At 43.1% G+C, this 72,089-nt stretch overlaps 1 protein-coding gene across 1 annotated transcript; it reads right to left on the reverse strand.

The window, feature by feature from the left end:
• Positions 1 to 16,395: 16,395 nt before the first annotated feature.
• On the reverse strand, positions 16,396 to 47,268 carry LOC121283277 (protein ABHD15-like). Its single transcript, XM_041197676.1, has 3 exons — positions 46,531 to 47,268; positions 21,746 to 22,098; positions 16,396 to 17,824 (listed from the first exon to the last, which is right to left on the reverse strand). The coding sequence occupies exons 1-3, from the start codon at positions 46,987 to 46,989 to the stop codon at positions 17,290 to 17,292; spliced, it is 1,347 nt and encodes a 448-aa protein (XP_041053610.1). The 5' UTR covers positions 46,990 to 47,268; the 3' UTR covers positions 16,396 to 17,289.
• Positions 47,269 to 72,089: the final 24,821 nt, after the last annotated feature.

Below are 72,089 nucleotides of genomic sequence, written 5' to 3' on the forward strand. Positions count from 1 at the left end.
AGGGCAGCAACCAGAAGTCTAAGGCGTTCAAAAGTTAAGACATTCTGATCACAGTTGGTTGCATGGGTGAACTCGTTTTGTCACTTTACAATCTGGAAATATAGTCACTTTCACTGAATAATGTGTAATGGTGTCTTTCAGCTTCACGAGTCCTTCCCCTGCATCCCTGCCCACTCACAGTTCAGCTGCACAAGTTCCTGAAGGTAGACGTGTATGTGACAGGGCCTTTTGGAGCCTCATGTAAGCCTCTCCCATGCACACGGATCCTTGCCGCATCACATTCAGATCAATGCCCTGAGCATTTTCAATACTGCCTGCTGGGGTTCACTTTCAGTTGTCCATCTGAGTTGACCTGCATCTCTGCCCACCCAATGATCACACTTCCTTGCAGCACCTGATCTCACCCAACACGAGTCTCCTTTCACTTCTGATTTGGCAAGCATGGTGCGTCAAACATTCTTCTTCAAGTCCCCTGTCCTTTCCTCTCCCCCAGTCACCCCTTCCCTTTCCCCCATCGCTGTTGACCCCCCGGCATCACCTTCCACCTCCGCTCCGTGACCTACCAGCCACAACCCTTTTCCTTCGGGGGTGTCCAGGTGAACGTGCACATTCCCTTCCTTCCCGAAAATCCCACCCCATCCACATTAACCTCCCCGACCTCCTCCTTCTCACCCCCAGGGTCCGTGTCTGCCTCCGAGTCCCCACCAACCACCCTCGCTGTCCCTTCTACTGATACCGTCGAACCCTCACCCTACTGGCTCACTCTGCCCTTGGTCATTTTCACCTTCCCCTCGTACCACACCCACCTTAAGCTCCCTCCCCAGGAGACAGTCATAGATTCATCAAAGCCTTGCCTTACATGTTCACCTGGACATCCCCCACTCCAGACGCCATCCCACCTCTGGAACTCCTTCTCTGCCCTCGGACTCTCCCCACTGAACTCCCCCCCGCCTTAGTCCTTCCCCATCCTGACCCCTTCAGACACCCTTCTTCTGCCACCCTTATTCCTTCCCCTCTTTGGACTCCTCTTTCCACACTTATTTCTTCTTCCACCCTTACTCCTTCCCCCTTTCTGATTCCTTCAGATACCCTTACATCTTCCTCCAGGCTTACTCCTTTCTTCACCCGGACTCCGACTCCTCTCCGCACACCTTCCTCCCCCTCCGGATTCCTTCCTCCCCCTGGACTCCTTCCTTCCTCTGAACTCCTTCAATTACACCTTCCATTCTTGTTAACCCTCCTCCCGTGTAGTCTCTCCCCATTTCAACTTCCCCCCGACACCTTTGTTCCCCTCGCCCAATCTCACCCCCCGACACCTTTGTTCCCCCCACAACCTCACCCCCCCGACACCTTTGCTCCCTCCACTCCCAACCTGACCCACCTTGACCTTCCTCTCCCACCCCTCAGTACACCTTCCTCAACCAAACACAGCTGGACCTTCCTCTCCACCCCCTCAACCATCATCTGTTGTAAGCAGACCCTCAATGGTGACTTTCCAATTCTGTGACCTGCTTTGCAGCGGGGACATATCTATGAGAATCCACCCAGCATGTCATGGACCTTCCTCCAGGGCCCTGTTGCAGTTGAGCTCCCACATGTTCCGCTCCTCGGATGTCCCTAGCGTGAGCAGGGCCCTGGCGGTAAGTCCTGTCTTCTGCACGTCACACTTATCAAGATGTGTTCTGCACCGGTGTGTTTTCCCGCTGACGTGGCAGGCGATCCAGTGGGGGCGGGGATGGGAACGATTCCAGTGGGCTGGCCTTATAATGATGTGCAAATGTATTACAATGAGGTTCCCGATGTCTGACAGCAAGAAATGCGGCCCGTGATTGCAATCTGATTTCACAACATTGTGAAACCACCATATTCTCTGCTCATGTCAACGAATACGCCTCAGGCCAGCGGGTACATAAAATTCCTCCCATAGTTCTTTGAAATTATTTGAACCTGGCTTCAATTGAAAATCAATACCATTTGTCTAAGCATAACTATATATAACACTAATTTTACTGGAATCTCACTTGTAACAAAATGACTATTCTCTGAAATCTCACTTATAAAGGTAGGAAGGATAGAAAAGTCGATTATTTATTATTTTTTAAAAGGCAAGAGACTAGTTAATGTTGGTATTTGGAGGGATTTGGATGTTCTGGTACACAAATCAAAGAAAGTTAACATGCAGGTACAGCAAGCAAGGCAGAATGGTATGTTACCTTTTATTGCAATGAGGTTGGAGTATGAGTAAGGAAGTCTCTCTATAATCGTATAGGGCTTTGGTGAGTCCATACCTGGAATAGTGTGTACAATTTGGTCTTCTTAGCTAAGGAAGCGTATATTTGCCTGGGGGGTGGTGCAATGACAGTTCACTAGATTGATTCCTAGGATGAGGAGTTATCCTATGAGGGGAAGTTAAGTAGTATGGGCCGGCATATCCTAGAGTTTAGCAGAGTGAGAGATGATCTCATTAGAACATACAAAATTCTTAGAGGACTTAACAAGATCGATGCTGAAAGGCTGTTTCCTCAAGCAGGAGAATCTAAAATGAGCTGCAAAAAGCCTTTAACTTTGTGTCAACGATTAGGCCATGTTTGTTTCACAGGATAAGTGATTGGCCATTTAGGACTGATATGAGATGAAGTTTCTCCAGGGCCTCTCAGCACCTCTCAAGTCCCCCAAGAATATTAAACATTTCAATGTAATCACTTCCCATTTACCAGAGAATAGATGCCCAGCTGAAATTGTCTACCCAGAGGGCTATGGTCCCCTGTTGCATTTGGAGGCTGCTCCATGTGGGACTGCTGGGACTGCAGAACTGCTGGCCAATCAGATTGGTTGGCAGGCTTTCTGAGGCAGGACTTTTTTTTATTCATTCATGGAATGTGTCCAGAATTTATTGCCCATCCCTAATTTCCCTTGAGAAGGTGGTGGTGAGCTGCCTTCTTGAACCGCTGCAGTCCATGTGGTGTAGGCATACCTACGGTGCTGTTAGAAAGGGGGTTCCAGGATTTTGACCCAGCGACAGTGAAGGAGTGGTGATATATTTCCAAGTCAGGATGGTGAGTGACTTGGAGGGAACTTCCAGGCAGTGGTATTCCCATCTATCTGCTGCCCTTGTCCTTTTAGACGGTAATGGTTGTGGGTTTGGAAGGTGCTGTCAATGGTGCCTTGGTGAATTACTGCACTGCATCTTGTAGATGGTGCACACTGCTGCTACTGTGTACCGATTGTGCAGGGAATGAATGTTTGTGGATGTGGTGCCAATCAAGTGGGGTGCTTTGTCCTGGATGGTGTCAAGCTTCTTGAGTGTTGTGGAACCTGCACTCATTCAGGCAAGTGGGGAGTATTCCATCGCAGTCCTGACTTGTGCCTTGTAGATGCTGGACAGGCTTTGGGGAGTCAGGAGGTGGGTTACTCATCACACGATTCCTAGCCTCTGACCTGCTCTTGTAGCCACTGTATTTATGTGGCTAGTCCAGTTCAGTTTCAGTTATATGGTAACTCCAGAATGTTGATAGTGGAGGATTCATTGATGGTAATGCCATTGAATGTCAAGGGGCAATGGTTGGATTCTCTCTTGTTGGAGGTGGTCATTGCCTGGCACTTGTGTGGCATGAATGTGACTTGCCACTTTTCACCCTAAGCCTGGATATTGTCCAAGTCTTGCTGAATTTGAACATGGACTGCTTCAGTATCTGAGGAGTCGCGAATGGTGCTGAACCTTGTGCAATCATCAGCGAACATACCCACTTCTGACCTTATGATGGAAGGAAGATCATTGATGAAGCAGCTGAAGATGGTTGGGCCAAGGACATTACACTGGGGAACTCCTGCAGTGATGTCCTGGAGCTGAGATGACTGACCTCCAACAATACAACCGTCTTACTTTGTGTTAGGTATGACTCCAACCAGCGGAGAGTTTTCCCTCTGATTCCCATTGACTCCTATTTTGCTAGGGCTCCTTGATGTCACACTCGGTCAAATGTGGCCTTGATGTCAAGGGCAGTCAATCTCACCTCACCTTGGGAGTTCAGCCCTTTTGTTCATGTTTGAACCAAGGCTGTAATGAAGTCAGGAGCTGAGTGGCCCTGGCGGAACCCAAACTGGGTGCCAGTGAGCAGGTTATTGCTGAGCAAGCGCTGCTTGATGACCTCTTGCACTATTTTACTGATGATGGAGGGTAGACTGATGGGGCTGGTAATTGGCTGGGTTGGATTTGTCCTGGTTTTTGTGCACAGGACACACCTGGGCAATTTTTCACATAGCCAGGTAGATGTCAGTGTTGTAGCTGTACTGGGACAGCTTGGCTAGGGGTGCGGCAAGTTCTGGAGCACAAGTTTTCAGCCCTATTGCCGGAATATTGTCAGGGCCTATAGCCTTTGCAGTATCCAGTGCCTTAGGCCGTTTCTTGATATCAAGTGGAGTGAATCGAATTGGCTGAAGACTGAAATCTGTGATGCTGGGAACCTCCGGAGGAAGCCAAGATGGGTCATCCACTCATCAACTTCTGGCTGAAGATTGTGGCAAATGCTTCAGCCTTATCTTTTGCACTGATGTGCTGGGCTCCTCCATCATTGAGGATGGGGATATTTGTGGAGCCTCCTCCTCCAGTGAGTTGTTTATTTATCCACCACCATTCGTGACTGGATGTGGCAGGACTGCAGAGCTTAGATTTGATCCGTTGGTTATGCGATCACTTAGCTCTGTCTATCACTTGCTGCTTATGCTGTTTGGCACGCGAGTAGTCCTGTGTTGTAGCTTCACCAGATTGACACCTCATTTTTAGGTACACCTGGTGCTGCTCCTGTCGCATTTGCATCTGTCCATGACAGTATCGGTAGGAGTGACAATCGCACAGTTGTTTTGGAGACCAAGTCCTGCCTTCACATTGAGGATACCCTTTGTCGTGTGGTATGGCATTATCACCGTGTTAAATGGGATAGATTTCAAACAGATGCAGCAGGCAGGTTGGTGAGGATGAGGTCAAGTATGTTTTTCCCTCTTGTTGGTTCCCTCACCGCCTGCCGCAGACCTAGTTTAGCAGTTATATCCTTTAGGACTCGGCCAGTTCGGTCAGTAGGGGTGCTACCGAGACAATCTTGGTGATGGACCTTGAGGTCCCCCACCCAGAGTACATTCTACACCATTGCCACCCCCAGTGCTTCCTCGAAGTGGTGTTCAACAATGAGGAGCATTGATTCATCAGCTGAGGGAGGGCAGTAATCAGCAGGAGGTTTCCTTGCCCATGTTTGACCTGATGCCATGGAACGTCATGGGGTGCGGAGTCGATGTTGAGGACTCACAGGGCAACTCCCTCCCGACTGTATACCACTGTGCAGCCACAGCACAGGACATACCCAGGGATGGTAATAGTGGTTCCTGGGACACTATCTGTAAGATGTGATTCACCGAGTTGAGTTGACTCGGAAGCCCTTTAAAAATGGCAGGTGGGTCCTGATTCCGGGATTCCCAACCCCATTCCCCAGCTGTCTCATTTTCAAGTGTGCCTTTAAAGAGTGAGGGCTAATTCCTGTCAAAAGCCCACATCCAGAACTCCCAACCTGGCAGGTTCAATTGGAGAGATAGGCATGTTCTACTCCTTTACAATTTTGATGGAGTCGGGCCAGGGTTTTAAAGAGTCACTGTTTACAGCCCCTTAGAGGAGTTGTGAATCCTAGTGTGAATGAGGGGATCTTATAAAAGATAAATTCAAAAGGTCCCCCTCATGCCCCCAGTGCCAAGTTATACATCCACCCACTCCCTCAGGCCCCTCATGGCCACTATTCCAAACTATGGCATTTCCATGCCTATTGCCCACTGTACACTTCTAGAACCAATGAACCTTGTTGTGTATAGTGGTTTGTGTAAAAAAAAAGTCTTTGAATAGAAGGATTTTAAACTAGAAAGTGGGAGGGAGGGAAGGGTAAAACTCCAAGAAGTATGACTAATGGGAAACAAAGCAGCAGGTTAGCGTGTGGGGGGTGGTGGAAGGGATGGATTCAACTTCATGGAAAATTAGGAAAAAATTGAAAAGAAGGGAGAGCCAAGGAGTGGCTATTAAAGTCTCCAGAACACAAATTAGGACAGAGTGTTTGGAAAGGGCTAGGAATCTAACTTCAAGCACATCAGATAAAGGGATGACAATGAGAAAGGGGACAGGAAATACAGGACTGAAGGTGTTGTATCTGAATGCACGCCGTATACGAAATAATGTAAATGAGCTTGTGGTGCAGATTGAAATTGGCAGGTATGATGTGGTGGGCATCATGGAGACATGGCTGCAAAGGGATCAGGACTGGGAGCGAAATATCCAAGGATATACATCCTATCGAAAAGATAGGCAGGTTGACGGAGGGGGTGGGGTTGCTTTGTTAGTAAGAAATGAAATTAAAGCGATAGCAAGAAATGACGTAGGGTCAGATGATGTACAATCTGTGTGGGTAGAGTTGAGGAACTGCAAAGGTAAAAAAACCATAATGGGAGTTATGTACTGGCCTCTGAACAGTAGTCAGGATGTGGGGCACAAGATACACCAGGAAATAGAAAAGGCATGTAAGAAAGGCAAGGTTACAGTGATCATGGGGGATTTCAATATGCAGGTAGACTGGGAAAATCAGGCTGGTAGTGGATCCCAAGAAAAGGAATTTGTGGAAAGTCTATGAGATGGCTTTTTGGAGCAGCTTGTGGTGGAGCCACTAGGGAACAGGCAATTCTAGATTTAGTGATGTGTAATGAGGCAGATTTGATAAGGGAGCTTCAGGTGAAGGAACTCTTAGGAGGAAGTGACCATAATATGGTAGAATTTACCCTGCAATTTGAGAGGAAAAAGCTGGAATCAGATGTAACGGTATTACAGTTGAATAAAGGCAACTACAGAGGCATGAGGGAGGAGCTGGCCAGAATTGACTGGGAGATGAGCCTAGCAGGAAAGACAGTGGAACAGCAATAGCAGGAGTTCCTGGGAGTAATTTGGGAGACACAGCAAAAATTCATCCCTAGGAAGAAGAAGCATACTAAAGGGAGGACGAGGCAACCATGGCTGACAAGGGAAGTCAGGGACAGCATAAAAGCTAAAGAGAAAGCATACAATGCGGCGAAGAGCAGTGGGAAACCAGGGCATTGGGAAGCCTACAAAGACCAACAGAGGACAACTAAAAAAGAAATAAGGAGCAAGAAGATTAAATATGAGGGTAAACTAGCCAGCAATATAAAAGAAGATTGCAAGAGTTTTTTCAGATATATAAAGGGTAAGAGAGAGGCAAAAGTGGACATTGGGCCACTGGAAAATGACGCTGGAGAAGTAGTAGTGGGGAACAAAGAAATGGCAGAGGAGCTGAATAGATACTTTGTGACAGTCTTCACGGTGGAAGATATGAGTGACATCCCCAAAGTTCAAGAGAGTCAGGGGGCAGAGTTGAGGAAGATGGCCATTACCAAGTAGAAGGTGCTAGGAAAACTGAAAGGTCTGAAGGTGGATAAATCACCTGGACCAGATGGATTACAGCCCAGAGTTCTGAAGGAGATAGCTGAAGAGATAGTGGAGGCATTAGTGGTGATCTTTCAGGAATCATTCGAGTCAGGGAGGGTTCCAGAGGACTGGAAAATCGCTAATGTAACACCCTTGTTTAAGAAGGGAATGAGGCAAAAGACAGGAAATTACAGGCCGATTAGCCTGACCTCGGTCGTTGGTAAGATTTTAGAGTCCATTATTAAGCATGAGATTTCAGAATACTTGGAAGTGCATGGTAAAATAGGGCAAAGTCAGCATGGTTTCATCAAGGGGAGATCATGCCTGACAAATCTGTTAGAATTCTTTGAGGAGGTAACGAGTAGGTTAGACAAAGGAGAGCCAATAGATGTTATCTACTTGGACTTCCAGAAGGCCTTTGACAAGGTGCCGCACAGGAGGCTGCTCAGTGAGATAAGAGCCCATGGTGTTAGAGGCAAGGTACTAGCATGGATAGAAGATTGGCTGTCTGGCAGGAGGCAGAGAGTGAGGATAAAGGGGTCCTTCTCAGGATGGCAGCCGGTGACTAGTGGAGTTCCACAGGGGTCAGTGTTAGGACCACAACTTTTCACTTTATACATTAATGATCTAGATGAAAGAACTGAGGGCATCCTGTCTAAGTTTGCAGATGATACAAAGATAGGTGGAGGGACAGGTAGTATTGAGTAGGCAGAGAGGCTGCAGAAGCATTTGGACAGATTAGGAGAATGGGCAAAGAAGTGGCAGATGGAATACAACATGGGCAAGTGTGAGATCATGCACTTTGGTAGGAAGAATAGAGGCATAGACTATTTTCTAAATGGGGAGAGAATTCAGAAATCTGGAGTGCAAAGGGACTTGGGAGTCCTAGTCCAGGATTCTCTTAAGGTTAACTTGCAGGTTGAGTCGGTAGTTAGGAAGGCAAATGCAATGTTGGCATTTATTTCAAGAGGACTAGAATATAAAAGCAGGGATGTGCTGCTGAGGCTTTATAAGACTCTGGTCAGACCACATTTAGAATATTGTGAGCAATTTTGAGCCCCGTATCTCAGGAAGGATGTGCTGGCCCTGGAGAGGGTCCAGAGGAGGTTCACGAGAACGATCCCAGGAATGAAAGGCTTAACATATGAGGAACGTTTGAGGACTCTGGATCTATACTCGATGGAGTTTAGAAGGATGAGGGGGGGGATCCGATTGAAACTTACAGAATACTGAAAGGCCTGGATAGAGTGGACGTGGGGAACATGTTTCCATTATTAGGAGAGACTAGGACCCGAGGGCACAACCTCAAAGTAAAGGGAAGACCTTTTAGAACAGAGACGAGGAGAAACTTCTTTAGCCAGGGATGGAATCCATTGCCACAGAAGGCTGAGGAGGCCAGGTCATTGAGTGTATTTAAGATGGAGATAGATAGGTTCTTGATTGGTAAGGGGATCAAAGGTTATGGGGAGAAGGTGGGAGAATGGGGTTGAGAAACTTATCAGCCATGATTGAATGGTGGAGCAGACTCAACGGGCCGAATGACCTAATTTCTGCTCCTATGTCTTATAGTCTTAAGTATTCCAGTGATAACTTTCTCCTGTGCTTGAAAAAAAGTCTGGACTGCAAGCTAATAAAAGTGTCAATCATCCACGCCTTTTGAAGTTTCAAAACCCACAAACCACAGACTTTTGAAACCACTTAACTTGTGTAAACAAACATTGTCAAATTAACATTGAGATCAGAGAGCCTGAGCTAAAAATTAAACAGTGTTTCTTCTGGGGCTCCTGTGTTCTGATATTATGACACCTGACTCCCAGAGGAAACATTTTTTGATTGACAGCTCAGGGTCTGATCTCTGCTGTCGATTTGACAATGTCTGTTTACACAGGTTAAATGGTTTGTGGGGTTTGTGGTTTTTGAAACTTCAAAGGGCATGGATGGTTGACACTTCTATTAACTTGCAGTCCAAACTTTTTCTTCAAACATAGGAGGAATGTATCAATGGATTACACATTTTTGTATAAATCCCACTGTAAATAATGGGGTTCATTAGTTCTAGAAAGCATTCAATAGGTCATCGGGCATGGAGGGGCCTGAGGGGTAGGGTGGATGGGCAGAGCTTGGCATAGGGAGCATGAGGGGACATGGGAATGGGTGGGGGCCATGAGGTGACATGGATGGGGCATGGGGAGTGTTTGGAGGGTGAAAGGGGTGTGAGGAATGAGGCCTAGAGGGCATTTATGTTTTTTACACTGGGACAAACTCCCACAATACTGAGACGGGCCTTTTAAACAGCTCACTTCCACACCTGGTTGCCTCTGCATTTCCTCCTGGGCTGGCTGGCCCAAGTCCAGCCCAGATCTGGCCCCCAGCAATGAAGTTCCTGCCTTTGCGGGGACTTCCTCCTGAGGCAGGTGGGTGGGCTGAACCAGGAATTTTCCCAACTCCCCCTTCCCACCACAAGGATGAAAATCCAGGCTAAATCTTCCCTTTTACACAACTTTTTCACATGGCAGTTATAAGCACCAGTGGTTCCACTGTTTTCCCATTAGCTATGCTCAAATGTCCCCCAGGCCACCCGTGTTCTCCCCATACTCCTAACACACTTTAAAATTAACTCAGCAAGCAATTAATTGGAGGCATGAAGATTGCCCCTCATTTACAAAATCTAAGCACGTCATTGAGGCATTGGGAACCAGCGATGCCTTCCGAGTGCATGATTTTCCAGGCCTTCCTGCACCCTCACAGGTAAGTGAAAATTCTGCCCAGGGTATATAGTTTATACAGAGGAACGAAAATGGCTTGTGAATAATGGTAAAGGAAATGTGACATTAGAAACGTGACCCTCTATAGTTTCTGCACAAGCACATTATGACACTATGTGGAGCTGACATAACATTTAGCTTGGGTAAAGATAGTATTTATCTCATTATTATCCTTCTGGTCCTTTTGAAAGTAGTAGAGAACTTGAAGACAGGTATATATTTGAGTTTTTACTTAAAATTATATAAATATGTTTAGAGTGGGAGAAAAGCAAAACTGCAAAGTTTGACAAAGGAATCCATTGGAAGCAGTAATCCACCAATTATGTTCATTTGCTGGTCAATCAGCTTTGCACTCCACCATTTCTGCTTTTATTTCAGTATTTGTTGAACTCTTGCTGCATTATGTATGCCTTAATTTATGTTGTCACTGGCGTCCAATTCTATACTTCTTTTGTTCTCTTTTTGTTTCTGCTGAATCATTTCTGCATATTCTTTTTCACTGTCATTATGAGGTTTCTCTTTATTCATTCATGGGTTGTGGGCATTGTTGTTGGTGAGGACAGCAATGATTGCCCATCCCTAATTGCCCTTGAGTAAGTGGTGGTGAGCCGCCTTCTTGAACAGCTGCATGTAGTGTAGACACACCTGCAGTGCTTTCAACAGGGAATTCCAGGATTTGGACCCAGCAACAATGAAGGAACGGTGATCTATTTCCAAATTAGATTACATGTTACTTGGACTGGAACTACTTGGGATGGTGTTCCAATGCATCTGCTTGCCCAGTTCTTCTGGGTGATAGAGTTTGGACGACTGGAAGGTGCTTTTGAAGAAGCCTTTGTGAGTTGCTGCAGTGTATCTTATAGATGGTACACACTGCTGTCACTGTGCCCTAGTGGTGGAGAGAGTTAATGTTTAAGGTGGTGATTGGGGTGCCCATCAAGTGGGTTGCTTTGTCCTAGATGATGTTGAGCTTCTTGAGAATTGTTGGAATTGCACTCATCCAGGCAAGTGGAGAGTATTCTATCACACTCCTGACCTGTGCCTTGTAGATGGTGGACTGACTTTGGGGAGTGAGGAGGTGATTTACTCATTGCTGTATTCTCGACTTCTGACCTGCTCTTGTCGTCATAGTATTTTATGTAACTGGTCCAATTAAGTTTCTGGTCAATTGCCATCTCAGTAACTTGCCATTTACCTTTGGTTGCTTTTGAGCTACCTCTTGTTGTAAATTTGTTTGCTTTGTCTTCTGTGCATCTCATACTTGTAAATGGACCCAGAAGTCTTCCTATTTTTCTGTCTCTTTGTCTTTATGAACTTATATCTCTTTATGCACTGGCTTCTATGTCTCTGACTGAAATTGACATGTCATTCACTCTCCCTCTGATTGTCTGACTGTGTATTTGTGCCTCTGGGCATTTGTTTCTTTATATGGGGGTTTCTTTTAAAGGGTCTTGGATCCAGTCTTGGAACTATACAAGGGAGTAAAGGAGAGAGAAGAGGGAGCAGGGAACAAATTTAGGGGAATATTCCAAAGGCAGGGGCTGTGCTTCAGGAAATCGGGTGTCATGGGAGAACATATATTCTCATCCTTTTGATGTGCAGCGTATTAAATTTGTGACTGCTGCATATACAGCAGCAATAAACATTATTCTTTGCTACTCATTTTCTGCCATGGAACTGCTCACAGACAAAAATAGAAAAATAAGTCCTTCTTTTGACCATCTCCCTGTTTATTTCCTGCTCTCTAATTCTATATGCCTCCCCTCTTTCTCTGTCGGAATTATAGTTTTCTTTTCCTTTTTCTTTGCATGGCTCTCACAAACTTTCTCTCACTGTCATCTCTGTGCACCACTTACACTATATTTCATTCTTCCTCCCTGTAAGAAAATAAGCACAAGTATCCTTTTAAGCCATTGTAAAGGGGCAGGTGCAGTGCCTGATGTAAGAGCTTGACAATGGCAGTGAGCACTGTGTGGATGAGGGGAAGTTGGGTGGTCAGGAGATGTGTTGAAGGGAACAGGTGGCTTTTTGGAGGAAATGGGCTGGGCTAGAGATGGGAGAGATGTGTTGAAGAACGAGCTACACAGAAGGAGAATCTGTGCAGCATAGAGGGAAACAAAAACAAAAATACATGGAAAAACTCAGCAGGTCTGACAGCATCTGCAGAGAGGGATACAGTTAATGTTTTGAGTCTGTATGACCCTTCATCAGAACTAAGAAATATAGAAATGAGATGTAATATAAGCTGGTAGAGGGGGGCTGGACAGGTAAAGCTTGATAGGGGACCAGTGATAGGTGGAGGCCAAGAAGAGACTGCCAAAGATGTCATAGACAAAAGGACAAAGGGGTGTTGACGGTGGTGATATTATCTAAAGGATGTGCTTATGGTATTCTCCGACAGCATAGAGGGAGTTGGGGCTGATTGGGGTTGCAGACTAGAAACAGAGGGCAGGATTTTTCCCTTGTTGGGTGGGTGTGGTGGCAGTGGCCATGAATCCGACCATCACCTACACTCGGGCTCTGACCGCAATTTCATGTTGACGGGCCAATTAAGGACACCCAGCGTGAAACACGACTCTGCACCGGCCAGGAGGGGCTGAGCAGGGGCCGGGTCCTGTCGACGGAGCGGAGTACATTTGCAAGCGGCGAGCGGGAGGGCAGGTCGGGTGGGCACTCGGCCCCCTGTTTTTCTGATGAGTGCCTCGCTGTCCTCCTGGAGGAGGTGGCTGCCAGGAGGGACATCCTTGTCCCCAGAGGTGGGGGGAGGAGGCCACCGCACCTCAGAAAGAGGGCATGGGACAGGATACAGCCCTGGTCAGCAGTCATGATGTGGTGTGGCACACATGGGTGCAGTGCCAGAAGTGGTTCAATGACCTGCTGCACTCAGGAAAGGTGAGCACCGTGTTGGCATAGGTCAGCGGGCAGATGTGTTAAGGTCTGGTCATCCCCTCGTGGACCTCAGGGGTGCTAGAGACTGAGTGCCAACTGTCAATGATGCCAGAGCTGGCCAAGGGGATGAGCCCTGGCTGCTTGGACTGAGTGCTTTGTGGCTCGAGGGCCACGACTCGGATGTGAGGTGCTCCTCAGCTGGGGTTGGCCAGGCTGCAGTAGTGCTGCAGTAGAGGGTGGTCTAATCAATGCTCCTCTGTTCTTTCAGGAGATGATGAGCCATAACCAAGTTGAGAGGTCAGGTACAGGCAGAGGCCCACCAAACCTGCTGCTCACCAGGTTCGAGCAGGACACCCTAGAGCTGGAGAGCTGGCACACTCCCCGTGCAACTGGCATGGAGAGGCGGGGGTGCCAGACAAAGGTAAGAGCGCAGTGCACAGAGGTGACACTTTCGGATTGTGCAAACTTCCTAGTGTAGTCTCCTCATTAATTGGAACCTCGACACTTGACTCCCCATTGACCATTGAAAGACGAGGGCACCATGATGCAGATCTCCATTGTCTCACCAGGGTACCTGGCATGCACAGTGACAGTGTGGTGGCTTTAACTAATGACATGTCCTTCTTCTCCCTTTTGGGTTCACCAGCAGGCCTCCGATCTGCAGACCCTGAAGGGCTACCCCTGACAGAGGAGGACCGGGCGTCACTTTCACCTGTGTCACACCTGCTTTTGGAGGCAGGCACGAGTGCAGATACCAGCATATTGGTGGGCATTAGAGCGGCGGCTAGTATTTTGGTGCACATTGGTGAGGGCATTTCACAGCCGCTTGAGATGCAGGTGGAGGCAGAGAGTGCCCAGGGCAATGGCAGACGGAGGACTGCTGGGAACTAGGACAATGCTCAGTCGAAGGCTGATGATGAACCTCTGGAGTCGTTCATTAGGTGGCAGATGCTGGATGTCCAGCGGGATGCCCAGGGGGATCTGGCAGAGATCCGTCAGGGTGTGCATGCCATGGTCTCCGTGATGGAGGAGTCCATGCGGAACGTGAGCACAACATTGACAGGCATGGGCAAGCCCACTGCCTCCTCCACTGAGAGAGTGGCAACTCTCATGGAGAGGCAGCTCCAGGGACAGAATCAGGGATTCCTGGAGTTGCAATCCCTCACACAGGCAAAAACCTCAGATGGTCAGTGCCAGTGTGGGAGATAGATGAGGCATCCAGTATCCCAGTTAGGTGCCCCTCCATCAATGGTGAGCAGGGACGTCCAGAACAGCCTCATGTTGGCGCACGAGCTGCCTGTCATCTCTGCTGGCTCCTTTCAGGGCACTCTGGATGATGGCAGCAGTTCCTCTGCCCCTCTGCCAGTGACCATGGCATCTGAGGAGGCTGTGATAACTGGGGAGGTGCCAGCTGTGACACTGGCTGCTCCCTCCCAGGCGGGGCCAGAACAGGCTTCACTGGCTGGAGGATGGTTCCCAAGGCCATCAAGGCCAACAGGGTCAGCAGGCAGCCTCCAATGCCACTGCCAGTGAGGAGGGGGCACCTAGACATAGCACCTACAAGCTTAAGTTAAAAGGACCATGAGCACAAGAGGGATGATTCACATGTGATTTTATGTTCATTTATGTTTACTTTATCTATACTGGTCTGGGAATGAAGGCCAGAGAAATTTCTGTAAATAGTTTGGAATTGTCCACATGAGATAAATTTTGTTTTTGTCATCATGGCCTCAATGCTTTACCTTTTTATTTTATTGGTGTGGGGTACGCCAGTATGTAAGGCTGGACGTTAGTGTCTCTGAACTTTATTGTACAGGCACTGAGTGTTCTTTGTGTCCAAATGAAAGGGTCCTTTCAGAAATCCAGAATGGTAGTGGCAGCCCTGGTATGAGGTGGAAGCTGATCTTTGGTAGCCCAGCTGAAGAAGTGTTAGATTAAGGTGTCCCTGGTGTCCCTGCCTCCCTGGAGGTTACCGAGGTCTGGCTCCACACCCTCAGCATTCTCCTCACTGTGCTCATCTTCTGACTGACTACTGGACTATGCAGCTGCGTCAAGATCCCCTTCCTGTAGTGGGACCCCCCTTGCCAGTGCCAGATTGTGGAGAGCGCAGCGTGCAACCACAATCAGTGACACCCACTGTGGGAGCTATTGTACTGCTCCCTCTGAATGGTCCAGGCATTGGAAGTGCATCTTGAGAAGACCTATGGTCCTCTCTATTGCTGCCCTTGTTGAGGCATGACTCTATTGCAATGCTTCTCTGCCTCTGTTCTTGGGTGGTGGAGAGGCGTCATGAGCCATCTCTTCAATGGATAGGCCTTGTCATCCAGCAGCCATCCATTCAGTCAGGCTGGATCACTAAAGAGCCTCGGCACCTGGGAGTGTCTGAGAATGTAAGCGTCAGGGGAGCTGCCTGGGTACTTTGCACAGATTTGCAGAATCTGCATCCTGTGATCACACATTATCTGCACGTTCATGGAGTGGAAGCCCTTCCTGTTGATGAAGGCACCGGGCTCACCTGCTGGCACCTTGATGGCCACATGTGTACAGTCTATTACACCTGGGTGCAGGGGAACCCAGCAATCGCTGCAAAGCCTCTGGCTCGCTCAGCCTGGCTGGCCTCGTCTGTATGGTAAAGATTAAAGGTCAGTACCTGCCTGAACAGAGCTTCTATCACCAGCTTGACACAACTATGGACAGCTGATTGGGAGACTTCACAAGATCCCCCATCAGTCCTGGAAAGAGCTGGAGGCACTGTGACTTCAGAGCCACTGGCATGGGGTGTCCACCCACACAGTCGGAGCTGATCTCAGGCCCAATCACCTGACAAATGGATGTCACTTGAGCGGCGGAGCCTCCTTCGGCATTGAACCTTGGACATATTGAGGGAGTAGTAGGAGGGTTTAATAGTGAATCCCATTACGATGAGTCTAAAGGTAGAGACAGATGTCTGTCCAACTTGAAATCCAGAGATGCTTTGGACAGTTGTGCTGCTCAATGTGGTTGCTGCTCCAAACCTTAAAAATACACATCTTTCATGTGACAGCTTGAAAAATTATATCTCATTCTATCTTCGATCGAGAGTTAAAGTAGGATCCTCCAGAATGAAATGATGAATATTACCATTTGTCTTTCAATCTGAATCGTTTTGACCATTTTTTGACTGCTATTGAATTCCATCTGCTCCTTGTGTAGTTATTGACAGAAGACTAATGATACTGAATATTTTATTTCAAAAATGAAAGGTAAAAGAAAGTAGACTTCTAGGTCATGGGCTGGTTAGTTTAAATAGGTAGGTTTGATGTCTAGGAGCAGATTAATATTGAGGCACGTTGAACAGATACAATAAATATAAAACCACAAGATATATGAAACAAAACATCTATCACTTTAACTGCATACATCTGGAAAACACTATTTTTCATGTCGCATTGTCAACAATTATAAATATTTTGCCACCAAACCTCCCCTTGAGTCTTTATATCAACTGATGTAAAATGCAACCTTGAAGTGCAGTCTTAAAAAAGACCACTAAAAACAAATTTGTTCCAACCACATTGAGTACAAAACAGTAACCTTACAGTTACTTTTGTTTTAATAAATAGACTGGTGATAATACAATAACCAAGCCTAACTTGCCCTTTGGGATTTGGCAGTGTTATTTGATGTTTGTCGGAATAGTAAGAAGTTAATTGTCAACTAAAGTATTTTCACCCTGGGATGGAGTATAAATTTCAAGCTTGATTACAACAAACTATTAACACAGCTCCAGTTGCTATAGCAAACTACCCAGCCATTATAGGAATTCTTAAATTACAGATAAGATTCAAACACATTGGCATCTTCCACTCTGTGTCTTGCGATCATCTTAACACTGTTTTAAATTAATTTGTGACTTAAAATCAAAGGGTCTCTTTAATATTGATAAAAGTTTATAGATCCATTTTCACTAATAGTCAAAAAATGTATTTTTTTCTAGCTGCCTGGAAATTAAGTAGCCAAACAAGGTGTTCAAACCTCAACAACATGAGCCCCTGGTTAAAAAAAGGAAATGTTGCACCCTTGTCTATGCTACTGAAGTTCCATTTTATGATCCACATAAAAAAAGGCCTGCATTACTTTAACCTTCAAGGTCATTAAAAACAATAATTTCCAAATGGTTCTAACTTTTAATCACCTGGTATAGGATCGCTGCCAGTTGAAAATGTCATGAATGTTGTGAGAACAAACTGAATCTCTTCTGAAACTATTGCCTCTGCCACATTTATAAGACAAGGAGTTTCCAGCTCCCACACATTTTCTTTTTGAAAAACTTTTCGTCCTTTCCTCAGTCATGAAGAACTCACTGACAGATTTAAAATACTCTAGTAATACCTCATGACTCCATACAGAGGATCTGTTTTTCAAGAAGCCACAATGGCCGCCATGTTTAGTTAACAACAGGAAAAAATGGGGGTTGGTTTCAAAGAGCTCAAATGGCAGGGTTGCATCTGGGTCCCCTCTCCATGGGTCATCCTGACTGCAAATACACAGCACTGGCACTGCAACCTCATCCACGTCCCGTAACGGATCATTCTTCTCCCAGTACAAGTCCCAGCATGGGTTGCTCTTCTTTGTTTGACAGAACAATACCTCTTCCATCTCCCTCAGAGTGCGTGTGGCAAACAACTTATCCATGTCAATAATCTCTCCCAGCACAGTGGCGTACCTAGGGTTGGTAAAACCATCAATAGTTATGCTTTTAATTCTATAGTTAATTCCAACTTATTATGGAGTTGTGAAAAGACTCTAATTCTGTTTCCAAAATCCATTATTCGGTTGGTAAAATGTCAATTGGATTTAATTCCTAAGTAGGTGTGTCATGTCTCAAATGCAGGATGCTGTCTACAACCCTGAAAATTGATGGGCAATGAATTAGCATGATTACAAAAGGGCAAACTACTGCCTTATCTGCAGCCTTCCATTCCTCAATAAGATTCTTGATGCTGCCTCCCAAATTCGAGCTCCTCTTTCCCACAGCTTCATATTTGAATCTTTCCAATCAGGTTTCCTCCCTTGCTACAGCACAGAATCAGCCCTAATTAAAGCCATAAATTGCATCCTCATGGATCATGGAGCAGATAGATGCCTCATCTTTCCTAACCTCTCTGCAACACGTGACAAGGTTAGACACACCATCCTTCTCCAATGCCTCTCATCCGATTTCCAGTCCAGTGGACAGTCTTTGCTTGGATTGCACACTTACCTATTCAATTATCCACAGTATCTCCAGCATTGACCTCTCTTCCCACCACTGCATGGTCCCCTCTAGATTTCCCCAAGGGTCTATCGTTTTTAGCCCCTGCCATAATCTCTGTACCCTTACCATAGATTCCATCCCCTTCCACAATCACTACCTCAGGCTTAACCAGACTGTCCAAAAGCTTGGTGTGCTATTTAACCCTAAGCTGAGTTTCTAAACCCATATCTTCTCTATCACGAAGACTGCTCCATTCCTGCATCAGCACATCTGTGACCGAAACTCTTGTCCAAGCCTTTGTCACTTCTAGACTCAACAATTCTAATGCTGGCCTGGGCAGACTCTTATCCTCCACCTTCTATAAACTTCAACCTATCAAAAATGTCGTTACCTGTTAGGCTTATCCCAACCAGGTTCAAATCACCCAATACCCCTGTATTCGTTAACCTACACTGACTTCCTTTGTCACAACTTTGTCACAACACCTCAAATTAAAAATTCTCATCATTTTACGGTTCCATCCCTCTATATCTCTGCAATCTTTCCTTACCTGACAAATCTCTGAGTACTTATCAGCCATGATTGAATGGCGGAGCAGACTCGATGGGCCGAATGGCCTAATTTCTGCTCCTATGTCTTATGGTCTTCCTCCAACATTGGCCTCTTGTGCTTCTCTCATTTCCTTTCCCTGACATTGGAGGCGATGCCTTTGTTCTGGAATTTCCTCCATAAACTTTATTGCACATCACCTCTATCACTTCCTTTAAGAAAGCTCCTTAAAACTAACCTCTCTGACTGTCACTTATCTTAATTGGTTTTGTGTTAACTTTTGTCTCATTACATTCCTCTGAAGCCTTTAAAGATGATTGGGACATTAAATAGTGCTAAAAGCGCTATATACATGTTGTTTGCTGTTGCATACTCTATAATCTACAATGTCAAACAGTGAAAGCAGACTCTTAGGCACAGTATGATATGATTTGAAATCAGTGATCAAGTAACCAGAAATACTGGAACATATTGCATTAATTTCACATGCTTCAGCAACAGAAGTAAAGCATAGCTGTCTGGTGCTTTTTTCAAACAGAACCTTACCACATCAACATTTCTCCAACACTTTCATGCACTGACTGCTTAAGTCACAAACAGATCCAATAAAGTGCTTATCTGAACTTTGGTCCATAAAGAATATTTTTTTTTATTTGTTCATGAGATGTGAGCATCGCTGGCTGGGCCAGCATTTAATGGCCATCCCTAATTGCCCTTGAGAAGGTGGTGGTGAGCTGCCTTCTTGAACCACTGCAGTCCATCTGGTGTAAGTACACCCACAGTACTATTAAGGGAGTTCTAGGATTTTGACCTAGTGACAGTGAAGGAACAGTGATATATTTCCAAGTCAGGATGGTGAGTGGCTTGGAGGGGAACTTCCAGGCGATGGTGTTCCTATGCATCTGCCGCCCTTGCCCTTCTAGTTGGTAGTGGTCATGGGTTTGGAAGGTGCCGTCCAAGGAGGCTTGGTGTGTCCTTGCAGTGCATCTTGTAGATGGTACACACTGCAGCCACTGTGCATGAGTGTTGGATGAAGTGAATGTTTGTGGATGGGGTACCAATTAAGCGGGCTGCTTTGTCCTGAACGATGTCAAGCTTCTTGAGCGTAGTTGGAGCTGCACTCATCCAGGTAAGTGGAGAGTATTGCATCACACTCCTGACTTAAGACCATAAGATGGAGGAGCAGGAGAAGGCCATTCGGCCCATAGAGCTTGCTCCACCATTCAATGAGATCATGGCTGATCTGTTAATCTTCAACCCCACTTTCCTGCCTTTTCCCCATAACCCTTGATTCCCTTACTGATTAAAAATCAATCTATCTCGGGCTTGAATATACTTAAGGACCCAACCTCTACAGCCCTTTGCGGTAAAGAATTCCACAGATTGACTGCCCACATTTCTGTCTTAAATGGGTGACCCCTTACGCTGAGATTATGCTCTCTGGTCCTAGATGCTCCCACCCAGGGTTGATGATGATGATATCTGTATCCATACACAGTTATTCAACAGGCCTTATTGGGCTCATTTGCCCTGTGTGTTTATATTCAATAAACTCTCAGAAATGACTAATAATTGCTCATCATTGAAGTTACGATTGGATTTTAGATTGGGCCAGTTTTCTTTTTAAATGTTTTATTTATAAGTGATTTATATTGCCTTGCACTTTTTTAAATTCTTAAGATTCCAGTATTGTCTACATCTTTAACTGTTATTGCACAAATGGTATATATGGGCCGATATTCCTGCACCCCAGGAATAATGAGTGCAACAAATGGGCAGCACATGAAAATAGTGCTGTATCTGACAGCAGGACCATGTGTCCAGATTTTGTCTTAGGCCTCATTTGCATCTCCTGGGCATGACATGCAGGGACATAGAGGCCTCTTGTTTGGTACAATGATGGCAGCCCAATAAAAATGGAGCAGCAGGCCTTACAGAGCTGCACATACTTTAAAGGTTAGGTGTATGCTTTGGAGATCCTATGGAGGAAATAATGAACTCTGAGCCCAAGTGAAAATTTATCAAGACTACAAACTGCTCGGAAATATTCTGGGTTGCTTCTGTGACGTACGTTTGCCAACAGAAAGTGTGTTAACATTTTTTAGCAGGAAAAGCAGTGTGAAATCATTCAGATTGCCAAATCAAGAGGGGTCTCACATAAGGGCATTCTGCCTCGATCACAGAGCCATTGAGCCTTGCTGGAGGTAAGGTCTTCTGCGTAGTAGCCCACAATGGCAAGATAAGAGCTGGCTGAGAGAATTGGCAGCACCAACTGTATGCCAAGGGCTTAGATGCAGTGCTCGAAATCATTTATTGCATTTAACAGGAGAGGGGAAAGTAAGTGCAAACTTTTGCACAGAAGAAAAATGCTTTGTCCTTTGGCTTCCCCCACAGAAACATCCTGCCAGGCAGCATTCATTGTTTGGTGCAGTCTCATACCTGCCTAGGAAATGATGTCAGGATACAAGAGAAAGGGAGTGCACACAGGTCAGTGCATGGGCGTACTGCATGCAAAGCAGTGACACACATTCACCTTTACTCATTCTTAACGCAAAGGAAAAAGGATTGTGCAAATGGTCTGGGGTGTCCTGGCCTATATATATCCGCGAAAGATTAATGTGTTTGCTGGAAAAAGAGGCAATTAACAGAAGATGGATCATAATTATGTGAAGGAGGGCCTACACAGATTAAGTAGTGACCTCATCTGTAGGTCACTAGAGCTCGAACAACACAAGAATGTTCCACAGAGAAAATAATTGTGAAACGCTGTCTGCTTCTATCCTACACAGTTCTTGATGCAGTAACAACCACTCTTCACATGACTGATTAAGTTAGACTCACCTGCTAAGCCACGTTTTTTGGTAAAGGAGTAAAAACCAGTGATAAAGCCAGGGAGGTCCTGTTTCAAACCATTCCTGATACCTGAAGACAGGCGAGATACAGGCTGCAGACGTCACATAACTGGAGGATCCACACTCACCGAGATAAGAGAGCAAGAGCCCAGCTCCTGTGCTCTCACTTACAGTGAAAAGTCTGGCGTTTGGATGCTTGTATCGAATGTATCTAACTGCTTCTCTCAGATCAGATGGGTCACCAAACTGTTGCAGCTTCAGTGTCGTTAAAAGACTTCCATTCTGGCACCTTCTATTGAAAATCACTGGACGGTGGCCACAATCCAGGGCTGAGGCACAAAGCTTCAAAGACAAAACAGAGCAGTACAATTTAAAACAGGAATAGTCGAGAATCAAAGGCATGAATGACAGTTTCAGCAACAGATAAGCCAAGGCAAGGAGGAGTCAGGTGATATTATGGAGGTGAAAACAGGCCATCTTAATGATGGCCAGATAAGTGGTCAGAAGTTCAGCTTGGGTCAAATACAACACCAAAGTTGCAAGCAGCTGGTTCAGCCTCAGGCAGTTGAGCAGCACTTAAATTATGTCGGGTGGCAAACCCACTGCCTTTGGACCCGCTCCTGACCTGGTTGTCATAATACAGGTGTTATGAACTTGATTTTTCAGACAGGTTTCTCATTAGAGACATCAAACTTTATTTACAGGCTGCAGCAGCAGTTACATGCTTCCATCAAGCCCCACAACTAGAAGAAGAACTCCCACTCTCAGGTTCCCTGTGCTTAGAGCTCATTCGTTCATACTGTCATGTGATACTATACAACACAATAAGTCTTAAAGCTACAGTCACTACATTCCTTAAAGCTACTATTACTACAACGGGGGTGTCCACTAACTAAGGTGCCCAGTAGCCTGCCCACCCTTAGGCCTTTTGAGGGCTTCAAATGGCCAATTATTTCCCACTTAAGGCCCTCAATCTGCCTCCACTGCCTGAATATGCTGAGCAGTGGTAGGCAGGCGAGAGTGGGAAAGCATTTTTAAAAAAAAACATATTTGGTGAAAAGGCGGGCAGAGTGGGAGGTCACCATTCATGGGGTGCCCTGTATGCATCAGGGTCACCCCCCATCCCAAAGAATGTTAACCCCATTTGTGCCTTCCTGCCTGGCCTACAAAATCCACGCCCCCACCCCTCTCGCTCCTCCTAGGATGCCCGATCCCTCCCCGCCATAAAAGCCTATGCCTTACCTGGGTCCGGTGTCCATTCTTGATTTCCGTGAACCTCCTTGCAGTCCCAGTAGCCCCCACTACTGAGTTCTGGTACTGCTGGAGTTATCAGTCATTAGATTGGCTGGCATCTCCCGAGGGCAGAACTTCCTTCCACTGAGGGGCACAAGTCCTGCTGCTTATTTAAAGTCAGTCAGTTTGGAACCGACTTTTCTTCTGGGGCTGGGGATAGGCGCGATCGACATGCCCTGCTGTAAAATCCAGCCCAATGGCTTTGGCCTTGTAATACAAAATTGGAGGAAGTTTCTGCCCACTTAGTACTGGATGTCAGACAAGCAGTCCGATACTTGATGCATGGAAATATATTACAGATAAAGAATTACAGAGGACTGCTCTGAACTCAACTTATCATTGGCCATGTGCTATCAGGTACTGCAAGTTGCTTTTATTTAGAAAGCTACTCCATTTTATAGTTTCTTTAATTAGTTGGTTTCAAGGGTTTAACAGATGTGTCACTTTTGCTATTGTACACAATGAAAAGTCAGTTGAAATGAACTCTCCTACACTTCCCTCACATGACATGTTTCTAATTAATTTTCTTCTCCACCAGTTGTGTTACGTAGGAGCCACTAGACTGATTTGTACTGTAAAAACAAAGATTCATTCAATCTTTACCACTCAATTGCTGTACTTGTGTGATTGCCATCTTGAAAATGCATAAGGACAAAACAAATGATCAAGTAGCTAACAAAATTATCACAGGAAACATGATTTAATTTATCATTTTTAATGTATTCGTTGATAGTTCAATCCTAAACTATGGCTCCATTTAAATAGAGCAAGTGGGCAGTGAAGAAGGTGTAGAAGGTTAAGTTTTCAAAAAGGGCAATGGGCCCGTGGAGTAGCACTTTGAAGATGAAGAGGACTGACTCCTTATTGTGCTTGGAAATGGATTTCTAGAAGCCTGTGCAATCACAACAGAAGTAAACCAGGAATTTGTCTAATTACTGATGAGTTTGGACCTCCTGAGGATAACTTTATCACCTTTGAGGAATTTTGAAGTTTGAGAACATTTTGACAGCAATTCCCAATTGGCTTTTGCTCTTAATTTTTGTCTTTCCTCGGAGGTTGAGAGGAGGGGCAGGAAGAGTAGGGATTTGAGTTCAAGTTCATTAAGAAGTGAGGTGAGCAGATATTGGCCTGCCAGTATTTTCTGTTTTTGAATTCTTAAAAAGAGTATAAACAGATTCATATAACAATAAAACTGTGAGCACTCTGAGTTTGTGAAATATTGCCATGCTCACACTAAAACATAACTTTTTTTATAGCAAACATGAAGGGCAGAATGTGAAATATACATATTGCATATAAAAACAGAATACAAATTGTAAATTAATATGATGTCATATTGTTTGCACCTTTGGTGATGTGTTACCTACTGGTCTGCCACACAAGCATCAAATAATTTAGTAAAAATGAACAATTAGCAAGCATTACATTTAAATATAAATAACTGTAGTCAGTTAAAAATATTTATGATTTTACAGAAAATCAATAATGACATATTTAATGCACCATGAACTAGTTATCATTTTGGCTTTCAGAGAAGCCTTTTGCTTTTGTTATTGGTAACAGTGGGGTTCAATGTGAAGATTAAAAAAAGAAATACACTTAAGAGCCTTTAATGAAACATGCATGGCAGCTAGTGCCCAATATTGTGCTTATTGGAGTCAATCTAACTTGAATTTGCAGACTGATAACTATTGAGTGTCAATGTGTCTGGGGGCTGACTTGCAAATTGGTAATATCATACAGTAAATTTGTGGTGGCTTTACACAGATTCTGATGGAAATTTCACCCCAAATTCATTATACGACACCAGTATAACATTAATCGGGATAAATCACTAAGTAATTATAGGCAGGATTTTTACCTCATTGGGCAGGTGGGCTCAAGGAGCAGTCACAAAGTTGGCTGCCGTCTGCAATTGGGCCTTGACCTCGATTTCATGTTGGTTGGCCAATTAAAGGCCAGCGTGTGAATCGCACGCTGAGTGTCGCCGGAGTGGGGGCAGGAGGAGGGTGAGTGTGGAAGTTGGCGCATGCACACAGGTGTGCGCACTGAAAACTCCCTGAAGGCACAGAGCTGCATCAGGGAGCTGAAGATCTTTAAAAACACAAATAAAGGATTTAAAAACGTTAAAAACATCCCCTCATGCAATTCTGTTACATGAGTAGGGACATGTTATAAATGTGATTCAAACATTTTAATTGTATTTTTAATTTCTGTTGGAAACCTTTTCCCGCCCGTGGATAAGATTTCATAAAAAATCCAAAGGCTGCCCGGCCGATTCGCCTTCCCGCCAACCATAAGGTTGGATGGGCAGCAAAAATTTCCATTTAATTATTATTTTAATGGCCTTAATAGGCCTGTTAATTGTCGGCGGGCGCACTGTCGACTCCCACATGCATCCACCAACCAAAATATCACGTGAGCGTGTGATGACATCAGGACGCTCGCCTGACATCATCGCGCGTCGTTTTACGCTTGAGCGTATGTGTTTAAATGAGTGTGTCATGTTCAGATTAATAATTGACAGATTTTTGTAAGGATGAGGAAGCATATTGCATTAATCAGCTGCTGAAAACCTGGTTTTTATTGCAAATTGTGTCATTGTGATATCTGCTAATGCTTCCCTTATTGCCACAGGCTATATGTTGATCTTAAATCAAAGCAATATAACAATGGCTAAATGTTTTACAATTTATATTTTCAAACTCAGTAACAAATGAACATCCAATAAATACACTTGGACTATGATTAAATGGAAATGATATAAGCGGGAATATCTTATGCCTTGTGGTGTTTGCTTGAACACAGAGGATTATTTTATATTTAGGGCCGGAATTGACTTGGGAAAACGAACCTTTAATATTTTACTGCTACAATTTCAACAATTTCCTGTGGCATGAATAACTTCATCCAGGATGTGGGGCATGGCATTTTTAAAGATTTCATCAATAGTTTCAAACGTATCATTCATGGCTTGAAAACAAACAAATTATTCAAGATTTGATCATCCCAACTTGAGAAATATATCAATCAGTTTCACTCTAACCCCTTGCTAACAGCATATGAAAATTTTGGTAAAATATTTTGCCACTGCCAATCTGTTAAGTAGGGTTATTGTCAATGGGACATTCTGAAGCTTTCCCCACCTGGCAGTCAGCTTTTTAAATTAAAGTCTTAGGAAACATCACATTCTACCATCTCAAATGAAAGAGGGTGTGTTAAAATCAGAGGGGAAATGAGTCACTACCAACACAGACTAGACACATTTTAGGAGCCTCTGAGGAAACTTTATAGCTTCCAGATTCTTTTACTGATGTTGTGAATCAAGGGTACACAGGAAGTGATGTAGTTTTGCTAATTTCACTCATGTGAACACGTGTGAATTGATTGCCACATCCTTACATAATTATGGCATTCCATGCATTTTTGTTAAGTATAAATTCTCAAAGCTTTAGATGTTTCTGTAACATTATAATGGATAGGTCTGTAATGATTAAGATGTAGAATTATCAGACCATAAAATCATAAGAACTAGGAGCAGGAGAAGGCCATTTGACCCATCAAGCCAGTTTTGCCGTTCAGTGAGATCATGGCTGAGATAATTGAGGTTTTAACTCCACTTTCCTGCCTGTCCTCATAACCCTGGACCCCCTACAGATCTCCAGCAGCCATAGTATTTTGCTTTTGTGTTGCTCTTCAGCCATCAGCTCCCAGTCTCACATAGCTAGTGATAGCATAAAGATGAAGTTACTAGAGTTCTTAAGCACAGTGACTAAGGCCAGTAAATCCGAAAGCAAACCACTGCGAATGTTGGTAATCTGAAATAAAAACAGAAAATGCTGAAAATACTCAGCAAATCAGACAGCACCTGTGGAGAGAAACAGAGTTCAGATCGTGATGAGCCTTCATCAGAACAATAAATACACTATTCTGGCAGCAGCAGCTTATGTGCTGAATATGATATAATGATACATCATGTCACTATGTATGTAAATGGCTATTATGCTCATGCTAACATGGTGACACAATGTTTAGATGTAAATATTTCATGTAAATGAACTGGTCAAATCTTCACAGCCAGATAATATACATGCTAAATAATCAACCCTACATAGCAGCTGGCTTACAGAAGACTACTATCAATTGGTAAAGGTAGAAGGATGACAGGCTACTTTCTCAAGGCCAAGGCTGGAATGTCAAAGCAGAGCTGGACATTGGGCTGCAGGGGACATTCTGCAACGTCAGCCAGTAACTCTCCACTGATATATAAAGCATGTTTGTCTGAGTCCCTGGCAACAGCTTGGCACAGCAGCTAGAGAGGGTGGTGAAATGTGCTGATCAGCAGCACTTCTTCGTGTGCAAGGGACATAGACTTCACCCACATTACTATTCATGCTCCAATTAAGAACACCATCAATTTGTATGAAGAGAAAAAGATTTCACAGGCAAAGTGTGATATCAGCCACCATACATGTAAGCTGCCACAGTTCTGTCACTTTACAGCAGTCAAATATACTTCACTTGTACACTGGTGAAAGACAAGTGTCTGGATGGTCAATTGGAAATCCACCACAGTGGCTTATGGTTCACTTCCCAGGAAACCCCAAGGGCCCATCATTACAATGAGGGTCACAGTACCATCCTAATTGTCATTGAACGGTATTGGAGTCTCAAGTCATATGTTATGACAGATGTGGGAAAGCACTCCAGCCCAGACCCAGCCTAGGGGCTCAGGCTTTACTGTCATTTACTGAATAGTGCACAATTTCAGAGTTTCCAAAGGATTGATGGTCTGGAGAAGGAAGAGGTATTAGAGAAAGGACAACAGGGTGAATGTACAGCTGAAGTCCTACTTCAGGAAGTGGTTACCCAAGAGATAAGATATCTTCATGTACATCTAATAAGAACAAGCTTCACCCAGAAAAGCTCCATCATGTAGTGATAGCTCACCTTTGGTTACAATACAAGCTCAGTAAGGTGCTGACCTGTACAGCTTTCCTGCACAGTAACCAAGGCTGCCATTTTAAAGATACTGCACTAAAGTTTCTCACAGGCATTCCTCCACCTCAGCTCAGTTCATGCAACACAAGCCCTATCATTGATAAACAAACTTTTTGGACAACACTTGTGTTTCTTCCTGTCACACTTCTTTCTTGGGGCATATATTTGTGTGTCCCTTCAAACCTAGCTTTCTCCTTCCCTTACTTCTGATACACCAATGGAGGAATCTGAATGTTTGAGGATTCTGAGCATTGATCAGACAATCTCAGACATCTTTCTTTTCCTCCTGCTACAGTAAGGATAAATTCATTTAATAGCTTTCTGCATAAAACCAGTCAAAGGAAGAAAAGCCAGGCCCTTATTCTTTTAATTTCAGATCCTGAACAATCAGTAATATCAATTAAAATGATAATTTTCCCCTTCCCAAATTAAATTAAGTTGTTACAATGCAGTGTAGATATTAGTCACAGGTGGATAATGTGAGCTTACAATATTGTTGGATGTTCTCGGTTGCATTGTGAATAAGGTAGGGCAGTAATGGCATGTTTGCTGGTGTTTTACTAAAATCTCAGACAATAAGTCAGGTCTTAGCCTACAGGAGCAATGTAAGAATGATGGTGGAATAATTGATTAGGGTTAGTCGCGTTTGAAATTCCTATTGAGAAATGGATAAAACATTGTTTGGATCACAGATACCCATGTTCTAACACAGCATTTCCAAGAATATTTGAATTCAAAAGAGTTGCCATCAGGAGTTTAGATTCAATAGCTAAAGCATTCACAGTGCTGGAGTAGAGGGCTGAGGGTTAATAAAAGTTATCAACTAAGTTATGGCATATCTGCTACAGCCACAGATTTAAATAAACTTGAAGAAAATAATCTGCACAGAATCAAATTAATTATTTTGCAATGGCTTTATTTTTGAGATCTATATTAAGCTAATTATAAAACTAAGCCATTTTGTGAATTTGCAGCTTATAACACAAGTTATGCATATAATGTAGCATCAGGTCATAAGCCGGTATTTTCCCATTGTGATCCCGTTCCGTCACAGCAATGTTGGCTGGCGGGATCTTCATCTCCTGGAGGGTGGGATGGCTTCGAGATGCCATCAAGATGCCAGAGGCGGAGGCAAAAGTGGAAGTGGAAGTGGGCCCACTTACATTCACAGAAACTTCAGTCTGGTTCTTAGTCAGCAGCTCCTCCAAACAAAGTTAAACCTGCAGATCAGTGTAAAGCCCCCACACCCTCACCCCTTCATCCCCCATACTGCCCTCCTAACCCCCCTCACCTCTTTCACCCAACTTACCCTTCACCTTCACCATCCCTGGAACCATTCTGGTAAATCTCAATTGCATTCTCTCCAGGACCCACACACCCTTCCCAAAATGTGGTGACCAGAACTGGGTGCAATGCTCTTGTGGCATAATCAGATGTTTGTAAAGAATCAACCTTATCTGCTTCTGTTGTTGGGCTGCAAAATCTTGGCTATAGAGTCATTATGGAACAGAGGGAGGCCATTCAGCCCATCAAGTCAATGCCAGCTCTCTGTAGTGTGATCCAATCAGTCCCATTTCCAGTTCTATCACTGTAGCCCTACAATTTTATCTTGCTCAAGTGCTCATCCAATTTCTTTTTGAAAACATTGATCATCTCTATTTCCATCATCCATTTCGGCAGTGTTTTCCAGGTCATTACCATTGTGTGTGTGTAAAATTGTTGTTTGTCACATCCCCACTTGGCAAAAGCTCAAGGTGTGTCCCATACTCTTTGTACCATCAGCTAATGAGAACAGCTTTTCTTTGTCTACCTTATCAAACTGTCATAATCCTGTACATCTCTATCAAATCTCCCCTCAATCTCTTTAGCTTCAAGGAGAACAACCCCAGATTTGGTCTCCTCACTTAAGGCAAGATTTACTTGCATTGGAAACACTTCAGAGAAGTTCATTAGGCTGATTCCCGGGATGAAGGGGTTGGCCTATACTCATTGGAGTTTAAAAGAATGAGAGGTGATCTTTTTCAAACATAAGATTCTGAGGATGTTTGATAGGGTAAATGTTGGGACGATGCTTCTACTCTCTTTCACCAAGACCAATGGAGGCTGTGTCATTGAATATATTCAAGACTGAGTTTGACAGATTTTTGATGACCAAGAGAGTCAAGAGTTATGCACATGGTGACCAACTCTCACAGAGAAGATTAAGGGACACTCTGGCATGGAGGTCTATTAGTGCACGGGGAGGTGGTGGGGTGCTGCTGCAAGGGCTGACAGAGTGGGGTGGGGAGTGCTAACAGGCTGAGTGTGGGTACTGCGCATGCACAAGATTTGAAGGTCCAAATTATAGGAAAAACAGCATCCTGGCAGCATTCGATGTGCAACACAGAACAGTGGCCTCAAATATGGGACAATCCCTTAAAATAAAAGATGGTTAGTCGCCCTGATTATGGGGTCAGTCAGGAAAATGGAGGCGAGGCCACAATCAGATCAGTCATATTCTTATCGAATGGTGGAGCATGCTCAATGGCCAAAAGGCCTTCTCCTGCTCCTATTTCTTATGATCTTATGAGCTTCTCCAACCTAACTTTGTAGCTAAAATCCCTCATCCCTGGAACCATTCTGGTAAACCTCATCTGCGTCGTCTCCAGGACTCACATATCGTTCCCTAAGTGTGGTGACCAGAACTGGATGCAATACTCTTTTTGTGGCCTAATCAGAGATTTATAAAGATTCAAACTAACTTCCCTGCATTTGTACTCAATACCTCTATCTGGGAAGCCCAATAACCCAAATGTTTTGCTGATTGCGCTCTCAATATGTCCTACCACCTTCAAAGATCTATGCACACTCCTTAGGCCTGTATCATTGAGTCTATATTACCGTTCCCTATCCCTTCTGTCAAAATGCACCACCTCACATTTCTGTATGTTAAATTCCATCTGCCACTCTTTGCCTATTCTGCTAGCCTATGTTCTATTGCATTGATACCATCCTCATTGTTTGCGACACTCCAAGTTTCGGATCAATGCAAATTTTTGAAATTTTACTCTGTATTCCAATATTCAACTACCATATCTCAAACAAAAACTGGTCCTAGCTCTGACCCTTATGGAGCATCATTGTCCATCATCCTGCACTCTGAAAACAACCATTTACCATGACCTGCTGTTTTCTGTCTTTAAGTCAATTTTTTAAATCCAAGATGACACTTTTTCATGATCCTCAATTTTGATAACCAGCCTTTTATATATTACTTCATCACATGCTTTCTTAAAATCCATACAGACAACATCCATTGTGTTCCCTTCTTCAACCTTTTCCTCCCTCAGGTGCTACATTTTACAATGCTGGTGATGATGGCTCTCCATCCTCCATGGTTCTTGATAGCAGCCAACACCTTGGCGTTGTTCTCAAATCTTATATTTGTTCTGCTTCTCATTCTAGACACAATAAATTTAGTTGTGGCCTTTAGCTTTAGAAAGGTTAAATGTAACTCCTGTACTTTTGTACTCAATACCTCGATTAATGAAGCCCAATATTCCATATGCTTTGTTAATTACTCTCTTAATATGCCCAGCCACCTTCAAAGGTGTATGTACATGAGTCCCCAGGTCCCTCTGTCTGTACATACTCCTTAAAACTGTGCCATTTAGTCTAAATTGACTCTCCAGTCCCTTCTGCCAAACCTTCTCTTCCTCAAAAAACATCCAATGATGGTCATAATCTGCCTTTTACTAATCTGTGCTGGCTATCCTTAAATTAACTCAAGTCTCTCCGAGTGCCTGTTGATTTTCTTTTTTGATTGTTGTTTCTAAACCTTATCCAACACTGATGTTAATCTGACTGATTTGTAGTTACTTACAATGTCATTATACACTTCCTTGATTAAAGATGGCACATTTTCCTCTCTGAAATTCTCTGCCACCTCCCCCCATACCTAGGGAAGATTGAAGGGTTAAAGAAAACACTTTTGCTGACTCCACTCTCAATTCCTTGGGCTCCATGCCAGCCAGACTAGGCAACTTATCCACGATGAGCGTAGCCAGCCTTCGAGTACATCTTCCCTCTCAGCCACCCATTCTCTCCCCACTTTTCACTTCTAACAATTCTTTCTTCTTTAGTAAACACTGATACAAAACATTCATTAAGTATCCTGCACCCCTAAGCATTTAGCACCCTCTTAGTCCCTAACAGGATCCACTCTGCCTCTTACTACCCACTTAGTATTTGCATGCTGGTAGAAGATTTGAGGTCCCTTTTATATTAACCATCATTCTATTTTCATATTCTCCCTTTGTCAGTCTTATTTTCCTCTTCTCTTCCCCTCTCAACTTACTGTATTTGGCCTGGTTCTCGCTTAAAGAATTCACCTGACATTCATTATACACCCTCTTTTTTGTTTCATCATATTCTCTATCTCCCTCATTCCTGGCTAAGGTTCCCCTACCTTCTGCCATTGTTGAAATTATCTAGCCTATACTGAAACAAATCTTTAAAGGTCATCCCTTGTTCCATACAGCTTTTCCTGTCATTCTTTGGTTTCATTTTACCCTGGCTAGATTGTTCCTTGCTCTTCTCCATTACTAATCCAAACCTTATGATACGATAGTCAATCTGCCACAGACACTTGATCCACTTGGCCCACCTCATTCCCCAGCACCAGATCCAGCAATGCCTCCTTTCTATTTAAACAGATGACATTCTGGTCAAGGAAGTTCTCCCGAACACATTTCAGAAATTCCCCCCTCTCCTTTATCTTTGCTCCAACATTTTGCCCAATCAATATTTGGGTAATTGAAGAGCTCAATATCTCCACTCTATTGTTCTTGCACGTCTCTGCAACTTCTCTCCAGATTTGTTCCTCTCTCTCAATATTTGGAGGCTTGTGGAATACCCCTGTAGTGTGATCACACTTTTCTTGCTTCTCAACTCTAAATAGATTCTGTCCTTGGATCCTCAAGGACATTCTCTGTTTTCATCATGACAAAGTCTTCCCTAAATCAATATTGCTACCCCACCTCCCTTTTAATGGAGGAAGGGATAAACCAGGGAACTACAGGCCAGTCAATGTAACCTCAGTGGTGGGGAAACTATTGGAAGCAATTCTGAGGGACAGAATTAATCTACATTTGGAGAGGCAGGGATTAATCAAGGACAGTCAGCATGGTTTTGTTAAGTGGACGTCATGTCTGACCAATTTGATTGAATTCCATTTGCCACTGAGGTGACCAGGTGTGTAGATGAGGGCAATGCATTTGACATCATCTACTTGGACTTCAGCAAGACTTTTGATAAGGTCCTGCATGGGAAACTGATAATGAAGGTAAGAGCACATGGGATCCAGGGCAATTTGGCAAACTGGATCCAGAATTGGCTGAGTGGCAGGAAGCAGAGGGTAATGCTCGAGGGGTGTTTTTGCGACTAGATGCCTGTGTCCAGTGGGGTTCCACAGGGATTGGTGTTGGGTCCCTTGCTGTTTGTGGTATATATAAATGATTTAGACTTGAATAAAGGAGGGTTGATCAGTAAGTTCGCGGATGACACAAAAATTGGTGGGGTGATAAATAGTGAGGACGATAACCTTAGATTACAGGAGGATATAGACGGGCTGGTCAGATGTGCTGATCAGTGGCAAATGGAATTTAATTGGGATAAATGTGAGGTGATGCACTTGGTCAGGACAAACAAGGCACAGGAATACATGATGAATGGTAGGACCTTAGGAAGTACCATGGATCAGAGGGACCTTGGTGTGCATGTCTGCAAGTCCCTTAAGGTAGCAGGAGAGGTAGGTAAGGTGGTTAAGAAGGCATATGGGATACTTGTCTTTATTAGCTGAGACATAAAATATAAGAGCAGGGAGGTTATGCTGGAACTGTATAAAACGCTGGTTAGGCCACAGCTAGAGTATTGCGTGTAGTTCTGGAACTGGCGTTATAGGAAGGATGTGATTGCATTAGAGAGAGTGCAGAGGAGATTTACCAGGATGTTGCCTGGGCTGGAGAGTTTTAGTTATGAGGAGAGATTGGATAGACTGGGGTTATTTTCCCTGGAGCAGAGGAGATTGAGGAGGGACATGATTGAGGTGTATAACATTATGAGGGGCATAGATAGGGTAGAAAGGAAAGAACTTTTCCCCTTGGTGGAGGGATAAATAATGAGGGAGCATAGATTTAAGGTAAGGGGCAGGAGGCTTAGAGAGGATGTGAGGAAGAATTTTTTCACCTAGAGGTTGTTGGGAATCTGAAACTCTCTGCCTGAAAGAGTGGTAGAGGCCGAAACCCTCATAATATTTAAGAAGTATTTGGATATGCACTTGCAATGCCAAGGCATTCAAGGCTATGGGCCTAGTGCTGGAAAATGGGATTAGAATAGTTAGGTACTTGTTTGACCAGCACAGACGCGATGGGCCGAAGGGCCTTTTTCTGTGCCGTAGACGTCTATGACTCTATGACTTATCCTCCCCCATTTTTTTGAACAATTTGTATCTTTGGATGTCAAACGTCCAGATTTCATTTTTAAGCCAAGTTCCTGCTATTGCTACGGTATCATATTCCCACATTGCTATTTGTGCTTGTAACAGATTCACATTTCAAACATGCCTGCAGTAAACCTGGTCCTCAACACCAATTATGCTTGAGCTCTGGACAAGGCTTTTGGTAATTGGACCACAAGTACACCAGTATGCCAAACAACCCTAAAAGGTTTGTTAAATTCATCAGTTTGACTTCTACAGTCAGGTTTGTAATGTGTATTCTAATCAATATATTAAGCATAACAATGCAAATCTCAAATGAAATAGAATTGCACCAGAAAAAAGCCAAAAGGCTCAGTCTAGTCCCTATTTGTCACTGAAAAGCACTCAAAATTAGTGTTTCATGTGGTTCACTTCCTCAAGTATTTTTCTGGGTATCACTGCTGATGAACTGCATATCCTCTGATAACCATCAATCTGCCAACAATTAACATTTGATGAGGTTTGTTCAATAATGATAATACTATGCATATCAAAACAATATTATATTTTCACAGATCCTGTGATGTTGTTTCACCTCATGGTGAAGAAAATAAACAGCTATTTCTGGGCTGGGACATTAACTAAATGTATTTTTAAGTGTATTCTTGGCATTTCTCGTGGTCAGGTATGTGTGGGCATAAATAGCTCTCTGTGGCTGAAAAGTGTAGTTATTGCTAAGTAGCAATGGTGCAGCTGCTAAGTACATCCTGCTGTGATCATGCTATTGGTTGTGGTTTTGCTGCTGCTGTGTAACTGATGCAGGAGTTTTATATAGTCCTGTCAGGATGAAAGTGAAATAATAGGTACTTGTATTTCTTTGAGCAATTCAAGTTGCATGATTGGAAGGGATAATAGATAAAGTACACCGTCACATTCTAACCTTTATGCTACAAGGATTCTGGGGGTCCCAGCCAATGTACTCATCACTGCAGGACCTGCCCTCACCAATTTAGGGCTAATTATACTCATTCTACCACTACCAACCTATATCACTGTTTTACACTGTTCATCTGTGCACCTGCATTTCTGCACTCAAACAGACCGACATGATTTTCTAACATTGGATTTAATTATAGTTGTGACAAATAAATATTGTTTTTTTATTTTGAGAGTTGACTGCGATGAATGTCAGTAGTCGTTAGGATTAAGAAGAAGTTCTGTGGCAAGAAATGAAGAACTCAGCTGATCAGTAAAAATGCCGTTTTGCACACAGTCTGTTTCTTGTTGAACAGAGTGTGTGATGTACAGTAACCAGCTATATGCCAGGAGCGAGACATTAGATAACTCATGGATCAAGTTGATAAAAAAGCTACATCGGTCTTGAGCAATCCCTGTAGCAATTAATTATGTTTCACCAACTCTCTAAGTCTCTTTGGAACTAAGCAGAGCAAAAGGTTCTGAGTGCTGCATGAGGATCATGGAAAAAAGCTTAATTATTTTTTGGAGTGTGTTTTGAATCAGTTGCATTGCCTTTTAATGCTTCCTTGTGACCTCACTAACCTTTCTGATATTGTGGATGAAACTATAAATATTTGTATATTAGATGGTATACATTCACACACTGGAAAAGTACTGAAAGCTCCACCCCTAGGGTACAACATTCAACCTTCAAATATTACACACAGGGCATTTTGCATTGTAATAGAACATATCACAAACTGTTTTGATCATTTCTTTTTGCAGAGGAGGGACTTTCATGGTTGCCCTTTATGGTAAGGGCTTTCTGATAGGTCTCTCTAAGAGGTGCAGAGGCTTGTAAGGTTAACAATAGTGTTTACTGGTAACACATAAATATAATCACATGTACAAAGTATAGTCCAAACGAGGAGCTAACTGCATGCTGACTTTCTCTTTGACTGTCTCCTTACAAATCTGTCTCCTGTCTAATGTCGTGTGTCTCTCTACATCATACTGTTCTCCAGTCCCACATTAACCCTTGCTGTGCCAAACACCCCTATACTACACCCTTGGTTTTTACTTTGTCCCTATCAGGATTATGTACCTACATTGCCTAGAGGACAGAGGAATGACTGGGTCTGGCATGGGGGCGGGGTGGGGTAGAGGAGCAATTTTAACTCCCCACTGGGAGGGAATGGTCCAGCAGTTCATAACATAGCAGAAAAACCACAATGGCTATTTTCTTTTGGGCTGAACAGCTCTGAGTTTCCTAGTTTTACACTCATAATATACTCTGGGTGACTCAGGCTGAGATTTATATGGCACAACAGCTGCCAGGACCAGCTGATATAAGCTGAAGTTAGGGTTTCCAAGCCTGAAGTGTCTCGGGAGTTTGAATAGGGATTTCTGCAGCTGTGAAACTCTATTTTTGCATGTTTTGTTTTGCCTTTCTACCTACAGACACCTGCAGTTGTTTCCTCTGAGAGCTAGGCCAAGGCGCTTAACTTTACAAGGTTGGTCATCAAGAAGCCTATCAAGACCTTTAAAAGGTATGTTTTCACTGCCTGGTCAGTTTGAGAGGGAGTCTGTGGTATGTCATGATTATTTACAACTTTGCCATTCTTGAAGAACTGGGCTCAATTGCTGGCTGGCAAGGAAGCAGTGACTCCACTGGATCAAGAGCTTTACGAAGAAGAATATCATGATGATCTGCACTCAGAAACATTCTCTGTGACTGTTGTGTGAGGCATCAGAACACATCTCATTCAAGTCTTCACTTCTGTATAGCAGAGCATTTGATATCACCATTTTCCCTCCTTCTCCACCATTCCAATCCAACGCCTATGCTACAACTCAACTCACTTGGACGCTTTATCCCTCAATGAACATGCCAGTCATCATCACCTGAGTGAATAATTCTGCACCATACAAGTAGCCCCTTCCCTCTATGGCTGTAGTGTCCATGAATAACAAAGTAACCCATCACACTGAAGTCCAAAGGAAGCAGAAGACAGGTAAATTCTGTCTAAACACTATGCTTTCCAGAGTGCCCAGACATACGTCTCTTTCATCTATTCCAGTGCTTCCCTTAAGTGCCAGAATCATAGGAGGTGGTTGGCTACTCCTGTTCTACAAAACAGCCAAGGGACCGAGGCAACTGTTATTTCAGGACAGCTTGCTTTGGCAGGAAGCTGCTTCCTTGCTTCATGCCTCATTCACTCTTGGTCAGATTTTAATGCTTCCCACATTCCAATGACATAATATTCTGAGGATGAAGGCCAAAGGTCTGGCATATTCTGCTGCCCTGAGGGTTAATTGCACAAGTATGGCATCTACAGTGGGCAAGCTGTGGTTGCTGAACTTCTTGTGGCACTGGTCAGCAGGCTTGGGGGGTGAGAAAGTTGACACTCAATGCTGTTTCCATCTCCCTCCAGATTGCACAAGTGCTATCCTGCCAGGTTTGCTGGCATGGACACCTAGACATATGCACATCTTTATTTCGACTTCCTCAAGAAAGGCGTGACAATCTGAGTTTTTTTTAAAAAGTGTTCTGCTTTGCCTGGATGCCATTCCCTTCAGCCTTATTTGGCTGTTTGCTGCAAAGAGTTTGCTGCGGACATACTTGAAATGTTAGAGAAAAAGATTCATGAAATGTGCAGTGAGACCCAAGTGAGTGAGTCAAGTGCTGCTTCTTCCTTACCAGCTTGTTTCCCAGTTTTGCTGAGGTGTTCAGTCTGAACTGTCTTTTTAAGAGCTGCAGCCCACATGTGCACAGCAGCAGCTTAAATCCATTTCACATGCAATTTACACCAATGACTGCTCCAGGAAACCATCCGGTAAATACCTCTCTTGACCACCAGTGGGCATAAATTTTTCTTTAATGGTATAACAGCTGTCCAACTTAGCATATGGATACTCTCCCCGAAGATTTTAAACAGAGAAAATATTGCTTAAGTCACACAATAAATGATTCTGAAGAGGACACAAGTGGTCTCTATTTATATCACAAACTATGCCAATAGTATGCATGATGTGTTGTACAGCATTAACTCTACCACGAATCTGAAACAAAGTTTTGCTTGCTTAACCTTAATTAATTGCTGGGGTGATTAAGACCATACTTATAACTATCTACCAGTGTAGAATTTTGATCCAGATTTGAGTTGAATTGAATTCATTTAATCCTTTGATTTTAATCCAGGTCAATTTGAAAATAATTCACACAACAGTTAGAAGTGCAAATCTACAGTTCATTGATTTCTAAAGCATCAACAGCACAATGTGAATTACCTTGAATGTTCCCAATCAACCCATGCCTGACAGTTTCAGAATAATGATGATTATCCTTAATTCAATATCAATCAAGGTTTTAAAAACAAGACAATGAAAATCCATCTTCAAGTGGAGAAGAAGTGGGCTTTATCTCTAATACAAAGGCAAAATATTTCTGATTCTGGAAAGAAACAGTAAATGCTGGAAATACTCAGCCAGTCAGGCAGCATCTGTGGAGAGAGAAACAGAATTAACATTTCAGGTTTGTTCTGTTGAAGGGTCATGAGGACTCGAAACATCAACTCTTTTCTTCTCCGCCGATGCTGCCAGACCTGCCGAGTTTTTCCAGGTAATTGTGTTTTTGTTTTGTTCTGTTGAATGGTCACTGACCTGAAATGTAGAAACATAAACAAAGATTTATGGCACAGGAGGAGGCCATTTGGTGCATCATGTCCGTGCCAACCAAGAAAGAGTTATCCAGTCCGATCCCACCTTCCAGATCTTGGTATGTAGCCCTGTAGATTACAGCACCTCAAGTGCATATCCAAGTAATTTTTTTAATAGTGTGAGGGTTTCTGCCTCTATCATGCGATCAGACAGTGAGTTCCAGACCTCCAACACCCTCTGGATGAAAAAAATTACTCCTCAACTCCCCTCTACTCCCACTACCAATTACCTTAAATTGATGTCACCTAGTTATTGGTCTCTCTGCTAATGGAAATAGGTTCTTCCAACCATCTTACCCAGATCCCTCACAATTTTATACACCTCAATTAAGTCTCCCCTCAACCTCCTCTGTTCCAAAGAAAACAACCCCAGCTATTTGACCTTTCCTCATTGCTAAAATTCTCCATTCCTGGCAATATCCTCATAAATCTCATTGATACCCTCTCTACTGTGATAACATCCTTCTCAGGCAATAAAGGAAAATATCCTGTATGCCTTCTTTACCACCTTATTTATTTGTCCTGCCACCTTCAGAGATCTGTAGGCATATGCTCCAAGGGCCCTCTGCTCCACTACATTTCTCAAAATCCCACTATTTATTGTATATTCCCTTGCCTTATTTGTCTCCCCAAATGCATTACCTCACACTTCTCTGGATTCAATACCATTGTCACTTTTCTGTTCATCTAACCAGTCCATTGATATCTTCCTGCAGACTACAGCTTTCTTTCTCATTATCAATCATGCAATTAATTTTTGTATCACCTGCAAACTTCTTAATCATGTCACCTACATTTAAGTCTGAATCATTCATATATATCACAAACAGCAAGGGACCCAGTAGCGAACTCTGCAGAACCCTGTTGTGGAGTATCTAAAATGCACTTGACACAAAGTTGACCATTGGTAGGTTCAGCAATAGTTCTTTATTTAGTGCAAGTGTGCACACATGGGAAATGCTCTTTCAGAATGCTCTAAAAGGCATTTTGAAGTTACACAGTTTCTGTTGGTTATATATATCATCTTTTGGGATTATATTCATTCTAGTTTTTTTTACTGCAAACACATTTAAAACTTATTTTCGCAACTTGGCCAAGCCTGGGTAATCCCATGATGCATCATGACATGCCTTTTGAACCCCACTGGAAATAGCATTCCAGTCATGAAAATATTGGTTGACCATAAACCTTTACTTCCTGCAACTAAGCCAATTTGGATCTAACTTGCCACTTTCTCTTGGATCCAATAAGTTTTTAATTTTCTGACCACAGTGCTATGTGGGACTGTTAGCTCTGTTTCTCTCTCCACAGGTGTATGCTTTATCTGCTATTTTCAGCACCTCCTGTTTTATTTTAGGTTTTATGTACTTTTAAAAAAATTATTCTTAAGGCATGGGTTTTTCTGGCAAGGCTGGCAATCACCCATCCCTAGCTGCCCTGAGAAAATTGTGTTGGGTCGCCATTTTGAATCATTGCAGTCCATGCCAAAGTGGTTTGATACAACTGAGTGACTTGCTAGGTTGTTAAATGTCGACAGCTTCAGCTGGGGTGGGTGAGGGGAGCATTGGGGGTTGGGGTTACATAAAGACCAGATTGAGTACGGTTGGAAGATTTCCTTCCCTGAAGGACATTACTGAACCAGTTTAGTTTTTAATAGCACCCAACAGCTTCGTGGTCTCTTACAAAAGGAAAGTATTATAAAAGCCAACAATTCCAATCAATTCAGAACAATGCAATCTCATTTAAATTCATGTCTCTGATACGATGGGAATGTGAATTGGAGGATTTGAACTCAACATAAGCCTGTGGACAGTTTTCCTTAATGTTTGGAGCTGTCCAAATTTGTAAGATAAAACTGCTTGTTTTGTTTGATCTGAAAATTAGAATTCATAAGTGAAATCAGATTCTGTTTGCACAACAGATCAAACTGAAGTCAAATTTATTATTTGGACAGCAAAGACACCTCATCCCACAAACAATGACTTAGTTTGAAGTATCTATTGCCGGATGCATATTCCATATTATACAGGGATCTGAAATTGGCAGTTTATATGGATTTGATTCAAATCACAGTAATTTACAACTGCTATAAAGCTGCATTCTTGGTTCATAGAATTCCAATAATGATTTACTCTCTGCTACTTCGGTAACAGCTGAAGAATTTTTGCAGTTTCAAAGATCTTGCTTATTAAGACAGTTAATATATGATGACAGAGGTCAGTTGCATAATCTTGCCAGTTGTACTCTACCTAACCAACCTGGACTCTGGCTCCATGACCCGGGGATAAACTGCACAGATCAATGATATAAGTACACACTCTCTGTCTCCCTGAAACTAGATCTCCTGTTCGGCCATGACCACTAGCCAGCCTGCTGTAAGGTATCCTCTTGTCTCTAGTTGAATTCCCAGGGTCAGGCCACTTAAATAATTTGGGAAGTTCCCTGGCCTCTGCTGAGATGCACATCGAGGAAAGGTCCGAGAAAGAGGCCTTTTTTTTAAAGCTTGTCAAAGTGCAACATGGCTGGCTGGCCCTGGGAGACTGAATTTCCCTTTACATTTTCCACAGCATGAGGCTGGGAAATTTAATCACTCGCCAAGCAATCAGTCCAATTCCTTTTAACTATTTTAATATTTAACTTCTCCTCCTGCTATCCATACAATATTGGATGCCAGGGATACAGAGATGTCTATGGCCACCCGCACTACTTAAGTACTGGAAATACACTTTATGATGTACTTCCCTCACTTACAACTACAGCCTCCTGTTTTGGGCAGGTGTCTGATTGGCCTAAGTCACATTCAATGGAAAATTCTCAGATTGACAGAGGCAAGCAGAAGGCTGATAAACCAACTACCGAGGAATTTCCCAATAGTCTTGATTCGGATTACACCCAAAAGCCTGGTTAACTGAAATTCCAGGCCACAATATTTACATAAGCAAATGAAGGAGTAGGAAAATGTTGGCTGTCATTTCTACCGTCAGGAGAAAGCAAATAATTTTACTATTATGAACATCCTCCTTGGGCAGAATTTTATGTTCCCCTGCTGGTGGGTTTGTAGGCTGTGGCAGGGGTGGTGGGGGCGCGGGGGAGAGGGGTGACCTTAAAATTATTTGGATGGCCTTCCCACTGGGTTCCCACCCACCCAAATGCTCCACAATTTAACACTTGGATGGACGAGGCCTAGCCCAGCCTGCCCTCCCTTGCATCAATTGCAGCCCTTAAATGGCCAATTATTAACCAATTAAGAACCGTTTCCTGCCCAGCCTCAGCTTTCAGGTTGGCAGACGGAGTTCAGCAGCTGGGGAAATGCCGGAAAATGAACCGTGTTCAGGCCTTAGTGGGAAGCAGCAAGTGCGCCTCCATCAGCAGCCCTGTTTATTCATCAGCTGCCCCCTCAAAAGATCTGATTCCTGCATGATCTCCCTCCCCCACAGGCCTCTCTACCAACACCCCCACATCCCTCTGCCTGTTCCCCTGGACCTCACCAACCCTTCCCCACTCTGAGATCCCCACACTCACCTGGTCCTGGACTCCGGGAACTTGGCCTCTGAGGACTGCATGCATTCCCAGTCCTGTCTGGTGCAGCTTCTGGCACTGCAGGGACCGGAAAGCAGCAGATTGACCGGCAGGTCTCTGAGGCAGGACCTCCTCCTGAGTGAAGGGCAGAAGTCCCATTTCCAGCCAATTAATGCTTGTTGGAAAGTAAAATCGCTGTGGGGCAGGCAATATTGGTGGGGGCATGTACCCCACTGACTATTCAGATGGCCGAAAGGGAAACCCCATCATGCTAAAAATCCTGGCCCTTCTTTAATCAGGGCCACAGCTTAATCTATGGCAATAGTAGAGGGTGGAAAACTTAAAAAACTTTTCCAAAATATTCGTGTGAGCTGAATTTATATTACAATCAAGTAGAAATCATTATAATCCAAATCAAGCACTGTCTCTCATTGGTAACACTCATGATCCTAACAGCCTTTTTAAAAAAATTACGTTCAATTTTCTTAAAACGTCCATTGTCTCCATTACCAACACACTGTGGTTGGGGTGTTTAGCTTCTACAGGAAGCACTGTAGCAAATGATTGCGGCTTTTTCGACAGTGCCTCCCAAACCTACTTCCTGCACCAGTTAGAAAGACAAGAACAGGAGGTGCATTGGAACACTATCACCCCCACATTTCCCTTCAGACTTGGGTGAAAATTGCCTTTTTCTTGCCATCTCTGGATCACCTGGAACTTCCTAGTTAACAGCACCAGAGGACTACTTTCACTGCATGAATGGCAACTATTCAAGATGAAAGCTCACAATAACCTACTTAAGGGCAACTAATGACAATAAAGGTAACTAAGGGCAATAAATGTTGGCCTTGACATCAATTACCCTATCAAGAGAATAAATTGTATCCTGTTGTAGATGTTGCATTGCTGGGTAGCACTAAGGCTGTTGTTACCCTGTTTTTCCCTCCAGGATTTTGGCCCTGCTCCTAAAGACACTGATATTTACAGCAATACTGTTCTATGGGCATTAGGAACCCCTTCATATCCCACCAGGAAGACCAATCTTCATATCTGTATCTGGAAGATGAGTGTCATCAGGTTGGTAAGTATTAATAGCTGAGCTTCTCTCTGTTGTCACCAGATATCTAACACAGCTACATTATTAGCACCGCTCACTGGATAACAATTGGAAGTGTGATGCTGGCAGCTTTTTATCCCTCTTAGCCCAGAGCACTGAACTGTCACCCTATTTTATTAAAAGAAATGGATTTCCATTTACATGTACAAAGCAAAGAAATGTTCACATCTACACATTTCTTTCCAAACATGAGCCAGTGTGAAGATGTGTTTTTCTTTCTGGGATCTATACTGGTGATTCAGTATTAGTTTACTGACAACTCTTATAGCCACTCTTCAGTGATAGATTCCTGTCAATTATACAGTCAGGAAGCAGTGACCAAGAAAGAGATAGTGAGATCATTATTGAAAGTGGGTTACACAATTAATGTGATTCAAAAGGATTGAATTTGAGGAAGAAATGTTTTCATGAGTAAGCTCCTTAAATCAGCAATAGAGAAAATAATTTTACAATGGGCAGCATCTTTAAAATAACCTTTTAAAATTAATTTTTGTAGTATGACTTTTTATATTTGTTCCCCTTTTTATTTTTTGCTTAGTAAAGTAAGTAATCAAAATGCTCCCACCATCCTGCAACCTGTTTCAAATGAAGTGACAGATGTGATAGTCAGTCTTGTTGAACATTTCTGTGCCACTTCTAAATGGGAGCATCCTGCATTCCAGTGGGAATGTGCTTCCGGAGTCTGCTCACCTTTTTTGTGATAGAATTCTTCAGTATTAAGGTGAACTATAACTATTTGTTAAATTATCAGCTGAATACTTGGGAGTTCTCTGTCCAAGTAAAGTGGAATTGATGTCTTGTGAGTTAACCATGATGGCATGTACAGACTGGTTCGAACTTCAGCTACTGATTTCGTAACTCAATCAGCATAGTTCCACAGGCTGGGGTGGTGGGCTTGGCAGGGTGGAAGAGGCAGGTGATGCTGTTGAGATAAGGCTTTGGTTTCTAACCATTCATTCTAAGAATAGAAAAATCCCAAAATCCCCAACCATCAGAAAACAGAAGTGAGAACCACCTTGGTTAACCATACACAAAGGCACCATGGTTTCTACATCATGACATCCAACTGTTCCTTTAATGATTTCTGCATTCTGCCTCCATTACCACACCTGGAAGGTGCACCTGTTGATCACTTTCTATAGGAAGAACTTCTTGACATTGGCATAAATTTGCCAGTTGTTAGTTCACACCAATGTCACCCTGTCCTAATGTCATGGTTTATCTTGAGTAATGTTCCAAGGTATTTTCTTTGGTGTTTACTGAATCATTTACTTCTGTACTTCTCAGACGCCGTCTTTTAAAGGCTTAGGTTTCTCACTCTTTCTTCACAGCCCAGTCCTTTGACAATAGAGGCAGGGCTAAAGTGCTTCTGGGAGGAGACATTGGGAATCTTGGCACGCCCTGCCAACAATGTTCTGGCCATCACTCCTAATGGTCAGAAAATCGCAGTCACTGGGTGTCACATTTCCCATTATATACTCCGAGAGGTGCTGAAGTGAAAATCCCAGAATCAGAGGGATCAGCGTTGTAGCTCTTCTCTGTATCTCTTTCAAGGATTAAATATCTCCCTTGTGTCCTGAAGGGCATAAATATTCACAGTTCTCAAGCTGCCTTCTGAGTAAAGCACTGTGTAGTTTAAAGGATGATTTCCTCCGAAATGTACTCTGCTGTTTTTAGATAGAAACTCCAACAATTGTTAATTGTTGCTCCACAGTGAGTGAAGGCGATGGACGGTTTAGCACAGTTAGATAGCAGCTGCTCTTCACTGCTGTCATTTAATTTGGATTCTGAGAAACCGGCATGCGGGATGCAGCCGCCAGGGTTCATACTGCGAGCTGGACACCTTTCTCTGTTCAGGAAACGCTTCAATTAATGGGTCTAAAAGCCTAACATAAGGGACTTAGCAGTATAAACAACACGAAGCTATCTCACAGGCACCAATCCCCCTGAATCTTGATTAAACAGCACCTATAAAAGCGTAGCTAGAATAGTACTAAAAGCAGAAGGAGGTCTCAGCTTCTCGTTCCGACGATATAACCCGTCAGTGGGATTTACACAGTGTTAGAACAGGGAGCTGTCACATAGAATGCGCTCTCCTGTCAGCATCAGTATAACCATGCCTTTAGCTACTTTGATGTTTCGTTTTCTTGTCATTTGGATTCTGGTCTCGAGTTTTGATAAATTGGTTCTCTACATCTGTGCTGCCAAACCCGTTTTCGACATTCCAGTGACACATTTAGACCGAGACCCCTGTAAATTCGCGGAATACAGAAGCGAAAAGCTGCCGAGAATCTGACGGTGGTGGAATGGGAGGGAGGTGGGTGAGTGGACCAGATTTCTCCCGTCTGGTGAATATCTGGAGTACTCCCCCCACCCCCTCCCTTCATCCCTTTCCGGGCTAAGGTGTAATTTTGCAAAGAGTGTAAAGTGATAGCCACGCTCTACAGGTGGCACATTGGTCACATTTGGCAGCTTTCAGGGCAAGTCAGTGGACTGCGGGAACTGAACGCGCCACTGCCCTCCTGCACCGGCTCAATTTCAGGGGCACTTCACTGTGCCTCTTCATCATTCAGCACAGCCGGAGGCTATTCGGCCCATCGCGCCTGGACTGGCTCTCTGCAAGAGCTCCCAATCACCTCCTGGTGACTGAGTCTATCTAACCCCGGGAATTTGGTGTGGGGCGGGCTTTGAAATGAAAGCTCAGGTCTCACCTTGACCACATTCCTGGTGATTTTCCCGAAGGAGTTGGGGATAACGAAGACGATGGGCGCCGGGGAGTTGCTAGACGCTCTCCTCCTGCTCGAGGTGCTGGGCACTGCCCAGTCCAGAGCCACCAGCCCTTCATCGGCCAACTGCAGGTAATCCCGGACGAAGTGGACGGCGGTGCTGGGCGGCCAGATCACATTCCAGACAGTTTGCAGGTCAGGGAACCTCCTCCAGATCCACTGGGATAGCGACTCCGAGGTGAAAGTCAAGCAGGTTTTGAGCAGGTACTTGGCGAGGGCTGAAGGTTTGCAGACCAGCTCCGGGACATCGCTGTCCCCTTGGCTCCGGGCACATCGACTTTTACAATAGAACCGACCTTTGAAACTCTGCCTGAAATACAGCCTCGCGAACAGGTAGAGTACGGCCAGGGACACGATGCAGACACTGGGAGCCCAGAGAGGCATCGCAAAATGCCAACTAGCTGCCAAGTAGTCACGACCAGCGCAAAGCGAATCAAAAGACAAGCAGGTTAGCTCCCTTGGTCGGATTTTTCTCCCTCTCGGTTCAGAGGCTGGAATCTAATGGAACCGTGAAACAGTAACTTGAAGCAGCTACCGATGTCAGGGGACCGATGAGACCATTTCATCCACAGAGAAGACCGAAAGGAGAGTCCGGTCCACTGTTTACAGACAGATCTGCTCTGCTCTAAGACACTGAAAAGGAAAAGCTCTTTTTGCAAACCCCCCACTGAGCACTCAGAAAGGAAGTTGATGCGATAGCATCGTCCTCCTATTCGACGCTTAACATCTCTTTCCTTCAAATTGAAAAAAAAACTTCTCGCCTTGTTGTGGCCAAAGCATTACACACACAGCTCCCCAGAGTTTACACCACCAGCCCCACCCCAACCCCGCACTTTACACACTGTCTTCGCCTACTTCCCATCAAATCGCTTTGATAAAGATATCGTTCAAGGTGCAAACATTCAAGATTCTCCGGGTTATGTAACCTTCCACTGCCGATCGCCTCTGTAACAAAGCAGACGGCGGAGCTGCTGCTAACCCGTCACCTTCCTTAAACAAACGGTAGAGGGGTTTTTATTTGGCTTCTGTCTTTTGCTGAGCTCGGGCGTTCCGTTTGAATCAAGCCCTGTTCTTTAGACATGCATCATCCTCCTGGTTGACAGCTGGAGGTAAGAGTTTCGTGGACAGGTCTGTCCCCCAGTACTGGATCTTCAAGCTGTGGTTCCCATCTACAGTGCCTTTTTTATTTTAAGCTATGTGTGTGTATTTGTATGTGTGACGAAATTAAATGATATGACTGGGCATTTGGTTCAAGTCCCGCTTTTCTCCTCAGACTGCAGCCAAGAGGTGTGTTCGCCAGTGGAAGATATTTGCTTTTATCTCATGATCACCGATGTATGAAGAGGCTTTGCAGAAACAGCAAACCATCGGCAAAGGAATTCTATTTGCTGGGCAGAAATTCGTTGAAAAGGGAATTGTTTTTGAAACATTTCCAAAGAAATAAATTCGGTGTGCGAGAAAATAACTTTGCAGCTAGCATCTGTGGAGAGAGAAACAGAGTCGGTGTCCTTTCAACAGAACTGCCTGACCTCATGTATGACCTACTTTCATATTCTTAAGCCTGTTGGTTGCAGACTAGAGTGAATGTGCCTTAGAGACTGTGAGCTGGTCATGCCAGAATTGGTGATGAACAGCCATTTGTAAGTGACCAAATCAGCATCACTTGGGAGATCAGGTGAACCATTCAGCTCCTCTCCAGCCACAGGGACATACCAATTGGGAACAGGAGTAGGCCACTCGGCCCCTTGAGTCTGCTCCACCATTCAATAAGATCATGGCTGTTCTGATTGTAATCCCAACTCCAAATTCCCACTGACTCCTATAACCTTTCACCACCCTTGCTTATCAAGAATCTATCCGCCTCTGCCTTAAAAATATTTAAAGACTCTGTTTCCTCCGCCTTTTGAAGAAGAGAGTTCCAAAGACTCACAACCCTCTGAAAGAAAAAAGACCTCCTCATCTCTGTCCTAAATGAGCAACCTCTTATTTTTAAACAGTAGCCCCCAGTGCTAGATTCTCCCACAAGAGGAAACATCCTTTCCACATCCACCCTGTTAAGACCCCTCAGGATCTTATATGTTTCAATCGTCACCTCTTACTCTTCTAAACTCCAGTGGATACAAGCCTAGCCTGCCCAACCTTTCCTCATAAGACATTTCAGGCTTTTCTCCTTACCTCTGCTTCTCATCAACCTCTTTGTTTCAATACTGAAGCTGCTGCTTAACTGTCTGCCTTTCTCCCCCCTACCCCATGCTTCTAGTCTGCAACCCCAATCAGCCCCAACTCCCTCTATGCTGCACAGATTCTCCTTCTGTGTAGCTCTTTCTTCAACACATCTCTCTCATCTCTAGCCCAGCCCATTTCCTCCAAAAAGCCACCTGTTCCCTTCAACACATCTCCTGACCACCCAACTTCCCCTCATCCATACAGTGCTCACTGCCATTGTCAAGCTCTTACATCAGGCACTGCCCCTGCCCCTTTACAATGGCTTAAAAGGGTACTTGTGCTTATTTTCTTACAGGGAGGAAGAATGAAATATAGTGTAAGTGGTGCACAGAGATGACAGTGAGAGAAAGTTTGTGAGAGCCATGCAAAGAAAAAGTGAAAAGAAAACTATAATTCCGACAGAGGAAGAGTGGAGGCATATAGAATTAGAGAGCAGGAAATAAACAGGGAGATGGTCACAAGAAGGACTTTATTTTCTATTTTTGTCTGTGAGCAGTTCCATGGCAGAAAATGAGTAGCAAAGAATAATGTTTATTGCTGCTGTATATGCAGCAGTTACAAATTTAATACACTGCACATCAAAAGGATGAGAATATATGTTTACATTTTTCTAATCATTGCTTACTGACAGGCTCTTATTTAACTGAACTCATGCTGCTCTTTACCACAACAGCTTGGGTAATTCATGGATCATGGTTGAACCATAAGGTTAATTTATGACCTTTAATTTCTTCTCAACTGTTTATTATTTAAAAACATATCCCATCTTTTTGTGAAACACAAGCAATGCTAATGATTGCACAAAGTGTGATTATGATAATCCTGATTGGAGATTTTGTAAATATTGTGTAATGATTTTAAGATTATCATTCCACAGTAGAACATAACAAGTATTATATTTAGGATTAGTAAGGGCTTTTGAGAGCAAATAATTGTTATGAAAAAATGGTTTATGCACAAAGAAATCTGTACAGGAATTGTTGTGCAAAGCAGCCAATACCTCCTATTACATGGACCCCAGAGTGAGTGATAATGAGTTTGTGTGGGTGAAATCATGGTGATACTTCAAGATGATGGGGTAAGCAGACGTCTTCCTGTTTGTGTAGCGTAGAAAATTATGGAAATCCATAATTTATCACCAGTGATCCATGGTTACATAACTCATGAGAGCAAATCCATAAAGGCAAGTTTATTTTCTAGGTTCCTACTATCTAACAGCCAATCATACATCATTTTTTGAGATGAAATATATTTCAGGAATCTATTTTAGAAATGTAAATTAATTTTAGATTACCACTAATTTAAGTGCATTTAAATGCAACTAATAAGAGACTGGAGACTTAGTGATGTCATGGAAATCTGTCCAAAGCCAACAGTAAGAAAACTGATTTATTTAAAATATGTTGTGAAAAAATTAAAATTAAAATACACAAATGGTAAAGTTAAAAACAAAAGTACCATACTGTGGCTGGTGAAAACCTGAAATAGAAACCAAAATGTTGGGAACGTGCCTTTGTTACTTCCAGACTTGATTGTTCTGATGCACCTCTAGTCGGCCTTCCACATTCTACCCTCTGTGTACTCGAGGCCATTCAAACTTTAACCATTCCTTATTTGTGCCAAGTCCCACTTACCCAGCACGCCTGTGCTCGCTGACCTACACTGGCTTTGGATTAACCAACACTTCAATTCTAAAATTCTCATCCTTGTTTTCAAATCCCTCCATGTCCTCACCCCTTCCTTTCTCTAAAATTTCCTCCAGCCACACACCACACCAAGATATCCCAGCTCATTTAATTCTGGTCCCTTGAATATCCCCAATCTTAATTACTCTATCATTGATGGCTGTTCCTTCAGCTGCATAGGCCCTTAGCTCTGGACTTCCCTTCCTAAATTTCTTTGCCTCTCTCTCCTCCTTTAAGCTGCTCCTATAAAACCAATTTCTTTGACCAAGCTTTTAGCCCTCGGCCCTTAATATTGCCTTTGGTGAATTTTGCTTCAGAACAGTCCCATGAAGTGCCTTGGGACATTTTGTTATGTTAAAGGTGCTATATAAGTATAAGTTATTGTTGTTGAAAAACTCAGATCAGGCAGCATTCGTGTACAGAGAAATAGAGTTAAGTTTTCAGGCTGACGGCCTTTCAACAGATGTGAAGTGTTAATGCTTTTTTAGAAAAACATAATCACCATCAATGTTTCTCCAGCCTTGATGGCGCAATGGAGGTATATAAACCCCTAAAATAAATCAGCAATCTGCAGCCCACATGCTTGGTATAAAATACAATGATCTAATTGAGTTCAACATAAAATCGTAAACAGTGAGAGTGCACACTGGGCAGCTAGGATTACTGATTCATCAGGTACATTTTATCTACCTTAAATTTGTTTAGCTTTTATGTTTGTGTGGAAGGATAAGTTGAAAAGTGTTTTTACATATTTCCTAGGGTTTGCAAATTGACTGTAAGCCTTAATGGGTTTAAAAATGTTCTGGGAGGACTGGTACAGATTTCATTTCACATTAGCAGTGGCAGTCAGTGTAATCCTTGTCCTTGTTGATATTCAGTTGGGAGCATTGATTGTTCCTGCTGGCTTATCAAACAGAACCTTCAGTCATTGAACATAAACATTTGGTGTCTAAGTTAATTATATACAATAAGTGCTTCCATATAATCCCTATTCCCTCAGGCCATGTATAGTAGTTGGTGCTGCTTCTTGCAATTTTCTTGAATTTGCCAAGCAGTGAAGATCATGTCTCTCTCTCTATGGGCGAAAATGCACTGTGACTCTGGAAGAAGTTCCTCAACCACTGCGAAGAGACAGTTGAGTTGGATCCTTGCAATGATCTTCCCTGTAAAAGGCAGCAGGGAAACTGATCTGAAGTTACTGCAATCAGACCTGTCTCCCTTCTTGATATAGTCACAATCACAACATCCCTGAGATTTCCTGGCATGCGCTCTTCTTCCCAGGTGAGGGATATGAGGTTTCTCAGCCATGCCAGGAGTGCATCTCCACTGTGTTTCACAATTTCAGCGGGGATTCCATCTGTTCCAGAGGCTTTTTTGTTTTCAGCTGCCGAATGGTCTTTTCAACTGCTGTACATTGCCTTTTTCAACTTCACAAAAGCCTTTGACTCTGTCAACCTTGAAGGCTTGTGGAGTATCCTCCTCAAATTTGGCTGCCCTCAGAAATTTGTCACCATCTTCCAGTTATGCCATGATATGCCATCCATGGTCCTCATCAATGGAATCACTGCAAACCTTATCGAAGTGAAATCTGTGGCCAAACAAGGTTGTGTCATCCCACAAACTACCTTCTCCATCTTCCTCACTGCAATTCTGCAGCTCACCTGCAGCAAATTACCCACAGGCACGGACATAATCTACAGAACAGACGGGAAACTGTTCAACCTACACCACCTTCAATCCAAAACCAAAACCGCTCCAACCTCAGTCATAGAGCTTCAGTATGCAGATGATGCTTGTGTGTGCACTCACTCAAAAACTGAGCTCCAGGTCATTGTCAACTCCTTCTCTGAAGCATATGAGAAAATGGACCTTTCACCAAATACCTGGAAAATGAAGGTCCTTTTCCAATCAGCTTCCACAGTAAAACAACATGATCTTAATTGACGGTGAGATCTTGGAAAATGTGGACTATTTTTCCAAATCTTGGGAAACCCCTCTTAATGAAGGCAGACGTAGATGCTGAAATTCATCATCGCCTCCAATGTACCAGCTCAGCCTTCAGCCAGATGAGGAAAAGTGTATTGATTTCCAGGATCTCAAACCTGAGACTTAGGTCATAGTTTACAGGGCAGCAGTGACCCCTGCACTCCTACATGCTTCAGAAACTTGAACAACCTACAGTAGGCATCTTAAAGCACTGGAAAAGCACCACTAGTGCTGCCTTTGTAAGATCCTCAAAATCTGGTGGCAAGATAGGTGATCCAACAGCAGCATCCTCTCCCAGGCCAGCTCGCCCAGCATTGAGCCACTGATCCATCAAAACCAACTCTGCTGGATGGGACATGTCATTAATATGTTTGACAACATACTCCTGAAGCAACTGTTCTACTTGGAACTCAGTCGCGACAAGAGACTCCCAGGAGGACAGCAGAAATGCTTTAGGGATGTCCTTGGATCTTCCCTGAAGAGGTCAAACATATCTGCCAACTCATAGGAGACCCTGGCTTGAGACCAGCCAAAATGGAGAAGGTTCATTCAGGAAGGCACCAAACACATTGAGAGACTTTGTCAGGAACATACAGAGGTGAAGTTGAGGTGTCTGAGGAAGGCACACAAACATCTATTCAACTCATCTACCCAACACTTCAAGCACTACCTGCCGCGCATGTGGCAGGATCGCACTTCATGGTTTGGGCATGTCAGCTATCTCCAAACCTATTGAATCATCCTCCATCCCAAGGGACTGCCTATAAGAAGAAGAATTTCCTAAAAACCAATCAAAGATCAAGAGTGAAAGTATGAGCAACCTGATTACAGGTTAGGTTTTTCAAATAAATAAGTATTACACCTTCTATGAAATATTTATTTGAACTAATAAACATTTCACTGTTAAATCATAATATTTACACAGATATAGATAATGGTTGATGCAGCAGGTTATCTATCAACACTTTGTTCCAATAAATTATCATGGCGTTCCATATTTTTATATGTTTGGAATGCATTTTGCTGTTTATCAAAGTGACAAATGTCATTACTGGAAAATGAGGGCTTGCCCACAGTGAACTCACAATATCAGCAGCAGGCACTTCCAGGTTAGATGTGATGCAGATTGCAGAGCAAGTTCTCTGTATTCCAACCCAAAAAGGTATTTTTGCTTCAACCATGGAAGAACACTAACCTTCTGTATATTATTATTCCACCGTGACTTTTCCATTGCTCACACTATCATTGTTGTGCCTTTTTTGAATGAGATTGTCAGTTTAGAGTGAAGTGTGGTCATTATGGACTTTCTTACTGGTCAGCCTGGCAGCAGAAGCAACGTAATGCAAAAAATATAAGGTAATACATTTGCAAATTGAATGGGCATATTCAGCTTGTGGAAAGATTTGGAAGGTTATGAATAAACAGGGACTGAGAGTTCAAATACATAATCTTTTGAAAGTGTGAGCATAAATAGCTGAAGTTATGAAAAGACCAATAGTATTTTGTGTTTATTAAATAATGTGTAATAGCAAAGTGGTGAGAATAACTCTGCGCTAGACAATGTTTATGTTATATTTAGGTACCATTTAGTTTTGGGTACTCTATGACAGAGGGAAAACTGCAGTGTCAATAGGATAAAACTAGGGGTGAAAATCTGTCGTATGAGGAGAAATATAAGAATAATTAATTAAGACTAAGTCCACTGGAGCAGAGGGGTTAAGAGGAAATTTAATTGAGGTTTTTAAATTTACAAAGTACTTTGACAGGATGAATAGGGAAAAAAATTTAAAATCTTGCAATTATATAGTTCCTTTAAATACATCTAGCAATATCCTTAAACATTTCATAATTAATTAATTACTTTTGAAATGTAGCACTGTTGTTTTGTAGGCAAATACAGCAGCAAATCTGTATATTACAAGGTCCAAAATACAGCAAATGAGATAAGTAGCCAAAACAAAAATAAAAATACCTGGAAAAACTCAGCAGGTCTGGCAGCATCTGCGGAGAGGAACACAGTTAACGTTTTGAGTCCGAATGACTCTTCAACAGAACTAAGGAAAAATAGAAAAGAGGTGAAATATAAGCTGGTTTGGTGGGATTGGTGGGGGGGCTGTGGTGGGGAACAGGTAGAGCTGGATAGGGGGCCAGTGATAGGTGGAGATAACCAAAAGATGTCATAGACAAAAGGACAAAGAGGTGTTGAAGGTGGTGATATTATCTAAGGAATGTGCCAATTAAGGGTAGAAAGCAGGACAAGCAAGGTACAGATAGCCCTAGTGGGGGTGGGGTGGGGTGAAGGGAAGGGATCAAAATAGACTAAAAGGTAGAGATAAAACAATGGATGGAAATACATTTAAAAATAATGGAAATATGTGGGAAAAGAAAAATCTATATAAATTATTGGAAAAAAAGGAGGGGGGGGGGATCGGAAAGGGGGTGGGGATGGAGGAGAGAGTTCATGATCTAAAATTGTTGAACTCAATATTCAGTCCGGAAGGCTGTAAAGTGCCTAGTCGGAAGATGAGGTGCTGTCCTCCAGTTCCACCACCCTCCTTTAAACCAGCTTATAGTTCACCTCTTTTCTATTTTTACTTAGCTCTGTTGAAGAGTCATATGGACTCGAAATGTTAACTATGTTCCTCTCTGCAGATGCTGCCAGACTGCTGAGTTTTTCCAGGTATTTTTATTTTTGTTTTGGATTTCCAGCATCCGCAGTTTTTTGCTTTTATCTTAGATAAATAGCCAGTTACTTTGTTTTGATTAGATTACAGATGCTGGACAGCACACAGGGAGAACTCCCTGACCTTCTTTGAATTTAATGAAATTCTTTACATCCACCAGAAAAGGCAATAAACCTTGGTTAATGACTTATCTGAAAGATGACATCTCTGACAATGCAACACTCAGTATGGCATTGAAGTGTTAGCCTAGATTATGCATCAAATCCTGGAATGGCACTCAAAACCATAGCCATCTGATTCAGAAGTGAGAGTGCCACCACTGAGCCAGGATGAGACTATAACCAGGAAATTCCGTGGAGCTGTATTGCTACAACTTAGGCAGAAGTGCAGCAGAGACAAACCTGTATAAATGGGGTTCCTGTAGCACAGCTGGTGTATCAATGGCATTGGAGTGGGAGCAACTTCAAGTTTCTTGGCAAATCAGCAGGCAAAATAGGTTATCAATGTGAGATGGTCTTAAAGAAAGTAGGAGAATTTTTTTTTACATAGAGGGGTGGTGGAAGATGGAATGTTTTTCCAGAGGGAGCAGTTAAGACAAAGACCATTGTATCTTTCTTAAGGGAAAGGTCCTAAATATTTGTGGCAGAGAAAGTTACAGATCAAAAAGGATAGAGCGGGGGAGTAGGATTATTTTTGGGCTAGATCAGACGTGCTTGGAAAGAACAGGTGACTTTGGGCCTACGATTCTCAAAGACTGGGATTTTTCTCACTAGAGTGACTGATAGATATCAATTGCTGTAATTAGTCAACATTTCCATTATCATTATATCATGTGACTACCAGGATATTCGAAAGAAAACTTAGCTGGACATTGGTCTTCATTCAACAAGCAATTTCTACGTTCCCATGACACAACAGACTGAAAGGCCTCCTTCTTTGCAGCAGCACTATAAATTGTATTGTGACTAGCCAAACATTTTTGGCTTAATGCCATCATAGCCAGCAAACAGAGACTTTCATCAGAGTCGCCGACACAGGATTCAGAGCCCAGTTCCCAAGGTTACTAATCCAGCGCATCACCCCACCATCAAAATGATTGTAACTGATCATTGTAACATACCATTTTATCAATTCTTCTATTTGATTGTGGATGAATCCTTGGAACCAATTCATTTCTATTGATTCAATGTATAAATTTATTCACATTTATGTGCATGTACTTTAGTGTGCTTACGTGCATCAATGTTTTTGTCCATTTTACTCAGTTTTGTAGTTATATATTTTCTATTACTCATGACTCATTTACATCAAACCTGACTGGAAATTGCTACGTGAAACAAGAAAACATGGAAAAGCAGTTTCAATTCCATTGTTCTGCCATTTTGTCTAGTTAGCTTTACTAAGAGTGGCATTGATAAGTCTCTGCAAAACACAATTAAATAGGATTTACCGTAAGTAAATGAACCAAAAGGGATAAAAAGATTACTAAGTCCCATGAAATTACAGTGTAATATCTTATTGATTTGATACGGTGATGTCTATTTAATTCTTTCAATCAAAGCTAAAAGCTGAAGTGTGTGCGCCCAATATTACTAGCTAGGGCTTTATAATCTGTGAAATAACTGCACTTAAGCTAAATATTTTTCCCAAATTTATATTCTGTAAAAAGGTGGAATTGGAGAGTGCTAAATGTTGAGAGTTAAATGCACCCTGGCATAACTGCTGGTATGTGCTGAGCTGCATTCTCCGTCACTTGTTCAGGCTGTTGCTAGGTGACCTCTCCCCCAACTCATTCCCGACAGAAAGGGCAATTGCTGTCTTCAATAGCCCCCATGTTTCAAGGGTACACTTTTAATAATTTCTAAAAACAATTTTGACCCCCATCTGCCTGGAGGGAACTAGGTCCAGATTATGTTCTAGAAACTCAGGTGGTCAACTAAAAAAGAAATGAGGGAGAAGATTAAATATGAGGGTAAACTAGCCAGTAATATAAAAGAAGATTGCAAGAGTTTTTTTAGATATATAACAGGTAAGAGAGAGGCAAAAGTGGACATTGGGCCGCTGGAAAATGATGCTGGAGAAGTAGTAGTGGGGAGCAAAGAAATGGCGGAGGAACTGAATAGGTACTTTGCATCAGTCTTCATGGTGGAAGACATGAGTAACACCCCCAAAGTTCAAGAGATCGGGGGGCAGAGGTGAGTATGGTGGCCATTATCAAGGAGGAGGTGCTAGGAAAGCTGAAAGGTCTGAAGGTGGATAAATCACCTGGACCTGATGGATTACACCCCAGAGTTCTGAAGGAGATAGCTGAAGAGATAGTGGAGGCGTCAGTGGTGATCTTTCAGGAATCACTGGAGTCAGGGAGGGTTCCAGAGGACTGGAAAATCGCTAATGTAACCCCCCTGTTTAAGAAGGGAATGAGGCAAAAGACAGGAAATTACAGGCCGATTAGCCTGACCTCGGTCATTGGTAAGATTTTAGAGTCCATTATTAAGGATGAGATTTCAGAATACTTGGAAGTGCATGGTAAAATCAGGCAAAGTCAGCATGGTTTCATCAAGGGGAGATCATGCCTGACAAATCTGTTAGAAGTGTTTGAGGAGGTAACAAGTAGGTTAGACAAAGGAGAGCCAATAGATGTTATTTACTGGGACTTCCAGAAGGCTTTGACAAGGTGCCGCACAGGAGACTGCTCAGTAAGATAAGAGCCCATGGTGTTAGAGGCAAGGTACTAGCATGGATAGAAGACTGGCTGTCTGGCAGGAGGCAGAGAGTGGGGATAAAGGGGTCCTTCTCAGGATGGTGGCTGGTGACTAGTGGAGTTCCGCAGGGGTCAGTTTTGGGATCTCAACTTTTCACTTTATACATTAATGATCTAGATGAAGGAACTGAGGGCATCCTGGCTAAGTTTGCAGATGATACAAGGATAGGTGGAGGGACAGGTAGTATTGAGGAGGTGGAGAGGCTGCAGAAGGATTTGGACAGGTTAGGAGAATGGGCAAAGAAGTGGCAGATGGAATACAACGTGGGCAAGTGTGAGGTCATGCACTTTGGTAGGAAGAATAGAGGCATAGACTATTTTCTAAATGGGGAGAGAATTCAGAAATCTGGAGTGCAAAGGGACTTGGGAGTCCTAGTCCAGGATTCTCTTAAGGTTAACTTGCAGGTTGAGTCGGTAGTTAGGAAGGCAAATGCAATGTTGGCATTTATTTCAAGAGGATTAGAATATAAAAGCAGGAATGTGCTGCTGAGGCTTTATAAGGCTCTGGTCAGACCATATTTAGAATATTGTGAGCAAGGATGTTCTGCCCCTGGATAGGGTCCAGAGGAGGTTCATGAGAACGATCCCAGGAATGAAAGGCTTAACATATGAGGAATGTTTGAGGACTCTGGGTCTATACACGATGGAGTTTAGAAGGATGAAGGGGGATCTGATTGAAACTTACAGAGTACTGAAAGGCCTGGATAGAGTGGACGTGGGGAAGCTGTTTCCATTAGTAGGAGAGACTAGGACCCGAGGGCACAGCCTCAGAGTAAAGGGAAGACTTTTTAGAACAGAGATGAGAAGAAACTTCTTTAGCTGGAGAGTGGTGAATCTATGGAATTCTTTTCCACAGAAGGCTGTGTATCATTGAGTATATTTAAGACCGAGATTGATAGGTTCTTGATAGGTAAGGGGATGAAAGGTTACGGGGAGAAGGTGGGAGAATGGGGTTGAGAAACTTATCAGCCATGATTGAATGGCGGAGCAGACTCGATGGCCCAAATGGCCTAATTTCTGCTCCCATCTCTTATGGTCTTATGGTCAACAAATCTGTCTTTGTTACTATTGAAGTTTCCATTGATGATCTTGTAGGAATGAGCTGAGGCTTATCCTATCTGGGAAACTTTGCCTTGAATCTGGGATCTGGTGAATTGGAGTCCTGGTGTTGTTTCTGGGAGTCCACCAGAATAACTGTTCATTCTTGGCCCCTAGTTTTCAGGGAAGAACAAAGTGGGTGGACGTCACGTGTATCATGACAAACAGCAACTGATGACCGTTCACCTGGTTAATTCACAGTTCAATAACCCATGATAATCTATCAAGTAGTTTGAAAAACATGGTATTGTCCATGTGTTGAGACAAGCAGTGATATCAGTAATCATTTTACTGTCCCAGCCATGAGAATACTGTAGCTTCTGTTTATTATATGCTTAATAACAGATGACTGCCAGTAAGTTAGGAGGCAGCAATTAACATAAACAGCTTGGGTGATGTCATAAACCAGTCGAAACACTTGAAGCAGCATGCATGGCTTTGCTCCTCAGCAAAACATCCAACGGAAAATTTGAGTAAAGTTTAATTAAGTTTTTGTGTGTTTCTGCTGCTCCTTCTGTTGGACCAGTCCTGCTGGCAGCATTGACAAAGGGCAAAGGTGACAGATAGATCCACTTCCCCAGGCTCTCGCGCAACTGTAAGGCAGAAAATGGAGGAGGAGAGGTGCTTAAATAGATTATTATACCAATGTAAAATTAGAATTCCTGATATTTGTAACAAAGAACAGGGACTTTGAAATATTGGATCAGTTTTGTTTACCTGCCCATTCAATATGAGCATATTTGGACTAAGTGTGTTATAGCACCATCAAAATAACTTCTTATTTTCATGTTTAAATATTTACACATATTGTTGGCTTTCAGGGTTAGTTAAAAAAATAATAAGTGGCTGTAGTTACTCAGGCTACAGGTGTGTGCCAAAAGCATTTCTCTCCTTACTGAGAAAAGCTGTTGAACAGAAACACTTTTACCAGCTAACATAATTTTAAACATTAGCTCCTGAGTGTCGATTAGCTCCAGTTGGTTTGACCTGGTCCAGTATCATATTGGTTAATATCTATGATGGGTACAGTAAAACATTTATGGGAATCAGTTGGGTGTCTGGCGTATGCACAAACCATGTTTAAGCACCTTCAAATCAAATCATACTGAGAAATCTACATCTGTACAAAGTGCACACTCTCTCCCCACAGCCAAGTGCGCCATTGAACTTGTCTGGACAACCTCGCTTGACAGAAGCAAGTTTTAGAGATTCCCAAGTTCACACTGATAGAGTTTAAAGTATTAAAGCGCAATTTATTAGTACAAAGCTCCCTAGTGCCTGCCCAGCAGGGTTGTCTGAAGCTAAGAAGGAAGAAACCAACTCTCAGTAACAGATCACTCTTTTCAGCTTCCACTGGTGAGCCAGACTGACTTGTCCTTCATCAACGATGCTGTTAGATTACTGCAGACCTGCCAATTTCTCAGTTTCTGTCATCAGAGTTCCAAAGCAGGAGTTGCTTCAAACCTAAAGAGATCTGGCTCAACCCGACCCCTCCAGGAAGGAGTCCACTCAATGGCTTTCAGACAACTGTGTGTTTCAGCCCTTGTTGAGTGGAAAACTGGAACCAGCAGCTTCTCCAGAATGGCTTGGTGAGCTGAACACTTCATTATAACATTGTGAAAATATTTCTACCATCTTCTTGACTACAGCATGGGCATATATAATATCCTACTGGATGATGGTTTCAACACATGGAGATTTTCAGCAGTAGCTGTTTTACCTCTCTAAAATGTAATTCTGCTAATCATAAGTCTTAAATAAAAAAACTGCATGTTCTCATATTTAACCTCCAGATAATAGAATGGAGTTTCTGCCTGCTTACATCAGCAATATCAGTGTAAGCTGCAGTATTGGCTGATATAGGACAATAGATCGGGAAATGTTAAACATGAGTGAGTTATGCTCAAAACCAGTTACATTTGTGTTTTACACTGGTTCAAGATTCATTTCACCTGGTTCAGATCCTGACCAAAAACTGGCCATTCCCCCAGGTCAAAATCACTGTTGAGTGATGAAGTTATAGAAGAATATCAGGTAGCAAAGATTCTGGTAGGATGACCTGCCTGCCTATAAAAATGACTCCCTGGAAGATGCCTACCTCATCCTGATAAGGCCAAAATGGTCTCACGTGTTTGTGAGCATGCTGAATTGACTCTGGTGTTACAACTCACCCCCAGGTAAGGTTCCCCAAAGTTGTTGATCCAGGCAAGACCCCCTCAATTTGTCACTGTTTGGCTGGAACACTCCCAAATGTTGTGCTCCAGGTGAGGAGGGATGAAGTGGCTCCCTGTCTTTATTCAGCACCCCACTTCTGTTGGCCAACAAGTTTTAATCTAAAACGGATCCCTTTCATGGATACCTTTTCCTAGACCCAATCGTTCAGGTTTTGAAGGAGCCAATTTGAGTTAATGGCAAGAGTCAGTTTATTAACTACTAAAGGCAATAAAAGATAAAAACAAGTGCATATAAGGCCATACAGGTTAAAAGTAAGAATTTAATTTGAATTAAGTGAATATATATATATATATATATATAAAAATATAAAAGGTATACAGAACAGTCCTTGACTGTGGGGAGTAGGTGACTGAGAGTTGCGGCCGTTGCAATTCGAGATTCCAGTAGAATTGACTCCGGTAGATGAATAGTCAGTTTTGAGGTTCCATTAGAGTTGACTCCAGTAGATGAATAGTGGTTTCAAGGCTCCAGTAGTGCTGATTTCGGTAGAGAGGGAGAGAGATTGGGATTCCTGAAAAATGGCAATTTGCAGGGGTGCTGTGTGTGGCTGTTACTTCTGAGTCAGACTTCCAACATTTGCTCTCTCTCTACATCTGCTGATGAAGTAGTCTATGGATTCTGTTGGCTGTTGTTGAAATGACATGAACTCTAGTCAATGAATATGGAAGTGTAACCTGATTCTGAATCAGCCTTCCAATGTTGTCCATATCTTTTGTGGATCCTTTAGTTCTTCTTCTGTTAATCTTGACATGTTCAACCTATGTAGACCTTTATTCCCACTTGCTAGGTGAATTTTTATGGTTTGCTTGCCTGGTTCATATACATCTGAATCAAGAAACCATAGCTCAGTACGCAGTTCAAACATTTTGAATTTGGATTGTGGGTCAGCTGAATTCCAATTCATAATGGGGATTTTGTGGACATCCTGAAAATACCTCTTTGATCTTCCTCCCTCTGTAATACCTGGGATGAGTGTCAGTGTAGCCACTTTCACATGCTTTTCCGAGGCTCCGCCCACAAAGGCAAATTGTGGTGGGAAAGCACCACGAAGTAATGGTGTTTTTGCTTTTTATTCAAGCTATTGTTCAGCAGCTCCAGAAGCCACCCATTATAATAGCAACCTTCTCTGGCCTGATTTGTATGATGGTTTTTTTTTGACTCTCCTTTGCCCTCTATCAATTCGCCCTACATGCTGGTCACTTGCCTTCCCCGACTGAGCTAACCCAGTGCTCGCCCTCGCGATGCACTGTCCCACTCACTGAACTGACAGGTGATGCACTGCAATCTCACCACGAGGGATCAGCCTGCTTCCCAGCTCTTTACTTGAGCACTAGCCTGGCACTGTGTCTTCAAAGCTTTTCTCTGCATTTTCAACACTCCCCAACACTGTGAATTCCTTGTGAAAACATCAGTGGTCATCTCATGCCATGTAGCATGACCTAACGCTGTTCAACATGTTGTTCCTGTACATATTCTTGCTTCTACCTGTCTTACCATCGCTGATCATCATGCAGTGTCATTATAATGTTTATTTGCTGTATGAGGCACAAGGCAACAATTGCTCCTAAGGGATCTGTGGATTCATTTATCAAAACTAGGCACATGAGAACAGTTATACATAGGCATGAAACTTGAAGACATCAGAGCTCTGTGTGTGTGTGCTCTGATCAAAGCAAAAGTGAAACTAAGACAGGATCACACCACATTTCTCTTCTAGTGATGTCCTGCTGATATCTCTTAAAGCAGTCTTGTCCAATTCGTAGCCCATGGGCCATTTTGTGGCCCCTGAAGCCTCTGGGCTTGGCCTGCCAAGCTTGTTGGACATTCAACTGACTTACATTTGAAAAAGCTGTTCGTCCAGTCAGAGACTGGTTTCTCCCTGTATTTGCTGCTGAGAGAGGACCTGAGAGAATACTGAGAGAGTGAGAAGGTGAGTGGGCCTTAGATAAAGGGGGTGAGTGGACCTCAGAGCTAGAGCGGGTCTTGGAACAAGGAAGAGAGGGGGCCTCAGAATGGGAGTGTGCCTCAGATGGGGAGGGAGAATGGGCCTCAGAATGAGAGGGTGAGCGGACATTGGAGCGAGAGGGTGAGAGGGCCTTGGAATAATGGTGAAAGCGGGTCTCAGAGTGAGAGGGAGAGCAGGCATCTGAGTGAAGGGGAGAGTAGGCCTCAGATTGAGGGGGAGAGCCATCCTCAGAATGAGATCAGGCATTGGATCGAGAGGGAGAGTGGGCCCCAGATCGAGGGGGTGAATGGGCCTTGGACCAAGACCGGGGCCTCGGAGCAAGCGGTAGAGAGGGGCGAGGGGGAGAGTGAGGCCCAACAGCATGTGAGAGAGAGGGGGAGAGTGTGTTTTTGTAAGTTTGTGAGTGAGAGAGGGGAGAATGTGAGTGCAGTGTGTGTATGAGAGAGAAAGAGAGGGGAGAGCGTGTGTGTGTGTATGAGAGAGAGAGCGGAGAGTGTGTGCGTGCATGTATGTGTGTGAGAGAGAGAGAGATGGGAGAGGGGTATGTGTATGTGTGTGTGTGTGGCTCACTCCCAGTCTCAGGGTTCTGATTCACCCTCACTCGTACACACCACCACAAACTCTCACCCACCCTCACAGCTGGTTAAATCCCTCCGTAACAGCACTGTGGGTGTACCTACACCATATGGACTGCAGCGGCTCAAGAAGACAGCTCATCACCACCTTCTCAAGGGCAACTAGGGATGGGCAACAAATGCTGGCCCAGCCAGCGAAACCCACATCTCGTTTATGATTTTTAAAAAAAATCAGCTTATTGCTTTGACATTGTTGTTTTGCTCAGCAAGTTGTTTCTTTTCATATGTCAGCTTTTTTTAAAATACATTTTTAATTTTGTGCCAAACCTTGCCTTTCTGAAATTTATCTATTGGCCCCTAGAGTGAGGAAAGAAGTTGAAATGTGGCCCCACCATGCGAAAGGGTTGGACAAGCCTGCCTTAAAGACATATTACAACAATCATGAGCTTTCGCTAATTGCATTTATTAGGGAAGGATCTGCAAATTGTGTTAATTTTCTTAGGCACACAGGCATAGGAGGCACTTTTATAAAATAAATTTAAAATAATTAATTTAGTAAGAAACTGATTAGTGTCCACCAATGAAACTATTAAATGGTTCAGTCTGTTTTTATTAAGTCATTTCCAGTGGTTTTAAATTAGATTACTCACAGGTGGAGGACTGGACATCCTTACTAAAAAGGCTTATTTTTGGTAATAAACCTTTTTCAGTTGATTAAGAAAACTGCACCAGGTTACCACTCTTAAATATATTAAAGAATACTTCTATTCTATTATGCTGCCTGATTGCGTTGATTCTTGGAATGTTTTATGTTGGTGATTATGCATATGAATTTCGGCAGGAACCTGAATTGCAATTTCCAATGCATTTTGGCTCCCTATTGTGCCCAAAGTGGAAACGCCATATCAACATCACTTTGTGCAACAAACTGCACCAGTTTTTATGACCTTTATGCACATAAGTCCTTCCTGTTGTCTGTTGGGTTAGATGCCAAGTAAGTATAGCGCTCCTTCTAGGCCCAGTGATCTGCCCATTGGTGTACTGGAGGTTGTCAATCATTGGTACTAGTCTTAAAGAACCTTTTAATCATCACTGACAACAGAATTTAGCCAAGGCAAAATTGACTAGGGATCACTTCTGTGTAATTGAGCACCCTTGCAAATGAACAGAAGGTATTGATCCTGTTTCATTTCCCTAATTACATCCCCAGGCTCATAACATAATACATCATAATCTACATTTGCAGCTGCTCTTGATTACACCAGAGAGGCTTTGAGTACAACTTTATATAGACCTTTATTTACATCGACCAGCTTCCCTCCCTTTTGAAGTTAGGAAAGTTCCCCTTAGTGGATGAGGGGCCAGCAGGTTATTTTGCCAACCTGTTTATGACTTTGGCAACGGAGGTAAGGAAATTGTTGGCCATATCAGCTGCCATTGAATCCACTGTCTTTACTGGCAGCTCTTCAATCTTCCCTGGCAACATTGAAATGAGATGCAATGCTCAATTCAGTCATTTAGGTGCTGGTGTGAACTATGCCCTCTGTGTACTCAAAAAGTACCATGGCCCTATTTTTAGGCTTACATGTTTGAACATTTTCTCACACACAACTGCCAAGAGTAATTAGGCACTGATTAGTTATTTTAGGGCCTCAGTTTGACCCTATCAAGGATATCAAGGCACTTGAGTGCCCTGTTGTGTAGAGGCTTGACACTTAATTAACATGTTTAAATCAGTGCAGTTGGCAATCCAATTTAGAATTCACTGTCCATGCACAGATTTCCCAGGGTTTGAAAACCCTAGCAGCAAAAGAGTGGCGGGAACGGCTGGCTGCACTAGGTTTCTACATTCCATGTGGGCTGGGAGGAGAAAGAATGCTGCCTCCTACCCCAAACATTCAAAGAAGTTTTTGGCCTCTCACAGCACCGGCCACCAGACTAGCCCAGCCTTCCTGGTGACTGACCTGCCCCCAGCATTCCCAATCACAGATTAGAAAAGCACATGTCCAACTTTGCCAAGTCAAAAAGATAGGCAGCATTATTAGCAATGTGGATGGAAGCATACAATTACAAAGAGATATTATTAGTTCAAATGATTGGCAAAACTATAGCAAATGGATTTCAATGCAGGAAAATGTGAGGTCATCCACTTTGGATCTAAAATGGATAGAACAGAGTACTTTGAGAGACTTGAGGGGTGCCTTAGTAAATTGGTCATTAAAATGACATGAACAGATACAGAACATAATCAAAAAATACTGATTAGGTGGGAAAGTAAACAGCCAGGAGGACACAAAGAGGCTGAAGAAGAATATAGAAACCAAAAACAGAATTAACTGGAAAAACTCAGCAGGTCTGGCAGCATCGGCGGAGAAGAAAAGAGTTGACGTTTCGAGTCCTCATGACCCTTCGACTGAACTTGAGTTCTGTCGAAGGGTTATGAGGACTCGAAACATCAACTCTTTTCTTCTCCGCCGATGCTGCCAGACCTGCTGAGTTTTTCCAGGTAATTCTGTTTTTGTTTTTGTTGTGGATTTCCAGCATCCGCAGTTTTTTTGTTTTTATAAGAATATAGAAAAGTTGGGAGAGTGGGCAACAAAATGGCAGATGGAATATAAAGTGGCGAAGTGTGAAGCTATTCACTTTGGAAGGAAACATTTAAAAATACTGGAGATTATTTTAAATGGTGAGAGACTGCGAAATATTTACATTCGGGGGACCTGATTGTCTCGTACATGAATCACAGAAAGTTAACATACAGGTACAGCAAATAAGAAGCTAAATGATATGGTAGATTTTGTTACAAAGTGATTGGAGTGTAACAGTAAAGAAGTCTTGCTACAATTATTCAGGCCATGGTGAGGCCACATCTGGGGCAGAATTTTATGGCAGCGGGATTTTATGTTTCTGCTGAAGTCAACAGAGTTTAGGATGGTTTGTCACATTTTGCGGCCCTGTTCCCACTGCAACCGGCCCATAAAATTCTGGCGCTGGAGTATTTTGTGCAGTTTTGGTCTCCTTGGGCAGAATCGTCCCAGATTTGTGCTAAGTGCGGTAGTGGGTGGGAAAAATGTTGTTATACTCGCCAGCCGCAATAATGGGTTTTCGTGCCATATTGTCCCATTCCTGCCTCATTAATTATGCAGCTATCACTCAGTCAAATGCTGCCTTGATGTCAAGGGTAGTTACCCTCACTTCACCTGGAGTTTAGCTCTTTTGTCCATGTTTGACTCATGACGGTAATGAGGTCAGGAACTGAGTGACCCTGGCGGAACTCAAACTGAGCATCAGTGAGCAGGTTATTGCAAAACAAGTGCCACTTGATAGCCCTATTGATTTTCCCTTCCATCACTTTACTGATGATTGAGAGTAGACTGATGGGGCGGTGATTGGCCAGGTTGGATTTGTCCTGCTTTTTCTGTACAGGACAAACCTGGACAACTTTCCACATTGTCAAGTAAATGCAAGTGCTGTAGCTCTACTGGAACAGCTTGGCTAGTGGCACGGCTAGTTCTGGAGCACAAGTCTTCAGTACTATTGCCAGAATATTATCAAGGCCCATAGCCTTTGTAGTATCCAGTGCCTTCAGCCGTTTCTTAATATCACATGGAGTGAATTGAATTGGCTGAAGACTGGCATCTATGATGCTGGGGACCTCTGGAGGAGGCTGAGATGGATCATCCACTTGGCACTTCTAGCTGAAGATTGTTACAAATGATTCAGCCTTATGTTTTGCACTGATGTGCTGGGCTCCTCCATCAATGAGGATGGGGATATTTATGGAGTCTCTTCCTCCAGTGAGTTGTTTAATTGTCCATCACCATTCATGACTTGATGTGGCAGGACTGCAGAACTTAGATCTGATCCGTTGGTTGTGGGATCACTTAGCTCTGTCTATCACTTGCTGCTTATGCTGTTTGGCACACGAGTAGTCCTGTGTTGCAGCTTCATCAGGTTGACACCTCATTTTTAGGTATGCCTGGTGCTGCTCCTGACATGCGCTCTGCACTCTTTGTTGAACCAGTGTTAATTCACTGGCCTCTTGGTAATGGTAGAATAGGGGATATGCCGGGTCATGAGGTGACAGATTGTAGTTGAGTATTATTCTGCTGCTGCTAATGGCTGAAAGTGTCTCATGGATGCCCAGTCTTGAATTGCTAGATCTTTTCAAAATCTATCTCATTTACCATGATAGTAGTGCCACACAACACGATGGAGGGTATCCTCAATGTGAAAACGGGACTTTGTCTCCACAAGGACTGTGTGGTGGTCACTTCTACTGATATTGTCATGGACAGATACATCTGCAGCAGGCAGGTTGGTGAAGATGAGGTCCTGTTGGTTCCCTCACCACCTGCCGCAGACCCAATCTATCAGCTATGTCATTTAGGACTCAGCCAACTCAGTCAGCAGTGGTGCTACCGAGCCACTCTTGGTGATGGACATTGAAGTCCCCCACCCGTAGTACATCCTGTGCCCTTGCCACCCTCAGTGCTTTCTCTAAGTGGTGTTCAACATGGAGAAGTATTGATTCATCAGCTGAGGGGTGGGCGATACATGGTAATCAGCAGGATGTTTCCTTGTCCATGTTTGACCTGATGCCATGAGACTTCATGGGGTCCGGAGTCGATGTTGAGGTCTCCCAGGGCAACTCCCTCCCAATTTTATACTAAAATGAGCATAATTCATTAAATGAGAAAAAGCCATTCAGCCCATTCCACTGACTGTGTAGATCCTGCTTCATTCCAAACTCCACCCACTCTTCTAATCTTTTGACGAAAGACTTTGCAAAGTTTCTGTCTGCTCGCTCTGACTAAAAGGCCCAAGAAGCCAAAACTTCAGATGATCTAACACTATACCTTAATCAATCTTAGATATCTTTTGGAGTATTCAATCATTTTTATCTACATTTATCCTTTTAACCTTAATCCTATTTGTAACCAGATAGACATTCAGCTGGATTTTGAAGTGCTAATTGACACAAGATTCAGTGGAGGTTTCCCATTTCCTTCCCTCCTCCACTGGGGTGGCAGGGGGTGGGGGGGAAGGGGGGGCATGCATTTGGTCGTCTAGACCCAAGCTCTAGAGTTTCACCCCCCAACTTTCTTTGGCTCTCTATCTCTTTCTTTCCTCCTTTAAAGAGCTCCTGAAACCAGCCTTTGGTTCAGTTTTAATTTTTAACTGGTTATGCTTCTGTAGAGCACCTAGGGACATTTTGCTACGCTATATGAATACAAGTCAGTGTTGTTGATTCCAGATATTCACTAATTTGTGTTAACAAAATAATTTTGACAACATGTTAGACATCAAAGAACATGATATTTGAGATACTGGATTGCAGAGAAAAAGAGAAATTAAGAGGCTAATCTTTGTTTTGTACTGAAGTGACGTGGCCCAAGATTCAAGTTTAATTTTACAAAGATTAGAGGTCACAGTGAGTTCTTATGCTAATCCGGCACATTGCATACAAATAATTACTGAGCACCACTGTCTCCAATGGTCAGTCAGGGTCCTGTCATGTTGGCAGGATCAGACATACTAAACTGTTTTGTTTAATCTTGGCATGCAAGCCAGAACTCATGCGTCAAACTGCTGTGCAATCTCATATGCATTACATGTTTTTTCATCTGTTAATTGAATGGCATAATCTCAATTCATGAGCCAAAGTCACAGTTCAGTCGAATTCTGGGAATGTGTCAGCAATGCTGTAACAAATGTAAATATACTTGTTTACCCAGAGGATTCTGATCTCACAAACTGATGATGTGTAAAAAGAATTTTTGTAACATTTAATTAGTTTACCTTGCTACTTGAAATAGGATAAAATCATAAAATATTTAACCCCTTCATGTATCAACATAGTTTACGAACACCATTAACTTGCTTTGTAATTCTGCATCACTCCGCAATGCACAAAAAGTAAATTTTATTCTCAATGGAATAGTGCAAAGAAATCCTGTATTAAACCTAGAATATTAGAAAATAAGCCAGCATAAAGTTAAATGTGAACACAGTTTTCCAGCAAGTAAAATTTCATGCCACAGTGTGATATCATCACCATTTAAATGGGCCCAAAGGGGGAGGACAGGAAACAGGCAGCCGCCCGTGATCAGCTCCCCCCCCCCACCCCACTGCAATTTCACACTGGCCAATTAACGGGCAGCCAGCGTGAAAGGTGCACTGAGAAGCTCAGCGTTGCTGGTATGGGGGTGGGAGGTGTGCAAGCGCAAAAGTCTGCACATGCACTGGGGAGCGGAAACTGAAAGCTCCCTGAGGACAGGGGGCTGAACAAATTTTAAATCAAAAATAAAGATTTTTAAAATCTGGAAAAAATGCCCCGACATGGGACTCACTCACAATAACATAAACTGAATAAAAATTCTGTCCAAAAATTGATATTTATTTTTAATTTAATTGTGGAGATCTCATCCTGCCCCGTGGGTGAGGTTTGCTAAAAAATCAAAAGGCTGGCTGGCCAATTCGCCTGCCCGCCAACCGTAAGGTTCGACAGACTGCAAAAAATAGGTTTAAATTAATTGATTAAGGGCCTTAATAGGCCTGTTAATTGTCAGCGAGATATGCTGCCAACTCTTGCCCGCGCCCACCGACCGAAGTATCGCACAAGTGCACGATGACGTTGGGATGCTGACCTGATCCAGCAACATAGCGGTTTACCCATGTTGCAGCCAGAGCTGGGAAAAACTGGATGACAAGCACAAAATAAATAAATACATAAATACATAAGTAAATACATAAATAAATAAATGAATGCACAAATATTCATATACAAAATTTCCATGAGAAAAGATACTAGGCAGGAGTTTTTGTTGTTAGTTCCTTAAAGATAATTGCACAGATAATAACCAGCTCTCCCAAGTCAGCTATTGATACATCATCTCCCGGAGTTCCACAAAGTTGGTAATTCATTGCAAACAGACACATATTGGTCGGAGCAGGAGGAGACAGTGAGGTAGCAGAGTTGGGGTGGGGGGTGTGAGTCAGGGAGAGAAGTGGGAAATGAGGATGAATAAACTAAGAATGGGGTGAGGTGAGTGCAAAAGGAATAGAGGGTGAGAGGAGGATAGAGGAAGACTGAGTGCAAGGACTAAAATGGTTAAATTATGTGGACAGGTAGGATTAACTTGTATTTCCTTGAGTTTAGAAGGCTGAGGAGTAATATAATTAAGGTATTTAAAATGATAGAAGGCTTCAATAGAATAGATAGAGGAGGTTATTTCCTCTAGTGAAGGATCCAAAACAAGGAGGCCATAATCTTAGAATAAGAGCTGGGCCATTCAGGAATTAAATCAGGCAAAAAGAGCAGTGAAATTGTAAAATATTCACCTTCAAAAGGCAGTCGATGTTGAGTTTATTGAAATTACCAGAACTTAGATAAACAGATTTTTATGAAGTTTGGGTATCAAGGTATATAGATCAAATGCAGGTGAATGTTGAATTGAAGTACAGATCAACCATGTTCAATTTGAGGGGTAAAGCAGGCTTGATGGGCTGAATGGCCTGCTCCTGTTCCTATTGTATAAGAAGGGAGGGGAATAAGGGAAAAGCACTATTGAAAGATGGAAAGGAGCAAGAGTAGTGGAGAAGGGGGTGTGAGAGAGAGGAGAAGGAAAGAGGGAGGGGAGAAGTGAGGAGAGGGGTCAGGGGAAAGGGAGGGCAGAGAAAAAGGCAAAGGAGAGTGGAAGGGGGCATCCATGGCCAGAATGATAAGTTGTGTAAGCTAGTGCTGTGGCAGCCTGGGTTGGCGTCACTAATAATTTGGGGGTTGTATATTTAGGGATGGCGAGGGATTTCTTATCTCAGTAGGTCTGCTTTTAACTTTTAACATAGTTTAGCTGCAATGTGCCATGATTATTTAAGGATAAAAGGCATTACTTCGATGGTTTAGTTCTGACCAGAACCAGGGAGATGAGGGAGTACATTATAGCCAGAACAATATAAGCAGTACACCCAAGGTGCACCAGTTAACTTTGTTAGCCAGATTTTTACAAATTTCACTTCCTTTTGAAATAGAAATGTTCTTTCTCAGGTCGTGCTATTCAAGATATGATTGGTTATACAGGGATATGATATTTGTCCTTACATCAATCTGATCCAATGTCTTTTTCTTTTGGTTATCTAAGTTTTAGTAAAAGAAGAATAGTCATTTTTTTTGCTATAACCTGCAGTCAAGAATGATTAAGGTGCCATTTTCTATGTTTTTGATCATTTATACTAACTTGTTTCCCAAAACCCAAATGGCTGTAAGGG

The sequence above is a fragment of the Carcharodon carcharias genome, chromosome 10, assembly GCF_017639515.1.
Source record: "Carcharodon carcharias isolate sCarCar2 chromosome 10, sCarCar2.pri, whole genome shotgun sequence".
NCBI classification, from domain to species: domain Eukaryota; kingdom Metazoa; phylum Chordata; class Chondrichthyes; order Lamniformes; family Lamnidae; genus Carcharodon; species Carcharodon carcharias.

Excerpts from the sequence above, each read along its gene's own strand:
- LOC121283277 (XM_041197676.1), bottom strand. The coding sequence starts at position 46,989 with ATGCCTCTCTGGGCTCCCAGTGTCTGCATCGTGTCCCTGGCCGTACTC. Across the intron at positions 22,099-46,530 it reads TCACCAGGAATGTGGTCAAG|CTTTGTGCCTCAGCCCTGGA; the intron begins GTGAGACCTGAG and ends TTGTCTTTGAAG. Across the intron at positions 17,825-21,745 it reads CAAAAAACGTGGCTTAGCAG|GTACGCCACTGTGCTGGGAG; the intron begins GTGAGTCTAACT and ends TACCAACCCTAG.